This window comes from Pyrgilauda ruficollis, unplaced genomic scaffold (assembly GCF_017590135.1).
Source record: "Pyrgilauda ruficollis isolate IOZ18807 unplaced genomic scaffold, ASM1759013v1 scaffold6, whole genome shotgun sequence".
NCBI lineage: Eukaryota > Metazoa > Chordata > Aves > Passeriformes > Passeridae > Pyrgilauda > Pyrgilauda ruficollis.
In genome coordinates this window covers 4,074,158-4,145,940 of record NW_024527710.1, presented here as the reverse complement: position 1 = coordinate 4,145,940, position 71,783 = coordinate 4,074,158, and the positions used below count along the sequence as shown (strand labels likewise).

General features: G+C 38.8%; 3 protein-coding genes across 12 annotated transcripts in view; 1 reads left to right on the top strand and 2 right to left on the bottom strand.

Moving 5' to 3' along the window:
* GTF2B (general transcription factor IIB) overlaps positions 1–11,653 on the bottom strand; it is a 19,837-nt gene extending 8,184 nt beyond the window's left edge. The window contains exons 1-2 of one of the 3 annotated variants that reach the window (XM_041483572.1): positions 11,480–11,653; positions 8,951–9,057 (exon numbers count right to left, since the gene is read on the bottom strand). In XM_041483572.1, coding sequence (XP_041339506.1) covers positions 8,951–9,057; positions 11,480–11,496 — 124 coding nt within the window. In that variant the 5' untranslated portion in view covers positions 11,497–11,653. Of the gene's footprint in view, positions 1–8,950; positions 9,058–10,458; positions 10,644–10,920; positions 11,445–11,479 lie in introns of those variants that run through there. The other 2 variants (XM_041483571.1, XM_041483574.1) reach the window with 2 other exon arrangements.
* Positions 11,654–14,892: 3,239 nt separating this feature from the next.
* KYAT3 (kynurenine aminotransferase 3) lies at positions 14,893–35,464 on the bottom strand. Of its 5 annotated transcripts, XM_041483128.1 has the most exons (17): positions 35,337–35,364; positions 34,660–34,723; positions 32,934–32,968; positions 31,446–31,493; positions 30,952–31,043; positions 30,581–30,639; positions 29,212–29,356; positions 26,298–26,447; positions 25,506–25,592; positions 23,995–24,117; positions 23,783–23,903; positions 19,794–19,870; positions 18,913–19,002; positions 18,149–18,335; positions 17,049–17,122; positions 16,529–16,615; positions 14,893–15,562 (listed from the first exon to the last, which is right to left on the bottom strand). In XM_041483128.1, the coding sequence occupies exons 4-17, from the start codon at positions 31,447–31,449 to the stop codon at positions 15,500–15,502; spliced, it is 1,359 nt and encodes a 452-aa protein (XP_041339062.1). In that variant the 5' UTR covers positions 31,450–31,493; positions 32,934–32,968; positions 34,660–34,723; positions 35,337–35,364; the 3' UTR covers positions 14,893–15,499. The 5 variants fall into 5 exon arrangements, with proteins under 5 accessions (XP_041339062.1, XP_041339064.1, XP_041339063.1 ...); XM_041483130.1 differs by lacking the exon at positions 31,446–31,493 and having other exon boundaries at positions 35,337–35,367; XM_041483129.1 differs by lacking the exon at positions 32,934–32,968 and having other exon boundaries at positions 35,337–35,366.
* A 190-nt stretch (positions 35,465–35,654) lies between these two features.
* LRRC8B (leucine rich repeat containing 8 VRAC subunit B) lies at positions 35,655–66,353 on the top strand. Of its 4 annotated transcripts, none has more exons than XM_041483171.1 (5): positions 35,655–35,724; positions 58,536–58,590; positions 59,382–59,481; positions 60,175–62,333; positions 63,307–66,353. In XM_041483171.1, the coding sequence occupies exons 4-5, from the start codon at positions 60,201–60,203 to the stop codon at positions 63,577–63,579; spliced, it is 2,406 nt and encodes an 801-aa protein (XP_041339105.1). In that variant the 5' UTR covers positions 35,655–35,724; positions 58,536–58,590; positions 59,382–59,481; positions 60,175–60,200; the 3' UTR covers positions 63,580–66,353. The 4 variants fall into 4 exon arrangements, with proteins under 4 accessions (XP_041339105.1, XP_041339103.1, XP_041339104.1 ...); XM_041483169.1 differs by lacking the exon at positions 35,655–35,724 and adding an exon at positions 45,941–46,066; XM_041483170.1 differs by lacking the exon at positions 35,655–35,724 and adding an exon at positions 46,130–46,275.
* Positions 66,354–71,783: the final 5,430 nt, after the last annotated feature.

Sequence of the window (71,783 nt, the reverse complement as noted above, 5' to 3'; positions counted from 1 at the left end):
TGTAGCACTGACTGCACAGTTTACAGTATGAAAGTCTTAGAATGAAATCAGAGGCCGATTTAACCTGGTGAACACAGAAAAAAGCAGTCTGCCAACAATACAAGATCTGAAGCTGGAGAAAATGCAGAAAAGTGCGGACAGAGTGATGCAACTGCAGAATTCCCCAAGGGATACAAGAGAGCTCTATTCTGACAGAATAACTCAATTTTTAACATAAAATTATGCAAGGAGGATGCCTGGAATTGAAAGCTGTGAATGAACCAAAAGAAACTGCTACCAAAAAAAAAAAAAAAAAAAAAAAAACAAAAACTTTAGGATAAAGGTGTAAAAAAAAAAAAAAAAAAAAAAAACCAAACCAAAAACTTTAGGATAAAGGTGCTCTCATCAATATCATCAGACCTGTTCATAACTACGGATCCACCTTTATTTACTGCTCTAATAAAAACCAAGAGGAAGAAGAAAAAAAACAACCATGAAAAGCTACAGGGTTAAGGATAGAACCAATCTGTGCTGCCTTTTACTCTTTCTGCTACAAAGGTCAACCCCCACACCCTTGGCAAGCTTGAATTTGCAGACAGTGTGCTCCTCTGACTCCTGGACTCTCTGTAAATATTTGATTCAGTAATGCTCCTTCTATGGCCTAGCAGTAACTTTACTTTTAGACAAACCCCCAATACTGTTTACAGCATCTAAAAAAAGAAAAATGTACTTAAAATTCTGGCATGGTATAAATAGAACACTGAGTACAGAGCAATGATGTAATATTTTTCCACACAAGTGGGAATGACCTAAATGACTCACTCAGGGATCTGCCTCTTGTGAGTTATGAACCATTCCTGCTCTAACAAAAAAGTTCTACATCACTGCCTGCTTTGATAAACACATCACAAACGGAAGACTGAGACTACTATGTCAGAGTAAGAAAAGATTAAGTAGAACAAATCACTGAATATAAAGTATTTGTGTAATTAAGATGCAGTATGCAAATATCTTCGTTTTGCCAAGAAACCTGCTACAGAAAAGCAGTTTTTCTGTGTACTGTCAGTGTCACAGAAAATATACAGAAATCCTGGGCAGCACATTCCATCTTTCAAAAGGCTTCTATAAAAGTGTGACAGAAGCTAGAAGTACTAATGAAAATGGAACAAATAAGCCCACAGGTTTCCATAGATGGAAAACATATTCAGCCACAAGCAAGATTAGCTGGATTATCCCGTTCAACAAGAAACTAAAACAAGAAACAAAATGCAGCATTTATTATCTTTAATTCTTCAATACAGAAAAAACACTTTGGAACTGTGCTATTGGTACAGATGCTACTAAGCCTCACTCTAAGTGGTCAAAGCAAAACTTTAAAATACTACACTTAGTCTTACAAAAGGCCGTGTAAGAAAGCCTTGAAAATGGGTCCTGAGTAAAGATTTCAAATTTTAAACTGAATTTTCTAGGTCATACCCTGCTGACTGGCTTTCCCAAGCTGCAATATGGGTCCAACAGTCCAACATGAGAGTAAAAAAGCTTCCAATAAGTACACTATACAGCTGTCTCTGCTTTCTCACATTCTTGTATTGGTTTGGACAACCCTCTAAAACTGCAGTAAGGATGGGAGTGGCCACATATTCCTTGGTTACTTCCTTTTCATAGAGTCCTTTTGAACAAAAGGGCTTCACTACATACAGTCATATTAGATACTCCTTAATTTGATTTTCCTCTAACAGATGAGTTCACTTTCTCAGTTTCCTCCTCTGAAATGCATTTCACAAGGATTTGGTCCTGTAAACTGTTGTTTTTGCATGTATCTCCAGGCTGATATCCCAAAGTACTTTCTGAACAGATTAATTTTTCTCCATTGCTCCATTTCTTTTCATAAACTACTCTTCCAGTATTCAGCGTCTCTTTAAAATACAGTCTAACACACAGAGTCCAGTGCAAACACACACTGCCAGCTTCCCTGGCTGGTAACCAAATTCAGGTTACTCATCATCTGAAAAGCTCATTTAATAAAATGCACAAGTGCTACTCAGAACAGAAAACCTCAGGCCAAGGTTACTTTTCTTCACAAGTGACACATGCAAAGAGCATGTGTTACAGAAATGCAAGACCAAACTCAGGTCAGACTCAAAAATTATTTTAAAATAGACTTTTGAGCAGTTTTTGAAACTTAGTTTAAAATAGCTACACATCAAAATTTACAGTAACTCATAACACATATGTATTTTCTTCTCCTTCTGCACTTTGCACTATCTGTTATAAGAAGACAAGATAGCTTAATACTGAATATGTCTAACCAAAACAAGAAATATGATGGCATTCATGAGCAATGTAATCTTCCATATCCAGTCGTGAAACACTTCATGTTCTTAAGTTCTTTTCAGAGGAGCTCTAATGTTAGCTGTACATTGCATTGAGTTCTGCATATTGTTAACTAATACTTTAAATTTAGCATAAATACAGTATTAAAAGCTGATTTGCGCTCTGCAGACCCGAAATACCTACTGTTAGTAGAGAATGATTTCTCACCGTTAGTTAAGGAATCTGCTGCCATCTAGTGAGCACATATATTATACTTTTAATTAAAAGCATTTTACAATGCCAAATTTCAATATAAATGTGTGTATATATACATAGGATTACACTTAAGTTTCAGTCAGCTCCTTATTAAGCAGAGTAATGAGGTGCTGTGACAAACTACAGTGAAAAAACTAAGGAGGAGGCTGCAAGCTGGAGGGAATGAAGAAGACATGAAATTGCACAGAGCCAGGCTGAACAGAGTCGGGTCAAGCTTCAGGTCTCAAGACTCTCCTAACTCCTAAATCACTTTTGCAACCTTCTTCTGGACTTGCTCCAGCAAGTCTCTCTTCCTGGTACAGAGAAGCCCAGAGCTAGACACAGTACTCCAGGTGTATCTACTCCACATTCTATTTATTAGCTTATATACTGCCCCATATGGTAGCACACAACCTTTTTTTCCATTTTTCAGCCTTATACCTTCTATTAAGGACCAGATGTATTAAATGTTACCACAGAATAAACTCATGGAGAGGGGAAAAAATAAATGAACACAATTTTACAGTCACCACGTTTTCTACAAAATTTCCAGCCCTCAGTAAGACATTAGTGTTCTTTGTAAAAGTTATCTTGTTTTCAATGAATTGTCACCACCACCAATTTATCATCACAACCAGCAACACCAGTCTATTCACAAGACAGTTAAAATAACTAAAGCAGGCTTTCAGTTGGCTAAACAAAACATAAAACCCCCACAAGCAAAGAAACAAAAAAGCCACCGATGATTTTAACTAGTTGCCAGACATCAACAGCATCACACCAGTACCAAAAGGCAACTATGGATTGAAACAGACAGTACAGCACCTCAGGCAAATGACTGCTACAAGAACAAAGGCTTAGCAGTTCCTGCATATGAATATGATGACAAATCTAAAAGGACTTAGAGGCTTCCTAAGCCATCAGCTTGCATAATGATTTTGGAAGAAGCAAATGAGAGCAGAAATGTTAAATGATCAGATGGACAAGTCTGGTCAACTGAAGTTACACCTCCCCAGGACTTGAGGCCTTTAAAAGATTAACGACTCAAATACTTGTGAAGGATGCTCCAAACTACAGAATCTCAATTAAAAACGCTGTGCCCTATCTACCCTACATCACAGTACTTGAGACTCTTTTTCCATCAGAGGAGTTCAGACTGTTTCCAGCCCTTGTTTGCCTAATTACCTTGTCAGCCTGGTAAAGAAGCAAGAACCACTCCCTAAATAGGCTGATTCAAAATGATGCTGTTACATACTAGAAAATCACCTAATGGAACCATTAGTGGCCCTCAAATGCCTCAGGTCGCTAGCGAAAAACCCACTAACTAGAAAGCTTCCTCCACCCTCCAGGAAATTTTCAAATTTCAAAACTGCTAAGAGCAGTGTGTTAGAAAGCCTGACAAAATATGCTAACTTTTAACATCTGAAGTCTGTTTCCACTCTTACAAGCATTACTGCCAAACACTTAGAAGCATCACCCTTTGCCTTCAAAGCTGAAAAGGGTTAGAATTAAAACAGACTATTTGAAATGCTGGCTGAGAAAGGCAAGCAGGTTACTTTCTTCATATTATAAATTTCCTGTATTAAGTGTCTGTGAATGCTCATGCAAGACTCAACTATTGAGAATATCTTTAAGCATCAGTATACTTTATAATTAGCTTTCCTCTGAATGCAGAGAGTTTTTTTTTTCCCAAGAACCAACTTCTGTCAGACACTTTTTAGTAGTCTGAACACCAAGCATGTAAAGGCTGCTAATACATATCCATATCTAAAGATTTTTTGCTTATTTTTAAGCAATTCTTTGAATTAAGAATTACTGTTTTAAAGATGGACAATACTTGCAGAAAGGAGTAAACCTGAACATACAGCCAAACATTAAAAGATTTTTCCCCTATGGATGTAACTGCCCTCTATGGGATGCAAGCCAGAAGTACTTAAGCACCTTCGCCAGTTACTGGATACTACAACAGCTGAGAAGGAATAAAAGGTGTCTTTGGTTTTCAGAAAAAACAAGCAGCTATTCAGAAGCAAACAATCTTATCCCTAATGACAGAAAACCTGAGTAATTAACTGGCCGGTTGAGAGACAATTGTGAAACCCCTTCCTACTTGTTTATTACACTACCAAGAGAAAAAAAAACAAACCTGTAGTATAGGCAAATCTTACGTATTCTTCATGGACCACACTTGAATTTACAATGCACCATTTTGATCTCAAACTTGTCAGAAGCATCAGCCAAACAAATCCTCAGACAGATTTTTGTAACAGCCTTAGTGCTGACCACAGACTACAGACTATTTTTCCCTAAAATTCTTCAACTGAACACTCAGGTAATACACAGAACAGGGCAGAAATGTCTGAATATTGGTCATAATCTGATTCAAAGCTTTAACGAGTTGATGTGTTTCCAAGGATCCTCATCAGCTGGAGACAGACTTCTGCTTTTTTACCAAAGAAGGCTCCCCAAAGCAGATCCCTGAAACAGAGCACTGTTTCAGCCACACCTGCCTAGTGAAGCAGACAGACCTATCCAGCTAGAGAAAATCACTTACTACACACTGAAAATAAATTCCTCACTGCTTAACTCCTGCACACTAAGACAACATTTAACAAAGCTATCTATATAGAAGTTTAAGGAATGTCTACAAAAGGTATTCCTAACCTGAGGAATCCTTGTACCTGAGATACTACATAGCAGTACATGCCACCAGATTTGTTCCTATCCTCTGCTGAAATTCACATCACCACCTTGCTACGCCAAGAAAATTCAGTGCTGCGTCTTCCACTTTTACTCCGCTTTCTTCAGTCCCTTCTGGCATATGAGCTGATTCCCAGCCTTTTTTACTGCCTATAAGGTAGTAAGCAAAGTATCTGCCTGTCAAGAAAGAGGATTTACTAGCCCTTCTGTTCTTGAACACCCTTGTCCCCCTACCAACCCTGTCTGCAGAATGAGATATGGTGAACGTTTTAAATGAACACTGAACTAAGCCCTAAGAACTCTGGCCATGAACTCCCCCACCAGCCCATGAACCCTTACTGCAGCACATAGCTTAGAATGACTGGAGAAAGGTAGGGATAATAAAACACTATTCTTGTCATAACAACTCTGTCTAGGTTTATTTGCTAAGTCTCAAATGCATGTCAATCCAGACTAATATCAAAATTTCATGGATGATTATAATTTAGGCCTCCAAGTGCCTTTCAAGCAAAAAGCAATTAGCAGAAGGAAAAGTTAACAAGTTGGAAATAATTACCATGAAAAGACAGAACACAAACTAATCCACAAAAAGTAAGCATGAAAAGGCAGATGAGAGCTTTTAGTAGAATGAAGCAGTATTTTGAAATAATACTCTCAACACCAGCTTCAGTCACAATGACATTACAAGATTAAATTATTTTAATACTACACAGCAAAACACCAGTTTATTCAGAACACATGGAAAATACTGTGCAAAAAAAAAAAAACCCAGCATACTAGATTTAACTTAAATTTCAATCTTATGGAGACTAAGAATAAAACCTGTAAGTAGAAAATAACTAATAAAAAAATTTCTCAACAATCCCTTTAAAAAGTAGTACTTGCAACATACAGGTCTGCCTCAAATATGGAATCCACTTAATAAAGAGATCAGGTCCTCTGTGCCCTGGCCTCCTGCTCCCCCAGAATTTTCTATTGCTTTACCCTTTCAACTGCAGACCTGATAAATGCAAGATAATACTGATTTAATCTCCTATTCCCAGAAAATTGATTACAAACCTGAAAACTATCTATGCACTAGCTATTTTATCCTACAACACAGTTCTACATATAATAGTCTTATACTCTTTCCATAAATAAGCAACTACGGTACTTTACCACAGCAAGCAAGAAAAATATCAAATGCAAATACTCTTAGTTAAGTCAAAAACTATTAGTTCTGTCTACAGCTAAACTGCACACACTAAAAAAAACACACAAAAAAACCCCAAACAGTGAACTCTTACCAGCATGTACTTTACAGCAGTAAAGTAAGAGCACAAATTCAGCATTTACCATTTACACCAGCAGCACTCTGGAGACACTAAAAAATATTTTTAAATAAACCTGTAGCACTTCTTTGGCTACAAGGTATAGTAATTTTTGCATGAGGAGGGTTAACTGTTCTAAATGATCACTGAAACCTTCACTGAAAGATCCCAGTAACTTTTAGTCCATCCCAAAATATATTTTCTGCTCACGTGTGATCATGACGCATGCAAGCCCTGAAACAAAACTTCTCGATGCAAAAACAGGAAATGAAATTGTTAGTCTCTTAAGGGGAACGTGTCTCATGGAATCTGCTACAAATAGAGAAAAGTTGCATTTGGAACACATGAAAGCTAAATTTTGTCTTCACTCCTTTAAAACATCCCTACTTCACAAGCATCTCCAGAAAATAGGCATCAAGGATTGCATCTGGTTTATACCTTCCCTAAATATCTTATCAGTCTAGGTGAGAAAATATTTAGTGCTCACACTTCTCTTTGGTCACTTCTCTTTGATTACTTATTGTCACCCTATTTAACTGGTTTTCCAAATTACCTGCTGGACACCCTAGCTAAGGAATTGGACACACAGGCAAGCTAAATAGCTGAAGGAATGCAACACAGAATGAGAACAATCAGCACAACACTGTTAAAGCCTTTTGGTGAGAAATTCACAGAAAGCTTACCTAAAAATCATTTTTTATCCTACCAGTAATGCTGGTGGCAAACTGCACTAAGATAATTACAAACACATTAAAAACTCAATTCAGAAACAGTTTCTATTAATATTCTAATGATCCTGCTCATTGAAACTGCTAAGACTTTGAACTAAAGAATTCACCAATGCTATTACTTCAGAAAAAACAGAGGATAAACTCTTCAGGCAAGAATTCCTTGTGACTACGTAACACAAGGTACATGAAGTGAGACTTCTGACAAATTCCAAGTTCCAAAAAATTACATTTAATAAGAAAAGGCTTTTCCTCTTCTCCCAATACCAGATCTAACTTAAAAGTTATGAACTGATCAAGATGAACTTTTCTAAACTTTTGCTCAATCTCGGTGACAGCCATGCAAAGAGCTGAACATGCACCGAAGTATTTTTAAGCAGTAACTGAGAAGCTTACAATCACATTTGAGTAGGAAATACTGCTATGGATTTTTGAATTTTTAACCAGTAAATTTATTAACTGACCTTTATCAGAATTTATGCAATTTAAACCACTCCTTTTTAACAAAGCAGTTGTAACTCTTCCTTTCAAGGTTTTAAACGGTTTCATAATTTTAAAGGAAACTGGTACTCATGTTTAAATGCTTTAACATTTACTTTAACAATTTATGTAGAAGTTTGCTTTTGTATAAAAAGACTTATTTTAGTTGCTTGGCTAAATTAGTATTACCTTCACCACAAATTCCTTAACTATCAGCTTTTTATGAAAATTTTTTAATTCAGCAAGGCAAAACAAAACCACCACAGTCCAGGAAAGAGAGATATAAACACTCTGAAATATTTAGCAGCACTGAATGAATCACACAAACATGCACACTCAAGGAGGATTTTTTCACATAATGGCCAAAAACAAACTAACAGAAATCAATGAAGTTTAAAGGATTATCATAATACAAGCATGGAAAGCTTCCCATGATAAAAGGAATAAAGGCAGTAAAGTGCATGTAAGACGCTCATCCTAGAAAAGATACATAAAAATGTATATACAGCAGGTTTTATGGCAACTTCCTCTTTCTCACTCAAACAAAAGAAAACGCCTTTCATTTTAAATATTCCATTATACTTAGAAATACAGTTTCGTCTGTGGAAGTTGCTGCTACACAAACCAAGCAAAAGAGCTCCACAAAATTCCAGTGGGAAAAGTTAGGATAGTCTTAAAAGCCTTGGGAGAAGTGATTAACAAACACACATGCCAGGAGCCATATAAAGATAAATCTTTCAGGGCAGAAGACAACCTCTAGCTGCTGGGAAACTGAGGTTGTTTGGGGTTTGGTTTTGTATTGTGGTTTTTTTTTTTTTTCTTATAAGCAAGTTATTTCACAGAGGGCTTTTATAACATCTCATACTTTCCTGAAGAAGACTCATGAATAAAAACAGAACTGGACAGCGCAATGCTCTAATTCATATCACAGCACATTTTAAATTTTCAATCTTTAAAGAGAGTTTGATCATTTTCATAGTGCAAGAAGTTACCAGAAGACAGGGTATTCAGAGCAGTAAGCTTTTAGCAAACAATCACAAAAAAACCTAAGCCCCACACAAAAAACCAAAACAAACAAACACACAGCCCATCAAATCTTCCATCCACAATTAGGCATCAAGAGAGTGCAAACCTATACACACCATTTAGGTTACATGGTAATTTATAAAAATATCAATAACTACTTACCTACTACTAGCCCACACTCAGAACAAATCATATCACCAGCTCTGTAATCCTCCACTAAAATGGAATCTGGATGATTTGGGCAAGTCACCCTCGGAAGTACATCCAAACTAAGGAACAAATGAGAATTATTCATTACTATTAAACAAGCAGGCTGTACACCAAAAGCAAAAGAGTTCCTTCATGATAAAAACACCTCAGTAATACAGCAGTTAATGATTTAAATTACAGAATATTAACTTGATTACCTGAGTGGCACTTTTTATATGAATGCTGTAACACTAGATTGGACAATCAAGACTTCAGATCACCTAAATTACAATTTTCTTGTAATGTATCTTGTACCAAAATCACTTCAAATCAAAACACTAAAAATCTACATAACAGACCTGATTGAGTTACACTATGTTTAAACTACTGCTAAATGAAGTTTCCCAAGAAGTTAGTAGCGATTTCTTCATTCCAAATGTGCATTTCCATGAGCTACTCAGAACAGTATTATTTACCAGGTTTTTAACTCAGGAAGTAGTGCACATACAACATGTATGTTTGGAAAATTCCCAATTCAAACACTGGTTTATTTAAAGTATTTGAAGAATAAATGCCATTTTAAATTATGCAATTAATAGTGAAATCTTAACAAAAATAATCAGCTCCTAAGGCAATTACATGACAAGAAGTTCTGAAAACAGGGATCTCTTTTACACCCATGGATCTTCAAGAATTACAACTTCCTATAAAGCATTATTTAATACAACAGCTTTCAGTTACTGACTAAAGCAACAACCAATTGCTGCTAACCAAATGTTTCAAAAGTAAATACTTTATATTAACAACCGTTACATAATTCTACTAAAACAAATTATTTCAAAATTGGAGTAAAAAGTGTTTACAATTGGGATCTGTGTATTCCACAAAGCCATTTTGCTCAAGCTTAAAAGCACAAGAGTACAGAAGCTGATCTCAAAAAATTGATAATGACTACTAACTTCCATCTGATTAAACCAAAAAACCAATTTTTAATCCATCCAATTGTAAAACATTTTCCAACAGAATTACTCTGAGTTACCCCATTTTCCACTATTATTTCTGCCATTAATTCAGCCTAACCTATACTTCCCATCTTAATTTTCATTTTTTAGATTTTTCTAATGAGTCTAGAATACAAAAAAAATGAACATTTTAATCCACTGACTGTTCACAAAAATGTCTGCAACCTGAAACTAAAACTGAAAACCAACATAACTATTAATATTAAAATCTCCAGCAAGCATGCCAACACAAGATCTTCAGATGTAAATTATGTCCAAAACAGTGCATGAAAGCTCTTTAGACTACTTTCCTTCTATTCCCAGCCACAAGTTCCATATGACTGGTGACAAAGCATTCACAATTATCTGACATTTGGCATTACATAAAAGGCAGTGAGTGACACACCAAGCAAAAGGAAAAAAAAAAAAAAACACCAGATGCCTCAAAGAATACCAACCATGTTTTGTTTCAGACTTTACCTTCATAAAACATTGCAAAAATTCGTCTTCCCATGCCAATTTAACTCGGTTTATCCACCTACACCTACACGCTGTCCTCCTTGCAATGGGATCAATTTACTAAGCCACCTACACCCAAGGAAAATGCATGGCACGTGTATAAAGGGCCATCTCAGCAAATAACTCCCGAGCTGCAGCGAGACTACTCGGAAGCACTTCCTAGATCCTAGGACAGGTTTAGCAGGAGTTACGGAGTCACTCCAGTCTGCTCGTGGGCTTTCAGACTAGAAAGAAAAACTCGGTATGTCTCCAAGAGGAAAGAATTCAGAACCCGAAACCCGTCTGGTCGCTGAAGTCTAGTGCCGGTACGGATTTAGGGTGGGAGCCTAAAAGCAGTTTCCAGGCCCCGATAAGGTGGAGCCAGGCCAGGGAGCTGCACCTCGGCTCAAGGCAGTGCGGAGCAGGGGGGACACGGGGCCGCACCTGTGGCTGCCCGGCCGCGGGACGAGCGGTACCACCTCAGGCCCGCAGGGCTCGGCCCGGCCAGGCCACGCCACAGCCGCGCTCGGGGCACAGACCAGGCCGAGTCGCCGTTCGCACCGAGCTGTGGCTGACGAGGAGCTCCCCACACAGGACATAAATCCCCAAAAAAACTCGGCATCTCCTCGGAGCGCTGCCCAGCAATGAAGACGCAGAGCCGGCCAGCTCAGCCCCTCAGAGGCCGCTCAGCCGGGGGCCGCCCGGCCCGGCCCAGCCCGGCCCGCACAAACAGGGGCGGGCGCCCCGAGGCCCGACCGCCCAACGCCCTGAGGAACGGCCCCGACAAACAGGACACCGGAGAGGAGCCGGTGCGCCGTACACCGCGAGAGCCGCGCTAAAAAGGCAGCACCGGGGCCGAGCAAGGGCGGCGATGGCCGCCGGTCAGTCCCCAGGCGGTAGCGGGGGCGACGCGGCCATCTTCTGTCTGTGCCGCGGACGGGAGCGATGTCGGAGCCGCTCCCACTCCTCCCTCGGGCCCCCCGCGCCCAGACCGCCCCCGTACCGGCTGGTGGACGCCATGTCGGCGGTGCCGCAGCAGTGCCGGACAGCGCGCGGCCGAGCGGCCCCTGTAATTAAATCCCGAGAGCGGCGGGCGGGGCCGCCGAGCGCTCCTACGGGTGCCGCGAAGGGGCGGGCGCACGCGCGGTGCTGCCCCTTCCTCTCGGCCCACGCAGCGGCCCACACACCCCCTGCACTAGGCCCACACACCCCCTGCACTAAGCCCACGCGCAGGCCCCGGTTCAGCTGCACCTGCAGTTTCGTGAATTCCCACAGGAGACATGCGTGAGCAAAACTGTCCCGAGTTCGCACAGAAGTACATGGAGGGGGGGGGGCAACACGTTCTTGGCTCTGAAACTAAGCATAGACCAATTCCCCGAAAGGAGACGTTCAGTTCCTCCTTCCTGCCGTCGCCTGCCACAGCGGCTGTGGTTTGGCACTGGGCTGAGGAAGGACGAGAAGGCCCTGGCGCGTCTCTGGGCAGGGCCGCAGGTGTCGGGCCGGCCGTGGCCGGGAGCCCTCGGCAAACAGGCCGTGCTTGATGATGCAGCGAACACAAGGGCCGCTGGTTTGTGCGGGCTTCCCTCGCTACACCGCACACCTGCACGGTGTCATCAGCTCCCCTTCTGCCTCTCCCCTCGCATCCAGACTGGCAGAGAGCATCAGGCCAAAGAGGAGAAGAAAGCACAAAAACTGGGCTTTGCAAGGCCAAAGCCCTTCAGCGCTGGATTCGAGTCCTGGCTTTCACTGCCCAAGAGTTTATCCGTATGCAAAATTAGTCTGTAGAATGTCAGCAACAACTGGTTTTCAAGCCCAAGCTATAAAACAATGGAAATAAGTTTATTACTTCCGAATGACCCTACCCTCACTGAAAGAGAAGGATAAATGGGACAGGAGGGCCTATAGATTTTTGGAAAGTGCCTTTATTTCAATGCTTTAAAGTAACCAGTACTGAAGTCTCTCAACAGTTATAAATTTGCTATCTATTTATTAATCAGATACAGAGGACTTTTCACATCAGTAAGCCCATGTCTCCACTATACAACAAGAATATTTTTCAATTTACTATCTCAAAGGAAGAAATCCCCTGTGGTTGATAAATCCTCTAATACTTGCTAAAATTGAGTCCAAATAATTATCACAACCTCCAAGCACTTCTCTACCAACTGCAGTACTGTTTGCTGGTTGAAAATGGTAGGTTTAAACTTGACAGCAGATTTCTTAGGATAAAACAGAAATAGAGGGTTTGTCTTGGTTTCTCCCGCATTGTGTTCTACAAAAACAATGTTCTGCTGGCAATCACTGCCAACCCCTCCTAAGCCTATTCTCATTAACTCAGAATTGAAGGAATTTAATTTTCACCACAGAAGGACAGAAATTTTCAGAAAAGTTGCAAAAATACAATAGATATATCATGATTTTTTTTTATTCCTTGTCTGCAGCAATTTTTTAAGTAGCAGACAAAAAGTGGGTGATGTGGCAGATGGAAGTATCACTATTAACACTGTCAGCAGATCATTTTAATAATACACAAAATTTACCTTGCTGTCCCCAGCTGTTCTTACCCATCACTGTAGTCACAACAATAATCCTATTTTAAAAGTTGCTGCATTGATCATTCTAGAGTTTCTTAAAATTTCACACCAAATTTCTCACTTTGGCTACTGTAAGTAATAAGTGTTTAATTAAACTGCAATTCTTACATTGCTAATATTACTAGTACCATTTCAACAATAATGCAATGGGATATTCAGAGTCCTTTGCAAACACAATGAACAGTACATTAATGAAAGCAAATCACTGGTTCTTATTTGTGTGTCTAAAGGACCTTTGTAATGGTTTGTTGATTTATCATGTAGTTCAGTAGTGTGTTGCAATCTCAGTTCCTGCAAAACCACAGCTCCCCAGTGCAACTTACATAAACAGATTTTAAATGTGTTAAATAGAGTGTAGGTTTCAAAGAAATTTAGTGTCTAAAAAGTAGTTTATCCTGGAATTTAATATAGGAATTTTCAAATTAAATTAATTCTGAAATATCAGCTAAGTAAATCTAATTGCCGAATTGATTTTTCTACACAATGACTACATACCACTTTCAAAATACCAGCCATCCATCTTCTGGTGAGATTTGGGGAATAGCAAGACAGCTACAAAGACTATGGAAGTCCCTGCTACTGGACTACTACCCAAAAGCCCAAGACCAAGAAGTATTAATGAAAATACCTAGCAGCTCTTCCCTAAGGCCAGTTTCTAAACCTTTTTTTAGGTCCTGGCCATGGTCACAGTCTCATGGAACTCAGTTAAGAGTCCAGCTATGTGATCACAGAATGAATAAACCAGTGGCAAAAGAAGTTACTGAATTTGTTCAGGCTTTGCACCGTAAGAGCTGTGTCATTGTTTAAGCCCAGCTGGCAACAAGCAGCCCCCAGCTGTTCACTCACCCACCACCCCAGACTGGTGGAATGGGCAGAAGAATCAAAAGTAAAACCTGTAGTTTGAGATAAAAACAGTTTAATAATTGAAACAGTAAAAAAGAAAAATAATAATAATAATGATAATAAAAAGGATTTAAAAAAAGAAAAACAAGTAATGCACAATGCAGTTGTTTATCACCCACTGACTGATGCCAGACCCCATTCCTGAAGCCCCGGTGGGCTCCCCCTTCCCTCTAGCTCCCCAGCTGATGTACTGGGCGTGACATTCCATGGTGTGAATATCCCCTTGGCCAGTTTGGGTCACTTGTCCAGCTATGTTCCCTCACAGCTTTTTTTAGTTTTTTGCTCCTCCTCACTGCCAGAGCAAGAGACACAAAAAAGTCCTTGATTTAGGATAAATGCAACTTAGCAACAACCAAAGCATCAGTGTGTTATCAACATTATTCCCATGCTGAATCCAAAACACAGCACTGTACCAGGTACTGAGAATAAAATTAATTCTATCCCATCTGAAAGCAGGACAGCCTGTGAGAAGAACATAGAAGGACCACAGAGGACATAGCACACAGTCTTAAAAAGTCACCTACCTGGATTGCTTGTGAGTGTGGGAAACCCATCCACAGATTAAAAGATTGCAGAAAGAAGTGAAAAAGGAGGTAGCTAGAAAGGAATTCTCCATATTGACTTCCTTTGAAACAAGTAATTTATATACTGTGCTTGAAACCAAGCTAGTTGAGCTCCATAGAACAGCATTGGGCCCACCTCCATGGCACTCCTAGATCTAAAGAGTCTGAAGTAAGTTTGGTGTGCCATTGCCAATGTTGTAACATGGAAAGAAAAATAATGACACAAATAATTATGTCACTGTACATCTGATTGTAAAGGAGCCTCTAAAGCAAAGTTTTTTCTATTTTGCTTTGTAGATTCACCCATGTAATAAATACAAGGTAGCCATAAGTAAATAGAATTCCTATTCCAGATGCCACTTTCATAATTGTATTGAAGACTGAATACTTTCAGAACACCATACATAAATATTGTGGGAAATAAAATAGTAATTATGTAACTTAGCACTTTTCACTTTATTTAAACTGATGCAATTTCAGAGAAGGTAGGCAGGTATGTAGAGAGTCACTGCAGTTATCTAATATGAGCCATGGGTCTTAATCTTCCTCTACTGCAGGTTATTTGCTTTCACAAACTAAGACGTTTCTAAGTCTCTCTCTAGTTCCTATACTATCTTATACCAAAAACACCTCCCCCTTTTTACTTGTAAGCTTTAAAATACTTATATAATTTATTTCTTTTACACAGAATCCTATAAATCTTTTCTTTCAGTTAAAAAAATCCCATTGGGGTTTATTTAAGAGAAAAACAATTTATTTTTAAAAGATTGAAAATAATCTCTGAGTTGCATTAAACACACTTCAGTAAATCATTGTTCTAACTCCTCACCAGGTATCAATAAAAAGTTATTTACAATGTCATATTTATTCTGTAGTGTATTAAGCATTTTTTTCTTAAATTTCCAATTTAAAAAAGCCCTACTATTAGATAGTTATACTATATGGAAGAGTTAATAAGAAAATTCAGCCTGTCTGTTTATTCCAATTCTTCAGGATTACTTCAGCTGCATCTAGTGTGCTGTCTTTCTGCAAAACAAGAAACAGCACTATTACTGCAAGTACAGAGTTCCTGAAAAGAGTCAGTCATGATTATATAATCTCAGATCAGTATTTGATTATTTCAGTTGCATCCTGTCAATATCTTTTCAGCCAGTTTTTCATTGACAGTTGTTAGGTACAAATCTGGACTATACAAAGAATTCAGTGCCGATTCCTTGAAAATATTTATTAGATATATTTAAAAGATATAATCTCAGCACTCATATTTTCCCAATTAATGAAAGCAATACTTACATAAATTCATGGCATTAATGCAGTGATGTAACTTAGCAGCTCTGGTTTGGAGACATGCTAGCACACTTTCCTAATCCCTGTGAGTACAGTTGGGATTTTTCAAACTCCTTGCAACCATGTTGTACTGTGAACTACCTAAACATAATCCCTCCAAATTGTGTAGCTTGGCTCCAGCCTGGTGAGTCATACACGCAGTCTAACTTGAAACCATTAGTGCTGTTTATCAGTCACAGGTACAACCAGTAACTTCATCCTGGTTGTTACTGGCTCAGTTTTTTTACCATAGTCTTTACACCTCATCAAAAGAAGTAAGTAACACAAGGAGAAACTCCCCTTCATTACTGTTTCAGGCTAAGGCTCTGATCTCTATACAGAACAGCTCAGGATTTGCACATGTTCCATTATGCTGACTCTGTTATAGAACAATTGGGAAACAAGAATGTTTAAAAATCAATACAATAAGTTTAAAAGGGCTACCCATCCAGTTATTTTCTGCCAATTGCCCTTCCTAGCCATGCCACCTACACTTATAGTGTAAAGTCCCTCAGCAAAAAGACAATTGAAGATACTTTGTGCTGAATTTTACATCAAACTAACTTTATGTTCCTAAAAGCTTTCAATACAAGAGATCCTGGGAAAAATGTAAGTCAGTTTCTTGCAGATTCCTGTACCGCATTGATTTTCAGGACACAAATTTACCTTAATGAAGCAAAAACGTATGTATTTTTCAAACTGTTTCTTTGTCTCAAGACCACAGAATGCTGAAAGAGGAATTGCTGACAGTTTCTGAAACATAAAACAGAAATAGCACTTGCTTATTTAAACGTGTATAAGAAATCTGGTTTAAGCATGACAATTTTACTATTCTGTTTCTAGAACTCTCCCTCCCAACACATGAGGGAAAGACAAGGTTCAGTTTTGTATGCACTAGCTAGGCTTGTACTAAATTAAAATTACTTTTCTTAGGCAAAATACTTCAAAGGTACTTTTGTACAACTAACACTTAAGCATCCTGAAAAAAAACTACTGGAATGTAGCACAAACCTACAGTGTACATTTTCAATATACTTAAAATATTTTAGTCACACCATTATCAGCAACAACAAATAATATTTTGAATGGAACATCTCTACTACATTATTTAATAATTACACTTGCACTGCTCTTGCTTTCAATAGAAAAGCATTTCTAAAACTAGAATATGACAAAGACATCTTACCTTAGATGCTATCATCCATTTGACAAATTTATAATCATAAGGTTGTTTCTCATCTACATCAGAGAGATCCACATCTAAATGTAAAGCAAATATGTTGTAAGATTTCCTAGACTCCAATGGGAAGGCATTCATTAACAACATTTTATTACAGTTAATACTTAAGAATGAAGATATATGTTTTATTTTAACATATAAATTTAAAATTATACTCTAAGAAGTAAAATAGGCCAACAGATTGAACCTTTCCCTTCTGATCTGAGCACTTGTTTACCATCCAAAGCAAATTCAGACATGTAGCTTAGAAGAAAGCCTCCAATGCAATACTCCAAGAAGTCCTAAAGTCTGGGCTGTTGGGGGATCAGGGCTATGGAGGGTACTGAAGAGTGCATTTATTGCATGGACAGCAATAATCCCTGAAAATGCAGTTTTCTCATCTGTGAAATGGGGGTATCTAAAACTTCCTGACGCATGATTAAATTGTGATACCTTTCTGTGTTTAAACATTTCTGTCTGAATGACAAAAGCCATTTAGACCAGTTAGTGAAAAAATGCAGAACTAAAAAAACCCTTCCTCTGTGTGAATTCCTCCTCTGAAGCTACCATAGCCTGAATTTTCAAAAGGTTTGTAAATTTTGGTAGCATTTTAGAGTGTTTAGAGATCAGAATGCTTCCACGAACCTTCAGGGTGTGACTTCAGATTAGGAAAAACAAAGAAAAAAACAGAAAAAAGACCAGAAAGAGTAAAATACAAATGGTATGAACTCAGGCTATCCAGGTGCTTGGCTCTCAAATATTTTCATAATTATAGATGTTTTGAAAATAGGAATGTTTACCTACCTCCTTTATCCTCTCTAAAAACTTGCCAAACCTTTGCAAAACATGGACAACAAGCTAGGATCACAAATGCTTTGCTGAAGCTCATAAAATCTACCTTACCAGCTAAGGTGAAACTGAAAATTTCAATCCCAGTTAGTATCCCTGACAACATTATGCACACATATGTGTGCATATGAGATGAGAATATAGTTTAAAATCAAAGCTGAATTTTCTGATTAACCAAATTTACTTTCCACATGCTCTTTAATAAACTTTATACTGACTTAAGGTGGAAACATCAACAATCATAAAGTATCCTCCATCTGGAATGACAGGCTTTAGTCCAGCCTCTTTCAGTAGCTGAGCCATCCGATCACGCTTGCTCTCCAGCTCTCGAGACAGGGAGTAAAAATAGCAGTCTGGGTCATCCATGCGCTTGTAGTCCATCCAAAATGCTTGTGCCAAAGCCTCCTGGAAACATAAGGTCCAAAGTACTCATTAACACTCAGTACTCTCACAGACACTCCCACTTCCTGCTGAAATCATGTGGATTTTTGTTCAATCCTGGCCCATATTAAGCAAATCACCACACAAATTACACAAGATACATGTGTAATCTGCTCGTTACTTTGTGCTGTGGCATCACCCAAACACCCAATCTTCTTCTAGGCACTGATCATACACAGAAGTCAGAGTCCTGGACACAAGGGTTTACAATCTGAATTGAAGTTAAATTTAATTTTTTGATAATAATATACCATAGAATACTAGACACTAGTAGACAGAACTTTCATTTATATTTGCTAGGATACCATTAAGATTGTCATATTTTATGCAACACATAGTTTGTAGGTACAAGATGACAGAATCTGCAAGACTGATTTTTTTTAAATGTCTGGTGAGCTGATCAAATTTGTTTCCTCTTCTTACACACTAGAATATGTATTTGACAAATAAAAAATTAATTGTTGTGATTACTGTTTTATTACATGAGGCCAACAGCTTTCTTACACCAGAAAACAATCTCCTTTGCCCCATCTGTACCTACCTGTAATGGAGTTGGGCAAGTATATAGTGTATTTTGGTGAACAACTTGCAAATGCTTGATCAGGTACTCAGGACCAATGGACCAACCAAGCTAAGGGAGGAAAGGATGCATATATTACACTTACAGGCAGTGGCGTTACTAAGAGATAACAAATACTAAAAATTAGCCAGTCTCGAGTTTTTCTATTTTAAGAATTTGTTTTGATAAATGATTAAGAAAAAGCTGGTTTACACAAAGCTTAGTTGTGTAAACCATTAAAAAATGGTAGATTTGAGACAACAGTTCTATTTTTTCCTTATCCCCATCTCTCATAGGATACTGATCAAACTTTTAACTCTTCATGTAACAAGGGTTAGAAATCCAACTGAACATTTATTAGAAATGTTATTTCTAATTGGTTTAGAATCTTTCCATCTCTTAAACTCCTGTGTCAAAGCCAGTTTGAATATAAAACAAAAGCTCACTACTGCATCATATATGCTGTGGTTCACTTTGAACACATGATGAAGAATTTAGTTGCTAAAATATTTTTTTTTCACTTTCTGATACATATTTAAAAGTCAAGATGGGAAAACTGGTAAGTTAAAACATCATAATATCCATGTTTTCTCCAAGAATCTTTACTGATTTTGAACACAACATACTGTGGTGGGTTTTTTAGTAATTTATGCTTTCAAGAGTTTATCAATTACGAGACAAGAAGATAATTAAGACATGGGTGTTAAAGATAGGTAATTGCTCCAACTGAATGGTATTGTCACATTTTGTAGACATGAAGATTTGCCAGAAACTTTCAGAACACAGGTCATAAAAACAGAGGTGTTTTTAGAGTAATAAATGCATTCTATATAATTTAACTCATTTATATTGATTCCTCTTACCTTCCAGCCAGTTACACTGTATGTTTTTCCAGCACTTCCTATAGTTACTGTTCTTTCCCACATACCTGGCAACGTAGCTGTACATAAAGTAAAATTAATTTGGTACATATTCCATGTAATTTGAACAAGTGCACTGCCCCTAGCTCAGAGCTGTATGTTCACTGCAGCATCTTAAGCAAACAATGAGAATATTCTAAAATTATAGCAATTGTAACAAATAAGAAAGGATATATGGGCCAGTGATTTTTAGCATGAAAAGAAGGTAAGGATTAATGAAAGGAGAAAGAAGAGACAGAAAATAAGAGGTACAGTTTGAAAACTACATGTGAATTATCCTCAGCAAAAATGCACAATTATCCATAAGAAAAATATTATCTAAGGCTACCCATTCACCCTAGGACAGATTATTTCTGATGCCTGGTAATAGTACTATACACAACATTAACTCAGGCACTGCAACCCACTTTACTAGAATTGTCCAGTTCAGTGTCACTGGCTGTCTCAGACATCAGAAAAACAAAATAATTACTAAGACTTCTAACCCAGAACCAAACAACAGAACGCCAGAAAACTAGCAGAGTGAGTAAATAAATTATGCTGTATTGTACAATTTGAACAGGCCTGAGACTGACTGACAATAGCAGTTAGCTGAAGTGTCTGCAAGGATTAAGGGACTCACAGAGGCCTGTCTCTGTCTTTGCAGCTGTATCTGATAGGAGACCAAAACCCTTTTTTCCCTTTCCAAGGAGATAACAGAGCAAAGGTCTCTTCCTGTAGTTTGCAAATTTTTTTCTCTATAAGCTTCTGCAAAGCTCTACTTGGACTCTAACTTAATTAATTCCAAGAGAAACAGACAAATCCAGACACACTTAAGTCTGAGACACGAAGTCAGTCAAGGTTGCAATTACAGTAGTCACCAACATCTGACTTCACCTTATTTGCATACTAGAACCACTACCAATGAATCTGTCAGTTGTTAAATCTCCTCTCTAGTGAAACCAATGAACAAAGATTTTCCAAATTAAACCCCTGAATTTCACAAGGAAGTTTTTGGGGCAGTTATGGGCATTAGACATGCCATAAGTCTTTCAGTTATTTGAAAACATGTATTGCAATTTTTTGAGCAAACTTACCAAGAAGAGAAACCAAACAGCATGAAAGAAACTGATTTTTCTATTAGCCTATCCATACTCAACTACTCTGTGACCTTGAAAAGAAAAAGTTTGAACAGATGTATCTTCTACCAAGCTAGGCCAACAGTACAGATCACTTCCTAGAGGCACCCAAACTAGCTCTCACAGACTGCAGAAAGAATTGGCTTTCAAAGCTAATGGCCTCTAGCAAGCCTGTTTTGCCACATAGTCACAGAAATTCCACCTTGGAGAGAGAATGTGACAGCATATCAAACAATAGCAGCAGTACAAGGGCACAGAGAAGGAAGCAGCTCCATTGCTTTTTAGAAACAAGTTTTACATAAAGAGGGAAATTTTTCCGTGCCACTTGGCAACCATATATGACATCATATGACACCATAACCAAGTCTGACTACAATTTAAAAATTAATGAAGTGCAACTAACATATAATAAGCCTATTACCTGGGATGGTACTCAGCTTGTTGAGTGGCTTGCTCAGAATTCTCAGTTATGAGGTGCAGTCTCTAAATCTGTCAGGGCAACCCTAATCATAATGCAGAGGAAGTCCACATTTTTACAGAAGTCAGATGATGGGAAACATGATGAAGTGTTATATGCTACAGAAAACTGCTTCAGTGACAGCACAAAGACTGTACTAATTTTATGAGCTGTGGCTAGCAACCCCTGCTAAACTGTATGAAGGAACAACTATCAGATCCTGTAAATTGATGCAATATCCATTTTGTATCTCCCACAAAAAAAAAGTGTCACTGCATTGGATAGAATATGTAGAGGTTATTATGGAAACACAAGAATTTATAAATAGAGAAATAACACACTCATTTTTATTGTATTATTTTTTTAGACTTAAAGTAATAAGGAATATGAGAAACTTAAGTAAAAAAAGAGCAGAGCCTGTTTCTTTCACTGAAATAATGTTATTGTTTATAGTGTTACCCTGAAAGTTCTAGAGTACTTTTAACAGTAAAGATGATATCATGAGATCTATTAGAGAATCCATACCTAAACCTAGTTGACTAACTTTCTGGGCTTTAATTTGCATTTTCTTTATACAGTACTTTTACATTTTATGCTAAATTACAGAATGCCTTTGGCTTGGTGCAGTGTTTTGGTTTGAAGCATTAAGATGCTGATGCCAATGGAGATACTGCATCTTAAGAATTCACCACCTGTCCATAAGATGACGTGTAGTTCACAATGTGTTTGGACCTGCTGCTTTTGAAAAGGAAAAAGGATTACCTTGCACCATACAGAGATTTTGATTCTGAAGACAGCCTTGCAGGAAATGCTAAGGACATGAAACACCTGCTAAGCCCACGCAGAAATCTTTAATCCAACTGACTTCACTTTGCAGCTGGGACACATGATCAGTTACTGTTAGGTAACCTTTTAAGATGCAGTGACTCAGATTACTATCACATTAATCTACCCAAAATGTTCCTCTTCTTCCATGTCTGAAGGTCTTTGAGACAGTATCACTATCAAGGCAACCACAACAGCCATGGAATTAGGTCACCCTCAAAACAGACTCACAGCCTATGCATGGCCAATACAATCAATGTACTGCAGCTGGATGATCAGCAACTGTGCAGCTAAGCTAACAAGTATTGCAAGGTCATTTAATATAATTTTCTTTCTGTTACTCATAAGATTCAATTTTCACAATGATGTAGCGCCCACCAATGGATTTTATGGTCGCTCTACAAATATGGAATTAAACCCCAGAAGCAAAGTTATTCAGCATTCAACCAGTGCCAGAGCTAGGAAAAAAGGTAAGTCTTTTCATGTCTAATTTATACTTAAGTGTCTTGATTTCATTGTTTAATCTTAACTATATGCCTCTATTGGACACGACTGAAATGTGCCTTCAATACAACAATAAGTACATCAGAACAGGTAGTTCATGCAAGATGCTACCATGAGAAACAAAATATCTGTACATATGAGAAGGAAACACATCAGCAGAGCCAACCTGAGGCCACCAACTACACCAGACTAGAAATTTTCACAGAAATACATAGCTGTAGTTATTATAGAACTGGCAATGGAGTTCAGTAATCTGCACTAGGTTAAATTGTTCTGAGGCAGTGGGAGTGATTCCACTAACTTCAGTGAAAATAGGAGCAAGTAAAACAAGAGGATCAAGAACCTGGCATCATTATTTGTTTTTCTGGTTTGTTCTTGCAATGGTGCTTTACCCCTGTAGCAACACTACCTGAAGATTTAACAGGCTTTCATACTGCACTTGCAGGACTTACTTCACTGAATTCAATGTCCAGTATTTAACCCTGTCTCCATGCTTCCGAGGGACAGTACTCATGCACCATCTCCACAATGACTTTTATAATACTTTTTAGTTTTTTATAATTAGTGGAGCAAAAATAATTGTGTTTCTCATTGTCCATTTCCCTCATTATTATCTCTACAAAGCTTTGAGAAGGAAGTTCTAATTCCTGTTCCTTCTATTAGTTCTTCGGCAAAGCACTGTCTAATACACATACAGTAACAGCAGCTATACTTGTCATGGCCAACAAAGTAACTGAATAAGGATGGCAAATTCATATGATCACAAGATCATATGATTACAAGCATCAGTCCCACTGGTTTCTATGGATATCTGCTCCAAAGCCACTTAAAAGCTTTGGAAATTCTATCTGGAAATTATTCTTTAAAATAATTTTTAGAAAAGAGAGAGGATCTCCTCCTTAGAGCCTAAACGTTGCAAAATTTCAAAGCTTGAAGTATGAGCTTCTTCCAGCAAGCATTATCCTTGGGAGGCAAGTTCACAGCATCATTCCACAACCGTTTCTAAGATGCCACAAAAACATCAGTACCTATTTTAATGTGTTTATTTCCTTTATACACCAGCCATTCATACACCTCATCACTGATGCACAGGGTGTCATGTTTAATACAGAGATCAGCTATTACTTGGAGCTCTTCCAGGGTAAAAACCTGGGATATGGGAAAAGTAAAGGAAAATACATTAATCACAGTATTTAAGGCATTCTTTGAAATTAAAGCGGTGTTAAAGCAGGACTCTTACCTTGCCTATCGGGTTGTGTGGGGTATTCAGAATAATTGCTTTTGTTTTGGAATTAAATTTATTTGCAAGTTCAGCAGGATCTAAGACCCAATCAGCACTAGATGCAGAGTTTCCATCATTTTTCTAAAAAACAAACAAACAAACAAACAAAACAAAAAAAAAAAAAAACAAAGCCACAATAAATTTATATGTGACTTTAATACATGTTGCAGCCTAAAGAGAGCTGCTCAACTTATCACTCTCTAATACTTTCATAGCCATGTGTGACAACCTATCCAATCTGTCTTGCTCACCTAAGAGAAGGTTGTTCTAGGAACAGCTAAATTATTATGACAGTGGCTGTACTCCTCTGGCCACTGTCTGTCTTAAAGCCCCTGCAGGAATTGGTTTCCAGGATCTTGTTGCACACATGCTGATTATTACAGTGTGTAATGCAGAAACCCCAGTCACATGTCAGGAGAGTTTACAGACTTGCCAGAGAATAGAGCAAATGTGTGCTCGCTTGACTGAAAAGACTGATCACTGGGGGTTCAAGGTCTTTTCCTCCTCCTTAAACTAATGAAAATGGCCAAAGAGATAAAAATCTGTACTACTGAGTCTTTGGAGTTTATATACTACACAATACAGTATCCCCAGGGTATTACAAATGGTTAAGAAGTTTGGGCCAGTTGGTACAGAGAGCATGGGACATGGCCACACTACCCTTGTGACAGCTGCAATGACTGGGAGAGGTCCAGACCAAAACAAGGGTGTGAAACAGAAAATGCTTGGAGTTGCCCTGTCATTTGAAACATTCCTAGAAGATGGACTTCCAGAGGAACAGTCTCACCTACTCCCACTGCAGTCCTGAAGGTTTTGTCACTCTGTGTTGTTCTGATTTCATGGTGTTCCTGCAACAGTGCTGCCCAACGAGGCCCTCAGCCCTTCCCGTGCAAGGCTGCTGGTTGCACAAGGCACAGCTGGCATACAGAACAATCCTTGCAAGCTGTGGGCATAATGCCAGCAGTACCAATTTGACAATTAACCTATAGCCTATTTGACAATAAAGGAAACAGTAATTCTTGTATGTATAGCAAACACATCTACTACATGATCAGTCTTTATTTAGCAAGCATATTTTGGAAAAGAAACTGTATTCTGTCATTGTAGGAATTGCTGCAAGGATCAGGAACCAAACCTTTTGAAAACCAACTGACAGAGACATTGCACTGATACATGGATCCCCCTTCCATAATTTGCACTAAAAACTGAAAAAAGCAGTTTTAATCAGCTTTCAGAATGCACAAATTAAAGCAAATAAGAAACATTGTTGCACCTTCTCCAACACTAATAAAATATTCTCTTTTGGATTATCATGGTCTCAGACTTACACTCTAGCAATCTATCTCATTTTTATGTCATTTGATATTACAAAAAATGATAAAGAAAAGCATCATATAGATGTTCATCAAACTGTATTGAACATGGATGAGAAACTTTATATAATCAGTAATTTTTAAAAAGTTACTCACACATCTTAGTGGGATAAAAACAGGCTTTGCACCCGCCATCTTTACCATTGGCTCATAACAGTCATAAAATGGCTCTATTATTATTACCTGAAATGACAATCATCAGTATCAGAAACAAAGAGTTTACTGTGCATGATAGAACTATTCCAAACAAAAGAGACTATCAGAGCAACAGAAAAGCAAGTGGAGAATACAAGTGAAACAAATGAAACACTGAAAGCAAAATATACAACAACACAAAAAGGTTTTGTCCACTATGGATAGAAATATTCCTGTAAAATGACTTTTTATATCATTGTCAAAAAGGCAGACATCAGTAATAGTGAAGAGCTGAGTCATCACAGCTAGTATGGTAACTAACAAACTTTTTTGCTACCTACCTTGCCACCATGCAATGGCTCAAAACAGAACCTCATACACAATGGTTACCCAAACACCAACAATTCTTTGTGCCACCCTTAGTTGTCTGTTGCAGACAACATCCCACATGTTTTCTCAAATAAGAAATCAGTGTGTTTTGTGTCACCTAACAGTAACAGTGATAAAGAACCTGCCACAGATACCCTAAGCGTGAAAAAAGGTGTTTGTAAATTGATGAGTGATAGGAAGACATCCAAAGGACAGTCTCCTAATCACAGCTTCTGAAATCATAAGTCAGATGTACAACTGTAAAAAATCAAACCAATAGGGACAGAAAGAAGCCCCAACATTAACTTATATTTAGAAGGAGACAAATAAGAAAAAGACTGTCATGTCTGCAAGTATATGTGAATATTTCCAGTAAAAACTTACTTCATCTCCCTCTTCAATTAGTGCCTGTATTGTACTAAAGAGAGATCCATAAGCTCCCACAGTCACCAGGATATCTGTGAGAGGATCAATCTTTCTTCCACAAACTTTCTCATAGACTTGAGACAAGGCTTTCACCAGTGATGGATGTCCCTGTTCAAAACAAAAAGAAAGTAACTGATTGGAGCCTGCCTGACAAGGTATAAAGCCTGTGTTTGGGCTTTTTTCTACGTGTACCAAACAATTACATTTTGAAATAGAAAAATAGAACATTAGCCCTCAGTGCAAATGGCTGTTAACAGGTAACAGGGTTTAAACTTTTTGCACACTAGGAAAGAAAAGCTTGTTTTCAATTTATTTGTATCTACTCAGAAATTCTTTTTCTGTCTGGTGCTTTTTAATTTCTTTCATATTATCACATCTCAGAGTAGGTCCAGATAGCCTATAGCCTAGCTAGGACAAGAGACAGAAGGAGAGAAGAGAATACTCTGACACTAATTCACCCTCACCTCCTTTTGAGTCCCTTTCAGCTCCTTCTGTTTCCTTTCTTATCTTTCAACTAAAAGTATTTGGTGCAAGAAAATCTTTTAATTGTATTTATATATTGCTGATAAATAGCACTTGTGATCAAAATATTTATTCATATAGTCACATCCCAAACCCCAGAGTACCATTCACCATTTGTGTGCCCTCCAGGAACATGGCAGTTAACATACTCTTCTCAAAATGTGCAAATAAAAAGAAAACAAACATGCAACAAAGAGCATATACAACACAGAAATAAGAAGACGCAATTCTGTTTATTCAGGAAAACTGCAAGATTCCTACTTTAAAAATATTTTTTTCTTTTGGGATGCCAGGTAGAAGTAGAAAACAGCTCCTTGAGAAAATGCAACTATGTAACAAAAATCCTCGCAAATATTCAACATTATATTTTGACACACAAGGCATTAAATCATTAACCCTTCTATAAACAAAAACATTACCATAAATTAAGGCTTACAAATCATTGCTGATTCAAATGACAGCCATTTCTTGCCATGAGCCAGTCAGCAGGACAGGAATGCTGCAGCACCCAAGCCACATCAGGCCACTCTATGGTCCTACAGTCATTGAGAGCTCTGAGTTCAGCTGACACAATGGCTCGGTTCTCAGATGGATGGCCATCATTCACTCTCATCCCTCCCACGTGTGCTACCACAAATACTTGTGCTCAAAAACCTTAGAAGTGCACAAGTTTGCAGATGAAGTACAAAGGTTGAATATGGGAATATGAGTAAAAATTCCTCTTTAATTACTATCTGCAGTATATATACAAATATCCATAATTATAATGGGAATATTAAACCATTTGGATATAAAGAATAAAGTGACAGAAATAAGTACTGAACAATTCCGTGCATTAGGAAAATTATATTTATGCTTGATTTGCAAATAGTTTTACAGAATCAGTCTGCAAATATTTGTCAGAAGGTAGACTTGGCGTGGTTTCAGCTTGACATAGCTGAAATGTTCTTCTTAGTAGCTGGTAAAGTCTGTTACAGTTCAGCAGCCAGACACAACTGCAGCCCATGTTCTCTGTGACCTTGTCCACTGTGCCAAGGCTCCTCCAAAACCTTGTCTGCTTGGTGAACAAAGACTTTTCAGATACCATATTGTGGGTTATGTACACAATAATGCTTAGCCCAGAACTTCACTTAGTTCAGGATATCATTTGCATGTATCTGACATAAAATAATTGCTTTATTCTTTCAAGTCCACATAGACAGAATTTTTTGTTATGCGTGTATATTTATATGTATGTATATATGTGTGTATCTCATTCTTGCAGAGACTCTTTGGACATAGCTAAAGGTCCCTTTTGTGGCTTGGCCTTAGACCTGCTGTGTCACCCTGGAGCTGCCCAGTGGAGACTGGGTTATGTCTAACTATGGTTAGCATTGCAGAGCCTGATCTGGGGACTGACTTCCTGGCTTGTTCTCAGGTGAGCTGAGCTGCCTCAGCCAGTATCTCTGGGCATGCCTTGCTCCCCAGGGCAGAGCTGCCCAGTCCTCCACTCTGCTCACTGTGAGAGCTTGTTCTTTAGGGAAGTGCTGGCCACTGCTGCTCCCCATCATTTCTAATCCATGCAGACTCTCAGGGAATAGGCAAAAAGTTATGTTGGAATATGCACACAGTGATACCATAAGTACCAACACAGTTTCTGGCCTAGTGGCCTATACAATGCTTCTCTGCCCCTGTTGCATAACATGGTCAGCTAGAAAAATACTTGATAGACTCCTTAGGGTCTTGTAGCAGTCCTGGCACATGATTCTTATTTGGTCAATACAACTTGTCACGAAACAAAAGACAGACAAACCAAACAACGAACTGATCATACCAAAACAGTAACAGTCCCCTGGAATACCCTGCCTTGGACAATGATAAATGCCATATACTCACACCCAGCTCAAGACAGAAACTCTACAGGCCAGCTTCAGAACATGTAATAAATATATTCTAGGGACAAAAACTTCCTGTTTTCATCTCTTCCTAGTCTCCACTGAAACCTACTAAGTTCTGTAGGTGAATCTCTTCTTGATCCTAGAGGTGCTGTCTCAAGTGGTATCAAGTATTTCTTTCTCATTCTCCCATTGTACTGTCTGATTTATGTTCTCACTGACCAAAGTCAGAGGTAAATGTATAACCTACACTCTTTAAACTGAATCAGCTCCTCAGAGACCTCCCATACCTGCTCTACCATTCTGCTCTTGCTGAAGGATTCTGCCTCGAAGAAGCCTACACAGGGGAAGTACATTAGTAACAGATAAGGCTACTAGATGAATTTAATTTGGGACATATCTATGATCTATAGATAAAACTAATTTAAAGTTATTTTTTTCCCTGAACTTGGGTCCTGGAGTTCCACAATACTTACAAAGCCTCGGGTGTACTGGTTCAGTCTGTCAACTGCTGCTACCTTTGCCAGCTCTTCTTTAACATAGCTGGGAGGGGATATATCAGGAAGACCTTGACCAAGATTAACAATTGAGGGATCTGCTGCCACCTTTGTAAATTCAACCCTGGAAGGAAAAGCATCTTAAAGTTAACATACCAGATAAAATTGTCTTTTTATTCATTAGCACTGGAAGACAAAACAAAAGTATTTCAGTTGCCAAATTTACAGCAATGGGGACAGGTTTAAGTAGAATGGAGAGCTGAGGGCTGAAAAAATGTAAGTGATCACAGGAGTCAGAGGGCACCCAAGAAAAGATTGATGGTCTGCATCCATAGAACAACATTTCTGGTAGAAGTGTGCTTAGATGTGCAGATACACAAACTCACAATTACTCTGGATATATGCAGAAATTGAATACCAGGCATGTTAAATGTCCTAAAGATTAAAGTCAGTGAATTGAAGGTGTCATTTAAACTACACAGTCACCTCAGAGTGCTATAATTTTTTAAAGTAATTTTAGGCAACAGACTGTTTCAGGCTGCCTATTAACTGTTTCTAATAGTCTGCAGGATCCTTGAACAATTTTTCCTTCCTCCCTTCACAGGTCAGCTCTACATTTTACTCTTTCCTCCCTGCTGAAATGTTAACAAGATTTAAAAAACAAAACAAAACAACCCTCTCCCCATCATAACACTTCCCACATAGCATCACAGTCCTGTCAAAAATGAATACAAATTGCTAAAAATTAGCTTGAGGCTGAATCATCAAAACACCTTGTGTATATGTACACAACTAATGCAACACATATATACAACTAAGGTAAGCCCAAAATGTCTTTTCACCAACTAGGAAAATTCCATATTTATGAGTGATGGCAATATTGCTGTAAGACCAATTTAATACCTAGAAAAAGATGTATTAAAAATAATGAGCCAAATTATAAAACAAGTATAAGGGCTTATTATAAAACAAGTATAATGGCTTTAACAAAATCTGACTTGGTTGGTAAACACAAATCAGGTGTAATTGAAACGCATTATTCAACATGTGCTTAAATTAACATTTAAATTTGAAAAGCAGCTATACTACAATGCCCATGAATTATATTTGTCTTACATGGTTTAACAGATGAAGAGAAGCCCAAGCCTAATATTTAAAGCTCAAAAATAAAAATTAATAATACCTTTAATTGAATTTAAGTCACTGCTTCTATATAATATATTCCAGCAGAGATAGCAACTGCCATGTATCTTATTATTAGCAATAATTATCTTTCTGGAAAGAAAATACATCAGCCAAGGACATTTTCTGAAATTTGCAGATATTCTCTTATTCCCCTCTTACTTACCACACATTGCTATCAAGGCCTTCAATTCGTCTTGTATTTTTGTGTCTGAAGGGCATTGTCTGCAAGATCAAAACATACAGACAGAAGGGTTTTGTTAAGAAGGACAAAGTATGGTATTGTTGGATTCAGCATGAAAACCCTCCTTCATGCTTTCTCAAATATACCATTGCCAGCTGAATTCAGTAATTACACAGAATTATAGACATGTTCTTTCATTAAAGCTTCCATAATAGCTTGAATTCAGACTGACAAGAAAATACACAAAAATGTCCTAAATTCTCATTCATCATTATCTAAATCCACTAGTGCATCTCTAAAACATTGCATGAAATATGAAATAGTTTTCTCTGTGGAGCCGAAGGAATACTTACTGCAGAGGTGGAGTGTTTGATGGCTCTGGAAAGCCAATCTGTTCTTAGCTTAACGCCACGGCAACAGAAGTTTCGTGAAGCAAGAAACATGCCTGCATAATAAATAAGTGACCTGAAAAACCTTACAGATTCTAGGAAAGAGCTGCTACACATCACTAAGCAATTTTAAGACAAGATCCTCTCCTCTTCCCCCAGTGATTTTGTTTCAATTAAATAAATGCTACCAAATGATTTCCTGGTCACAGATGTAAGCATAGAGATTGAAACTCTCTAATAGACAGGGCTGAAAAATGTTTCTGAGCGTCATCTCAAAGGAAGGTTTCCTTTATTTGAAAACATTGATTTTTCTTTTCTTTGAATAATAGCTAAGACTAAATGCAATTCAAGCTTCAAAGTCTCTGTTAGAATTCTTGTGAACATGTTTGTGTAATAAAAATTGCTATTAAAATTGCTAAAATAGAATATAAAAAGAGCCCAATTTTTTTAAAACTTACACATCTTTAAAACTTGTCTCCATTTCAAAGTGCTTCAAGTCAGGTATGCTGAAATCAGGATAATTAAGATGACCAGTTACACTGGAGAGGGAGGCCTATGAACTTTATGTAACTACAATAAGTTTTGTCACAGTGATTTGGCAAACATTAAGTATCTCCCACAGCTGAAAACAGCTAGAAAAGGCACTTTGTGTAGAGTAACATCATTCACAGACTGGAGAAAATGTGTCCTGTTAATTAATAACTATCAAAAAAGAAATAAGAACTGGTACTTCATGCAACTATTTCCAGAAGATACTTTAAAATATATACGTTAGATTACATTGCCACAATGACTGAAATATGTTAGACACATGGAACCCACAAATCTAATGTCAGAAACACAGTAGCCACAGCAGCATAATTATTAACTTTGTTTTCCATCATTTACTCATTAAAGGGTACATAACTTCTGTTCCCCGCCCCTGGCTTTGCTACCTGAGAAGAGGAAGAGAACAAAAAAAAAAAACCAAATCATACTATTTGTATTAGAAACAAAGGAATGTCATTGCCTCTTAAAATGATACCATGTGAGCCTCATGATAAAACGTAAATCAACAGCACAGTAAAAGATTGTTTTCATTAAGAAGAATGCTTTTAGTCCAACAAGAAAGTGTCCTTTACACTTATTAACTAATAGAAAAGGCCAGTCAAAGATGCTTCAATGCCTAAGTTTTAAAAGTATGCTGATTTTGCCTTTGTCTTACTCTTGTGCTACAAACTCAGTCCCACTTCTGAAATTAGGGTCTTTCTCACACACTACTGAGCTGTGGCCAACTCAGTTAGACCTTCAAAATAGCCCCATAATCCCATTGCATTTAGCAATCTGCAAGTAAACAATTTATGTTCATTTACAAGAAGAAACTCTGCTAGTCTGAGGACTAATAAAAGTAAACAGCAAGAAAATCTTTGACACCAGTCAGCAGATATTCTTAAAGACACAGAAGAAATACATGTGCTTAAAAAAGACCAGAAAATCCATTTCAATTGATTTCTAATACCACTTAGCATATTCAAGGTTATCTTTGAGAATAACTACGCAAAATCAAAAATATTATTAAGGTCTCTATTGTTCCCCTTGTCTAAGGTTACAAAAACTACTTGTGTAACATACTGATGGTATCTTAAAACATAACCATGACATTGGTGCTGTTCCCCAGGATCAGACCAAAGAGAGCACAACTCTTGCAGCCCACTGTGAACACTTGCAGTTGTTAGTGGAGAGAGACAAACATGCATATCTTTGCCTGTTTCATTTTGTATTGAGAAATATAAAACTTAAACAAAAAACATGCAAGCCTTACATGCAGAACTAACTTGCAAGTAAGAAAAATTACTGACAATTGTAAATATTTCCAGCATTAGTGCCATGGTGCACCAAAAAACAGAAACATTATTTGACACGAGGCAATCACACAAAAGCACCACACTGCATGAGCAGGAGCAGACCTGTGTTAACTGTGGTGTGGTCAATCTCTACCTGCCTAAAATACCGAAAGAAAAAATTATATCCACCTTTAATACCACAGAAATGTAGAAACTGGGAAAACTTTATGAGGAACATAATGGAAACGACTTTGCTGAACAGCCTCAGTAAGAATGGGCACTGGCATGTAACACTTCTCCCACTGTTTCTATCTTTGTGACACTTTTCCAGTGAAAACTGAACAGCATTTGTTCAGACTCAAGAGACAAGACTACTGAGCATTAAATGAAAAAGCCTCCCATAAAGTACTTTTATGACTTATTTTATTTCTAAAAATGCCGCTTTTCTGATCTGTAACTCTGAGTACCTCCACTTAGACTTTAAGTATGTCAAGGGAAAGGCCTCCTTAACATAACCACATATACTCCCACACACTGATCCTAAAAAAAAAAAAAGAAAAAGCAAGGCCTACTCCTACTCTTTTTTCCCAAACACACACATTCCCAGTATAATTTTATATGACATGTTAAGACATACCACAGGCTCAAGAGAGTTACTTTCACGATGAATGCACTCTCAGTTATTACCCCATATATGTTTTAGCACAGCCAAGTATGCGTAAAACACATCAATGAGATGGTTTCTATTATCCTGAGTTTTTATCATTGGGATAAAAGGTTTCTTCCAAATCAGGGAAGTTACACAATGCCAGGCAGCCAGAGAAGTACTGCAAACCCCATTTCAACGCTCTTCAAAATGTGTAAGGTTCTTCAAACACAGAAAATGCACTGATCTTTGTGGGGGAGTAAAAAGAAATATTTATTTCTTTCTTAGTCTTATTAATGTTTCTTTTTTCAATTTTGGAGTCAGACATCAGCACTTTGGCCAAGAGTCATGTCTGCTAAACCCAGAAATTAGATAAGAAATTCTTTTCATCCCATTCTAATTTTCAGTGCTCTGAAGCATTCATGTAGTGAGTCCTCCTGGAATTCAGGCTTGCATATCCATAGAGAAAACAGGAAAATTAACATGTTAGAGGAAAAGGGATAACAAATTACTACTCCTACAGCTTTCTATATTTTTAGAGGACTGAGAAATAAGCAAGGCTTACAGAAAGACCAGTGCCATAAATGTTTTTAGTGCAACTGGTAGCAACATTCTGGTTGCTAATTGGGTTGAAACTCAGGTTTGGTACTTAAATTAGACTGGAAGATATAATTTGACTTGGTCATGGGAAAGAGATGAATACATCTATGTACTAACAATCATTTAGTTCATGCTGTGCTTTCTAACTGTTCCAGCACAGATACAATCTCTCCAGCAGAAGAGTTGTAGGCTCTTCTGCTCCCTTCACAGCTGCCCAACCTCCTGGTCATACAGTACCCTGACCTTGGGATGCTGCTGAACCTCTGGGGCATTTTTTAAAAGTTACAATTTTGTAATTAATTGATTTTTCTCCTTTGAAACAAAAGGCCAAATGCTCCTGATCCTTCATTTTTGAGCTTCAGTTATTCCATCTCTAAAAAAACCATGTCACAGAGCTCGAATGACACTTGGTCTGACCCCTTAAGCTGCTGCATTTTTTCAGGTAACAAATAGTTTCATTTTACTGTGGATCCTCAGTGACAAACATTACTACAAACACTGAAAGCCTGTCTGCCACCACAGTAATGTCATAATGTAAATATAAACGTTATATTTGTACCGGGCTTCATATTTTTGGATATGCAAATCTAGAAAAAGTTATACCTCAGCTAAATGCTGTCAGGACTTTGAAGGACTGTCTCTTCTTGTTGTCTAGAGGATGAAAGCCCTGGAGAAAGAAAAGGTGCCATCTTACCAGTGGAGGGCTCTCCAGGACTTTTTTTCCTACCACCTATATGCAATAGATGGCTTATTGAGCCAAGAGAACTGTTGCCAAAATCACTGTACTCAGGAAAGTTGGGCAAAGGCACTGAACTTAAAACCTTCTGTTTGAGAAAAATTTATCACAGCAGTCAACATTTTGTCACTTCTACTTCCATAATCTACAAGGAACGGAGCAAACTGTGCGCGGAGAAATAAATTTTACCAGACGGTTCAAGGAGCGGGATGAGGTTGTGGGGTTTTTTCTTACTTTCCCCCCCACCTCGTAGAGCAGCTCTACCATGCAGCCACTCTGTGTCGCGCTTACGCTCCCACACACACGTGTTTGCAACCTGCAGCACGGGGCTGGGGCGGCCGGAACCCGTCGGGCACCAAGGCCGCCCGCCCTCACCCACAGGCCCCTAGGGCAGAGCCGGGGTTCCCCGGGCCCGGCCCGGCCGCTCTGCGGGACAACAAACGCGGCCACCCCGAGCTCGGGCTGGGAGCCGCCTCCCCCGCAGGCGCTCGGCGGAGGGCAGCGCCTCCGCCCCGGCCGGCGCCGCCACACTCGCCACACTCACCACCCCGACACCGCCTCCGCCGCCCGCCGCCGTCGCTGCCGATGGGGCGGGGCCGCCCGCCCCACCGCCCTGAGGGGTGGAGAGCGCCCATCCCTCCCGTTCCTCCAGTCCGAGGGCCGGAGAGCTCCTGTCCCGCCCGTCCCGCCGCCCTGAGGGGCGGAGAGCGCCCATCCCTCCCGTTCCTCCAGTCCGAGGGCCGGAGAGCTCCTGTCCCGCCCGTCCCGCCGCCCTGAGGGGCGGAGAGCGCCCATCCCTCCCGTTCCCCCGGCCCGAGGCCGGGTCCGCCCGTCCCGCCGCGGGTGAGGAGCTGCTGCGGGCGAGAGGGCCGCGCGCAGTGCGGAGCAGCGACAGGGAAGAACCAAGGCTTAGAAATGTCTCTCTCTCCCCGGTACGTTATGAAACTACACACACACGTGTACGTAGCATCTCCCAAACATCATAAAACTCGGCGCTTTCTTGGGAAAACTGGGCTAACTGGTTACCTTTCTTGGGCTTTGGCCTTTCTGGAGGGAATAAAGTGTCAAAATTGTAAGAAATTATCTCATGCCTAAGTTTACCACTTATAAGGAAAAAAATGAGATTTTCCAGATTTCTTAAGGCATTCAATAAACTCACAGAATCTGCATTTTTAAGGTTCCCTTTCACAATCAGGATGGAGACTTACTCAATTTGTAAATGAAAAAGTTCCCTTCAATCAACCTCTCATCATCACCAAATTTGATTATTCAGTTAGATATATATATATATATATATATGCAATGTCTTTACAGCTTACTTTTCCTGCTCTTATAAATCTTTATAGAACTGGTTTGCCTTAATATCAACACCATTGTAATTATTGTTTACATCATTGCATATCATTGTTTAAGAGAAAGGCCGTACCACTCAAATTAATTTTTTATGCTAAGTCCCATTATGATTCTGCAGAGCTGAAAGAACCCACAAATCAGATTTTACAAGGGTCTGATATGACCTACTGTCAAATACATTTCTTGCTCAAAAATGTTCAATAATACAGATAAATATTTTTGAAAGAACTGTACAAGCCAGTGAGAAAATAAGCAAGTCTTCATTGTTTCTTTTTAATGTGGATACTAAAAGGTTCTCTGATGTGTCAATAAGAATCACAAAGATAACAACTACGGGCAGAATGCAGATATAAAATGGGATATATTTGCATATCATTACCATATGTATTGTGTTATCTATATAATCATTGCATATATTCATAGAAAAAGAAAGAGTAAGAGCTGATTGAAGAGAACTAATTTCATAGAACAAACTAGAACACTCTTCTTGGATGTAGAAATACTCTGACGAGGCCAGAACAATACAGCAAAATTAAGAAACAAGTCCCAGCAATTATTTTAGATCCTAAATAAGACACAAAAAAAAATGAACACTTTTTAAAAAAATTTTTTTAATGCTTCTTGAGAATTCTAGTGGTCTCCAAATGCAGTCCTCTGGCAGAGAGGACATCTGCAAGCATGCACTGGAGGGCAGCAGATCCCAACCTCTGCTATGTCATGAGGAGCTTAAAAAGGGGAAAAAAGAAACTTTAGCCTACTATTGGCCTTTTGTTCCATTGATGTATGTATGACTTATGTACAAAGCTGTCAGGGGGTAGTCCATGAACTGTGATACTCCCCAGGCTTCTGCATCATCCTAGGCCCATGATACAGACAGCTGAAGGGATGTTGGGAAGATTCTCCTGGTGCATCCTCAGATGATGAAACAAGCACTGTTTGAGTCCTTGCCCTCAGTGCTGCGCAGTGTTCACCAGGCCAGCAGAGATGGTCTGCTGAGTGCAGGAGGTTTTGAGTATTTTCTGCTCCAGCTGGCACTGACATTTCCTCTCTTGCAAGACTGTGACTCTTGTAGGTGTTACAGAATCTTTTGAGCATGTGAGTTAATGGGATCCACTGCAGTTTAACTCACATGGCAAAGACAGCAGTGTCTGTTCATTTAGTTATAATTCTGTAGCCTCTGGTGCAACAGGTTTGGTTTAAATTTCAACAGAAGTAATATGAAAACCATATAAGAGGTCCAACATCTGCAACAATCAAAGTCTGCTGTAGTTGTGGACAGCTATGAAAATTGTAGTTGCTACCTATATGCAGTAGCAATTTTTCAAATTCTTCCCCCAGAAGGACAATTTTTTTAATGTAATGGTATTTTGTGCTTTAAGCAGGAAATCCTCACCTTGCATATCAGTCAGATGATCTTGAAGGAGGCCTGTCTCATCAGTGATAGAGAAACTGAGTAAGCAGTCCAGCCTTCCTACACTTTGAGCAGTATGTAGGTCCAAAACTTCTGTTTCAAAAATCACTAACTTAAAAGAATTTTACAAGTTTTGGCACGGCAGGGAAAACAGGAGGAACACTGAGCCTAATGATTAAATACATTGTCTGATGAATACAGCATTCAACAGTTTTCATAAACTTACATCAGTCCTGAAACCCAGGGGTCAGCTAAAGTAATAAATTTAGGTGTGGTGAGGCATTTGCTTTTTTTAGATTTATCTTTCATACGTAAAAATGTTATCTATTTCTATATTTTAAAAGTAACTTTGCCATCACCCAAATTTAACTTTCCTGACCTTTTTTAAGGACTCCAAGTATCTTGTACTGAGGTTCCGTTTGGAAGCATCTCACTCATTTTGTAACTGCTTAATAATGCCTCCTCAATTTTTGATAGAAGTCTACCATGGCAGCTTCAGATATTCCCATTCATTAGAAGCAAGAATTAGTGCATTTTTAGTCTAATTTCTTTTCATATAATCAAGCTCCATTTTTCTTTTTTTTAATATGAAAGGAGGTCAGGAGTTTCTACACTTCAAAACTGATTAGTGAGGCAGTTCAATTGAAGAGGACAAAATTACTTGGCAGAATTTGGGTGCCCAAGCACACTATTAACAGTCCATAAAAAATCAGCTGACTTCAGCTGTGTTTTGTCCATCAGAGTTTTCTACCCTAGCTGCAGTAGATAGGACTCTAATAAACCTGTATCTTGGTCAAATCAAAGTAGAGATGTAAACCATAAAATCTAAATCAGCTTTCCCTTGGTATATAGCCAATACTTTCCAAAATGGTATTACACAAGTCATAAAAATAAAACATTATATGTGGCAGTTCCAAAAGGCAGGTATGTGTGGTAATTTCCTTTTTATATGAATTTAAGGCCCTAAAGATTTTTTTTGTTTACAAGAAAAAGCATTTAATTACTGACGGGACATACAAGTCTTTGTCACAGACTTGTTTACTAACAAGAAATGGACAAAAGCCTATTTTTCTCATTACAAAGTCAACTGGACAGCAGATGAGAGAATCTCTTTGCTCACAATTCATCTTCTTAGTGTCTTCCTCTATTGCTTTGCTCCCTCAGAATTGCACAGCTATGCTTTTCAAGCCCTGCTTCTCAAGCAGAAGCACAGAAAGGCAGGCTGGTGTCTGCAGCAGCTCGGTGTCCTGTACTCGTGCCTGTGCAGTGGGTTAGGCAGGACACCCACACACCTCTCAGCCATGGATAATTTGGAGTCTCTCGGGTGGGAGGGACCATCCTTACCCCCAGCCCATGGCCCTGCTGCCACTTCACAGTCTGCCATGGTGTGGCTGCAAGCCCTGCTCAAGAAAGAGTGTGAATCTTGTCTTTTGCAAACCCTTATTTGAGGAGATGAGGAATTAGTGTGCCATCTTGAAAAGAATGCAGGATAATACAGATAAAGAAGTACAGCCCAAATATCTCACGAGCCCAGCTTTATTCCTAAAGGCTGAGTCCTGCCAGCATCTGGATTGGAGAAGAGGATGTGACTCTGCTCCCACACTGTGTGACTCACACTGGATTGCATAAGGGAAGTCTAGGAAGCTGGAAATACTTCAGAGAGAATTTCCCATACTACTCAGAGTATGGAGTATTAAACAAATGCATAGGATTTTTCAGTCATTTGGGGTGAGCTGTATGACACGTATCTGACTACATTGTTTTGTGGTTACACATTCCAAATATATGCCAAGGAACTCCCCATAACCGGTTGTGCTGTAAGCATTTATTTTGATTCTCATTAAAAAATAATGAGTTTTTCTTTTCTTTCCTGGTAGGCTGCACTGTTACAATTTGCTTATCAGATAGTAGTTACTGTATAAGCTTGGCACTGTTTAAAAAAAGGCATAATAGCCAATTAATGTGATCCTGGAATTCAGATTATACTTGCTTTATTGCCTCTAAAGATCTAATCTTAGAAGGTGCTGAGAGGACTCCAATTTTAAATGACCTCATACATTTTTAATGAAAGTGTGAGAAAGAAAATTGAATGCAACTGCAGAGTGAAGTGGGTGTTGGAAAGCTCTAGCATTTCTTAGCAGTAGCCACAAACAATTAGTTTATTATTTGGATATTTTTAATACCACCAATGCTGATCTTATATTGTGTCTATGTATCTTTGACTGCATTATAAAATTAATATTTTTATATTGTGAGGGTTTGTGGACAAAATTAGCTTCTTCCCCCTGTAGAATCATGCCATTAATAAAAATGAAAGAGGGTATGACAATGGAAGTATGTTCTGACAAATTCCAGAGGTACCTTCCCTGTATTTGAATTGAGGTAAAGATACTTTGGTATAATAGACCTTCTTGTCTTATTTTTCCCATGCTCTCTAGAAAACATAAAGCAAGTTTCTGTTGAGACATAGCAGAGACACTTTCTTCTTATGGGTTCCTCAAGTTAGCAGAAAATGATTGTGTGACATTTTTTTCTGGCACGGGCTTCAAATATTAGAGAACTGATGTGTACATGCTCTGGGGGGATATTTGGAATAATTTTTTCAGATAAATCACTGAACAGTCTCAAAATACACATTTAGAAAGAAGGCTGAAGGGAATGAGGCGATGATCCAAATTAAATGTGTGCTGAAAGACAAATAATTTGCCTTTGGTCTTTTGATCTAACAGCTTCCCTGAGCATCTGAGACTGCAAGGTGAGGAGCAGATACTGGTTTTTTGTAAGAGTAAGTTAAATGGTAAAGAGCCTATGCTGATAGATCCCAAATGGAGTGTTTCAAAATGATACAAAGCGAAACCTTGTAACTAAAAGTGTTTAACTGATCCACTTAATTTGGATAACCCCAAAGTGGGGAGAAATATCACACTAAACCAGGCTGCAGACCTGAGGCAGCAGCAGCTTCTGATGAAAAATTAGCTGGGGACTATAATCAGCAACATGAGAAAACCTGAAGGGAGTGACCCTCTTGGGCTGTCTGAGTTGAAATCAGGGCTGCATGTCTGAGGCCTAACAAGTAAAGGAACAATGATGACATTAAACAACACAGTCAGGAGTTCCCTACTGGGGGACTTCTGATTTCTAGCAAGCATAAAGTTGTCCCCAGACAAGTGCTGAATTCAAGAAATTCAAGACTTTGCAAGAATGCTGAGCAAACAGAAGTAGGCATTTATGGAATATTTACTAGGTGTAAATTTCTCACCCCTGTGCAAGGTGAATGAAATGTAAAAAATAAGATAGTATAAGTGAAAGAGGCCTAGGATAGTTGAGAGAAACCAGGATCTGCATAAGAATACACTGAAGTGTATTCCTGCAGAAAATTGTGTGATGTAGTGTTTCAAGTGCTAGATTCTTAATTGCATTTTTTGTGGCTTGTACTTGCAATGGAGTACAATGGAGTCAAAGCATTTTTTGAGCAATAGGAGTGAATGGTATTTGAATATTAAGGCACTGATTTTTTATTATTTGTCAGTAGCATTCTAGCAGACATACAGCAATTATTAGTAATGCGGTATTAAGTGTCAAATGTGAGCTGATAATGCCTATATGGCTGCTAGAGCCAAAAAACATTTATTTTGTGTTGAAAGATCTTGGAAGACAAATACTCATCTTATGCTGTCTACTTGGAGTCCATCTTAGAAATTCCTTGGAAAGTCTCAGACAGAGACTTTACCAATAACCAACAAGATGCAAGGATCACCAGGAGGCAAAAATTCAATACCATTGACACGACACAGAGAATCCGATTCTTCAGCATGAAAAAACAAGACAATGACTGGAAAACAACCTGCTTAGAAAAGCATTGCTTATGCCACCTTATGCAGTTGAGTTTGCTTTTTTATTTCCTTTTCCTTTTGTTGTTACTCAGAATGCCTCCTTAATCCTCACATTCTGGTTTCTTTATTCAAGCCCTATATTTCTTCTCCAAACTCTTTGAATACATTTTTTTTCCATGTGAAATATTTCTCATATGATATTTTCTAACTAGACCTTCTGTGTGCTTAGCACAGGCTTTGTTTTGAGCACAGATCAAGAACCACCTATCTATTTCCTGTTTTATAATGGTGGCTTATTCCAATTAACCTCATTATGGCTTTCAGCACTCTTACCTGTTCTACCTTTCAACAGTGAGTACCACCTTGATCCAATCTTTTGACATTTCTTCTGTGGAACAGAAAAAGTCTCTGTCTCTCTGTCTGCCTTTTCAAAGTAAATTTCACGAATGGGGAATTTTGTTTTAGAATTATATCTGTATTTTCTACTCCCCTTCTTCTGTCTTCAGCTTATTTATCTTCTTCCTATGTTTTGAAGTTCACTAAAAGCCTTCATTCAGTAGAATATGTGAACAGAATCTTTGTTCAGTAAAATGCTTAACTATGTTTTTCAATGGTGTTCTTACAAATGAGTAAGGAGCACGTGTACTACTGCACTGGGACCAGTTCCTGTCCTTGGGAAGGGCAAGAATTAAGCACAGTCTTATTCACGTATCTCTGCAGTTCTGTCTCCCCTTCCTTCTAACACCCTCAGCTGAGGACAATATTGCAACCACTGAATGACTTGAAGGCAAGACAGCTGTATCTGAATATAGTAGCTTCCATCAACCCCTGTAAAATGTCATACTCTGGTTATTGCAAGGAGTTTGGAACAGATGGCCAGGTAGGAAGTGTGGCACTCAATTAAAACTCACTGTAGCACCAACTTAGTTTTCAGAGAGTCACAAGAGGTGCAGGCAATTCTTTTTAACTGTCCTTTTTTTTTTTTTTTTTTTTTTTTCTGCATGGCCCTATATATTTACACACTAGAAAGAAATGCCTGATGATTTAGGTATAAGGTATTTTTATATATTCTTCTAATTTCATCTGGCATAAAGCTGTCAGGGTTTTGGAGGGAATATGAAATGTCAGACCCTGAGACTCCCAGGGGTCTGAGACTTTCACATATCTATGGCTTTGAGATACTCCTGTCTTGAGAAGTATACTGATATTTCTGTCCAGTTGATACTAGATTAAATTTTTATGATTATCCTATTCATGAATTATTTTGAGCTTTGCTAGTTTCGCACTGTCCCGCGCAGTCTGGGAGGAGCAGGGTCCTTGTCGGAGCGAGAGGCGGAGGGAGGCGCGCAGGTCCCTCCGGGCAGGCAGAGTGTGACTGCCCGCAGGACCGGCAGAGGGAAGTGTTGTTCTAAAATACCCGCCCCTGCAGGAGAGCCTTTGCTGGTCACTGCCAGCCACGCTGGTGCACCAGGAATCAACGATCTGGAGAGTAAGGAACATGTGATTTATAAATTGTCAGAAGACAAAGAAGCTTTAGCAAATGCCAAAAGAAGCAAGTGAGATAATAATCAGGATGTTCCAAGGAATTAAATGGAATTATATGAATAACTATGAAGCTGACATATTTTTTACTCTCTTAAGGAGAATAAATGGTAGTATGGAGTTTAGGAGTTAAAGAGTTGTGGTTGGATTGTGAAAGGCAGCTATAGCCTTTCATATGGAAGGACAGGATCCTGAGAATCAGATAGGCAGAAATGCACTTGGTGATCACAAGGCAAGTTGTCATAGGGTGCTTTATTTACAGAACAGGCTTAGCTTCAGATAATGCTGCCAGCATGATCACTGATCAAGATGCTGCTGCTCCTGCAACCCCAAGCACTGCTGGAGGGTTAAAAGACAAGAGAAATATCATCTCTGTAATATTAAAAAGAATTTCCAATAGAAAATGTTTTAAAGTGAAATTTTTAATGTATTGCCCTTTTAAATATACAGCACTTTCCTATGTCGCTTTCCCTTTCTTACTACATGGGATTTCCCAAAATTGTACAAGTGAAGGGGTTGAAGCAGATGCTCTGGATAGCCAATAGTCACACTGAGCATAACATTTTGAATCATTATTTTATATATATATATATATATATTTTCAAAGTTGTGTTTGTGACATCTAAATAGCAAGTTAAAAATGATCAGGGGATGGCAGGATGTGTGAAAGGAAGCTCAACTTTCACAGTATTGTCAAGCTGTTGTTTTTCAGTATCTTATAGATGGCTGTCACAAGCAAATAGAATGGGTGTTGGAGCTTGAAGGACATGTTCCAAATAAAGTTTGAAAAAGAGTGGAAGAAATTAATCCTGAAATAATTGTCACTAAGCTAACCTTAAAGATGAGCTTGATTGGCTACGTATACAGTGAGTAGCTGCCCAGCTAAAACAGTGCTGGTTTTGAGTAAGATGTTAACAAAATATTTCCTTTGCTCAGAGATCAGTGTGGTGTGACTGACGGATTGAGTCTTCCCCTTGTGCTTCCCTATGAGCTACTCAGTATCACAGTAAAGAACTAAACCTAGATAACTGTGCTGCAATCTTCAGCTCAAGCAATTATGAATCTTGTGAACATTAACTTCCGTGTTCTGACTTAATTCAGTCTTGGTTCTATAATTTAGTCAAACATGAATTTGTCTTCCTAGTATATTGCTGACAAAAAGAAAATACGGCAGATCCTGGAGAAAGACTTTTCATTTTTGTGTTAGTAGAAAGCAAGATTATAAAACAGATGTACTTTTATTTATTTTGCTCACGGAAGGGGGAAATAGTCCCCGTAAAACCGATTAAATAATTCCTCAGGGAAACCCTAATAGAGCAGAAAATTTGTCTCGATGATACAGCCAGCTAAGGAGGCGGCAGGTCATGAGACAAAAGGGAATTGGTCTCCTGGGAAGAGACTGGCCTGCTCTCTGCTGTTTACCAAACCTCACCAATGACTCTTGGAGCGGTAATTGCAGACAATGCCACGATGTTGACATCTTTGTGGTGACAGTAGCTGTTTCTCTGAGGTTAGATTACTATCAGCGTACATACCCTAAGTAGAAACTGTCAGCCTAAAACAAATACATTCCCTGCTAGGCTACCACCGGGACTGCAAACTAGAAAAACAGTCTTTTATTTTTTTTTCAACACACCTCTTCATTGGTATTTCTACAAGTTTGGATTAAAAAGTGCGGTTCCCTTTTATTTTAATTGGTTTCACTTTTGGCTCCAGTGCAATGCTTGTACTTCCTCACAAGCATTATATATTTTAATGTCTCTTTTAAATTGAAACTAACACTACTGGCTATATGTGTACTGAGTACATGTTTGAAAACTGTGAATATAATTTGAAAATTATTAGCTTTTGTAACATTTAGTGTCTTTGCTATTTAAAATGAAGATGGTTTTGTATAGCTGCAGAGAAAAGGATTTTTGTGTTTCACGGAGGAAAAGCAATATTTTGAAAATAGTCCCTCTTCCCACGAAATTGATGACTGGACAGAGAATAAACATTCCCATAGCAGAGCCAGTGTAAGGAGTGTAATTATACTGTAAATAGAGTTTAGATAGATCCTTGCAACGGCGTTACTACTAATGAAAATATGTCAGGACAATTACTTGAATAGATTGAGCTGTTTGCACGACTAAGAGGAGGGAGACAGAACCCATTTGTCCCAGTTTTTGTAGAAATCTAGGTAGGAATTAAAATTTTCCTTCAGGCTTTCATGCATTTGCCCAGCAGAACTGGCCTCTTCAGACATCTGGAGAAGGGAGCTGCAATGCCCACCAGAGGAGGTGCAGTAGGAAAGTCAAATGAATTATGACTTTTTAAAAACGTTGTGATTATTTGTGAACTTTATAATATCGGTATCAGGTTTTTAGTGGAACTAAGAGCCATAGAAGAGTCTGGCCGCACCGACTTTTGACTGTTCCTGTCAGAAAGGGTGGCCGGCGCTGGGTGTCCCTGGCCCCGGAAGGAGACCCCCGGTGCAGCAGGACCTACGCAGCGGCGGTGCCGCGGCCGGGGCGGGAGCTCATCCCGAACGCACCCGCGCGGTACCGCTCCCCGGCATCCCCGGCATCCCCAGCCCCGCTCCTTCCGCCCGCCCCCAGCGGGGCTCGGGGCCGCTCCGGGATCCGCACCCTGTCCCTACCGAAGCCTCCGCTGGGATTACATTTCCTTTCGCGAGTGTCACCGTGTCTATTTTTATTTGCTAACGGCCGGCGACAATGGCTTTCTCACTTCCTCCACCTCTTCCAACGGCTCGGGTTATTTAAAAGCCGGCACGCAGAGGGGGGTTGCTGCCTGCGGGCCGGCACGGCCGCGGCGCCGCACCGAGGGGCTCTGAGGCTGCCGGGCGCTCCCCGCTCTGCCGGCAGGGGCTGTCAGGCGGCTCCGCAGGTGAGCGGCGGGGCCGGGCCGGGGCCGAGCGCGGCGCTTTTGTCCGCCGCAGCTCCCCCGCCCCGGCCCGTCAGCGGCGCCGCCGGCCGCGCCCCATTGGCTGCGCGGGCGGTAACGTGACAGCGGCGGGGCCCGCCCCAGACGCGCCGGTTGGAGCCGGTGCCTCGCGCTGCGCCGCCGGCTACCGCGCGGACGGAGCGCGCGGACTCAGCGCCGCTGCGCGGGCGGGCCGGGGGGCGGCGGCGGCAGGTAAGGGAGGGGCGGCTGCCGCTGACAGGTGCCCCGCGGCCCCGGCGTGCGAGGGAGGCACGGGCGGAAGGAGGGGGAGCGGCGCGGAGCGCGGCTTTCCGAGGGCAGCTCTCCCAGTCCCCGCTTTTCCTGGGGTTGCCCCTCCGCCAGCGGAGCGGGAGGGCGCTGCCGTCCCGCGGGGTGCCCGGCGCCGCTCGTCGGATGACCCAGTGAGTCTGCGCCCTTGCCTCAGCGGGGCCGCTCACCTGCCCTGGCCTCGCGGGCTGGCCGAGGCAGAGAGGGACCGGGCGTGGGGCGCCGAGCGGGTCTGTGGCCGCCCCGGGGCCCGCGGGCGGAGCTCGGCGAAAACCGCTCTGCGGTTTGCGTAACCGATATCTGCGCGTGTCCTCGAGTGACCCGGGCGCTACAGGTCGCCTGGGGCCGCTCTCCGCCGCCCCGGGCTCGCCCGGCCGGGCAGCAGCTGCCACCCTTCGGCCCCGGGAGTGCAGGCGGCACCTGCCCTCGAGCAGGGGCCAGGCGGGAGCCAAGTGCCAGTCTCCCCGCAAGGGAGAAAAGAGTTAACTCAGTGAGGCCTGACAGTTCTGCGTGTCGAACAAGAACCGTCCTGTTTGTCGTGTTCTTCCTTTCTCCTGCCTGGCCAGTGCGTTTCTCGTCCCAGCTAGTCAGGGGTCTTGTAGCAGCCTCTCTTTGCGCCCTGGCTGAGTTGTGCAAGTGGCGTCAGGCTGACTTTGTGCCCATCTTCACAGGGAAACTGTGGCAGCTTCCTGGCTTTGGGTCAGAATTTGGCCGTAGTGAATGCTGCAGTTGACTAGTTATGTAGGAGTGATTAAAGCAGACTTCCCTAAAGCTTAATTTTATATTAAGTATGTAATTAATTATGCTGGTAAAGTAAGCTGGCTTTGAATTGGCCCCTAATGCGGTCATTCAAAACTATACCTGTGAGGTAGTTCTCAAACAAGCTAGAAGCGATGTGGTTTGTTATGGTTTCAAGTGTTCATGCTATATCTTCGGCTGACTCTGCTTTCTTTGTTTGCTGAAAGGATAAGGTAAGGCATCAATTGTTTCAGTTGTGTTGGATTTTTTTCTTAAGTACCTTCCTAGCAGGGAGGGCAACAGATTAGGCCTTACTGATCTGTCTTGTTTAACTTAAAGAGAGTGTTGAAGGAAAACCCATGAGGTTTAAGTAGTGAAATCTTACAGTACTTGTGGAATTTAAGTATTGACCATCTGTGTTGTACATGTTTTCTTCAGAATGTGTGTAGCTCAGATGACAATGTGAGGAATAGAAGATGTAACTTTCCTTCAGTATCTGTGGCCCTGAGCAGCACAAAGCACATGAAAGGAAAAGAGAGTGGAAATGAGAATGATTATGGCAGAGAACCAGTAGTTAATATCTGATACAGGGGGGATTTTTAAAGAGTTTTCTTGAGTGTTTAAGGCATTCTGTTGTAGCCAGATAACAAATGTTTATCGGAGAGTTTTACACTAACATATATTATTACATTTTGCTGAATTTTACATTCACATAATGCAATTGACTTATGATTTCAGTAGAATTCGTGTAGCTTTCAGAAATTGTGCAATATTAACTTGCTAGTTCCCTTACACTTCTGTGAGAAGGGAATTGCTGGTCTGGCTTGATATTTGTTTCCTCTTTTGGGAAAGCATGTTTTTTTAATGGGGAGAAAATTGCCTTTTGTTTATTACAAGTTACTAATGCAGCTGTTGTTTGAAGTTAATGAAATAATGTTGAATAATTTTTAGAAAGGGACCAATAGTGCTAAAGAAACATCCATCCATATTTCAGCATTGTAAAATGAACCTTGCAGAGCAGTATGTCACTGTCAAAGAGGTGTTTTTCTAAGGGGGATTGAGGGGGAAATCTTGTCTTGCTTTAGCTGCTGCTGTACCTGCTCTGCCTGATGTGCTACAGGTAGCAAAAGAGACTGTGGCACTAATAACACTACTTCAGCTTACAATACCTACTGCTATAGCCATAAAGCTTTACTGAGCTAGGATTAGAAATGGATGTTTCATGTGACTGAGGGGATAAGGTGTGGTTTTCATGGGTCTCTGTGCTGCCTATCTAAATGTTTCATGCTGCTCTCTGTATTCTGTGTTCTAACCTGTGGGCTGTATTTATCCTTAGGCATCCTTATAACAGCTGTTCAGCTGTTGTCTTGTTAATAGTGTTATTCTGCCAGTTGCTTTTGCGGTTACTCTTTTTAAAGATAAGTTAGCAGTCTGTGCTGTGGTCATGAAGCTATGTGGTTCAGATATCATGGGTCGCCATGTAGAAAGTTGAGAAATGCAAAGTGGAATTAATATGCTAAAGTTTACATCTGCTGTCTTTCATGTTTAAGTGGTATAGGTTATATAATTCCAGTTAGAGTTTTACCAGACTTGGTGAGTGGGCTTCAGTTTATTGTACTTAGGCTTGGGTTTGGGGATTGTTTTCCCCAAGAGTTGTTAGTCTGTTACAAATGAATTCTGGATTTAATTTTTAGCTTGTTGAAATCAAATTGTAATTCACTATTGAACTAAAGGGTCATAATCTTATGAATATTTTCCCCAGCTATTTGATTTAAACTTACCCACATGAAAAGGCTGTGCTTTGTAGTGGTGCAGTACCTTGGAAGGAAGGCAGATGATGCAGCTCTCAGTAACGCTGTTACAAAAGCAGTTCAAGGGACAGTGCTGACATGCTCTCTTCTGATGTATACCCATAGGATTCTAGGGTCTTTCGACAATCAGAAGGGAATTGTAGAGAACTTGTAATGGACCTTTTCAGTTTAATTATTATTGGGGTTGCTCTGTTTCAAAATAAATAAAATTATATGACCGCATTTTCATCATAAGGGCTCAGCCTCCAAGTATATTTGGATGCTGTAAACTGGAATGCAACTTCTTATTCTGAAATTGAGAACTTAGTTGACCGAGAAACTAAAGGGATTAAAATGCTGGTAAGGGGTCCAGTGATACCAATAAGAATGTGATAGTAACACGATCTGGTTGCTACTAATTGTGAGCAGAATTTAGACATTGTTACAAACACTTTGTTTCTTTGTGAGATAGTAGTTTGAATTGTGATTTTAGTTAGCAAAGTTTCAATTTTGTGACAACAGCTACAAACCCGTGGTCATGTAGTTTGCTCAGCCTTAATTAAAGTGACATCGATTTTTGGAGCTCTTATTTCAAACCCCAGAAAATGTAACCCCTTATTTCCCAGACATTATTGCCTTAGTTTTCTGTGGAAAATACCAGTATTTGGTGACTAATTCAGGTTGTGAAATATTTATTTAGCTACTTTATGGTAGCTAAAAAAGTCATCTGCATCCAAATATGAGGTTCTACTGAGCTGAAATTTAATAATAGCACATTGTGATTTTAATTCTGAAGTATTAGTTCTTTGAACTAGTTTTTCCATCTGAATGAAAGCAAAATATTGGTGTGTATTTGTTGTGTAATCCAAAATATTTGAAAAAGGGAGGGGATTTGAAATTTTTTAACTAAAAACTTGGTTAAAGTTTCTAGCCTGTTTTTAAATAGTCACAATATTTTTGTTTGTTTCTAGCCTGTGTTTAAATTATTCACAAGATAAACTTTAATTTCCAACATATGCCAATGTAAGTGTGAAACTGATTGTTGCTTTTCCAGTGTCTTTTCCAAGTAAACACTTTTTATTAAACATTAACATTGTTTAAATACCAACTTTGCAGTGACACTGACTACAAAGTTGGGAAAATTATTGCTTAATTGAAGTGAGATGGGATATGTCAATACTCAAGTGCTTTACCAAAGAGGAGTTAAAAGCAGTGTCTGCTTTACTTCAAATTATTATTTAGTTTTGTACAAATATGGGGCTAGAGGTTTTTTGCTTTAAAGTTCTTAATTGATTCAGATGATGATAAAACCTTGACTCTTGTTTTTGTAGTTCTTAAACTTGGCTTCCTACCAAAGTGTGTTTCTGGTTAATACTGCTATCTGAAAAACCTTACCAGCTGTTGGGTCTCTTCAGACAGCCTGCTCAAAAAAGGAAATTTTGCGCAGTTGGAGACTTGCACAGCACACTTGGGTTTGATGGAAGTACAACGCGTGAACAGAGGTCCTGAACTAACTTTGTGTTTGTTCAGGAAACAAAGCAGGATTACTGTGGATTTACTATAGAATTCAAGTCTGATCACTTGTTTGTGGTTCTGAAACTTAGCATTGTTCTAGCAGATGTTTCTGATAGGTACAGCATGGCTTTCAGCTCTCCTGATCCCATGCATACGTGCAGCTCTGAACTGTAGTTATGTTTAGGCATGAATGCATGAAGCAATTAGGCTGTCAGTTTGTACATACACTACCACACAGCGTGTGCCATGTGAAATTTGTCTTTCAGTCCGTTCATTTTATTAAAAGAAGAGAAGATGTAGCTGGTTGCTTTGTCCAATTAGTAACTACATAAAGCAGAGTAATATGAACAGGAAGATACTGAAGAGGCTCAGGGGGTAGTGCAGCCAGATTGCACAATGCTGGAGGATTGGTAAAGCCTGTTCAATTTCCATTTCAAGCAGGCTTGTATTTGACTCCAGTCCCAAGTTTTTCTTTTTCTTACTTTGGGGTGGGAATATTCTTTAAAAAGATAATAAGATGGGTTTCAGGAGAGCTGGCATACAAAAACAGTGTCTGAATTTGCATCATATATCAATTGGAAATTTATCTGTTCTCATTATTCTATTTTAGCTGTTTAGACCAAACATCTAGAATCAAGTGTTTCAGTTTGTCAGGCTGGCATTCATGAGTAACTGTCTTTCCTGTTAAACAAGATGAAAACCTGCTGCTTCTAAAAGGAGATACGAGCCACTACTGAAAATCCGAATCAGCTTTCTGATGTCAGAACTAATAGAGTGAAATGTGTTTCTGTCTTGCTGCCCTGATAATTATATTTTCCTAGATGCAATTAAGTTCTTGTCTGTGGAAGTAATAATATTCCCTTCTAGAAAGGTCTCCATTAATCTTACACAGCATCAGGAAAAATTAAAACGAAAAGGGTTTTTTTTGACCATTCTTAAATCTTGTGGCTAAATTTGTACATGGTAATAATTATCTTGCAGAGACAGAATACATTTGGTATCTATGTTTTTGTGACCTCAGTTGCTGTTTCCATTCTCAACATCTGCTATCCTGAGAGAATGCTGCTTGGTCTTAGCAGTCTATAAATGTTGAAAAAACTTTGGTATTCTTTTTTCAGCCAAATGTTGAAATTTTAAGTTATTGTATTAGATAACAGTTCACATTTTAGAAACATCAGAATTATTCTTGGTAGAATGAGGACTACAAATACAATTTAATATATCTGAGATCGGACAAAGGTGATAACTGTTTGACCAGTATGCTATTCCTTTCCTTAGGGAAAGGAATAGCATGTATTTCCAGCTCTCAGAAACAAACAGAAGCTTAGGACAATCCAAAACAGCTAAATACCTAGTAAGAAATTATTAGTGTGTAATATTCCTCATTTAATAATTTTTAGAGAATAGCAGAAACGTTTCCATAATTTTACAGTTGAGAAGTTTGAGCTGGAAAGAAATAAAATTACTTGCATGAAGCAATTAGGCTGTCAGAAGTAAATTATTAACTAGGTTAGGTATGGGTATTGTATTGGAAAGCAATGTTTGAGTTAGGAAATTAATATAGAATGGAGGTTCTGAATAACTATAACCACTGGATTTCAGTATTCTGCTCTCTGCAGAAGTGGTATGAAAAATGTTGGCACCTTCCATCATTGTCTAATTGCAGTGTGGTTGAATTCCTTATTCCTTTATTTAGAAGAAGCAAATCAGAATATGAACCTGCTTTAGTTAATAGCTGAGTAATATGGTATTACACTGCCATGTAACAAATGATGTTGATAGCCTAGTTATAGCAACATGATATCTTGTGGATGACAAAATTCACCCAAATGCTTACCTACCTTCTTAAGTAGGATTTGCAGTCAGCGTACTTTATTCTGCTGTGACAGCAGCACTCTTGATGGTGCTTGAGAAATTAATTCAGAGCTGGTTCAGGTTTGTGGACATATTCCCAAGTTCTTCCTTCTGAGAATATTCTCTTATTTCAGACTGGTTTCCAGTAAGGTTACTGAAGTGGTCTTGGCTGTTCCAAATGTCTTTGGCCATTTATGGTTTTATTGAGGAGGACACTGAAAATGGAAAGAGGGTATATGAGCAACTCCTTGCCTTTTCCCAAGGAAAGAGGGTCTCTTGTTATATAATTCTGTTTTATGCTGCTGGGTCCTTAGTACTGTTACTGCTCTTGAAGACAATAAGCTATATAAATAAAGAATCTGCTTGTAGAAAAATCTAATAGTATTTAAGTTGTGAATATTATCTAGTGTTCTCTCTTCTTTGCTTTCTGATGGCCTGAGCATGGCAGCACAATGAATTGTCATAATATCTCAGAATTACAGAAACTGAAGGGATAAAAATTATTTTTCTATTGTAATACTTATGTTGATATGCAAAATAAGATAGATACCATTGATGCTCATTCAGAATGCTGGAGGGATGCTGCTCATACCATTGTCTTATGGTTATGTAGTCATATTTCCCAGCATGAGAAAGACCCAAAAACATGGTTACAAGAATAAAAAGGTATAATAAGCAAGCCTGAAAAATCTTATTTCATGCAGTTGGAAAGTGTCTGACTCTGTGTTAGCTGTGGTAGTACTGGGATGAAGGACTTGATGTGCTGTTGTGTAAGATGGTTTCTGGGAGAGCTACCAAAGGTGCAGTTAAAAGACCTGGGCTGGGACTGATGAGGTTGCTTTTGGTGTCATCATGGCTCTTTAGGAAAGAACAGGTGGAGCACCAAGGGGACTTTTCATATTTAATGTTCCAGACTTGTTCCAAGATTTCTTTGGAACTTGGAAGTAAAGACTGCAGTATCTTTAGAACTGAGTTACTGACTTTAAAACCTAATTGGGAGATGGGGGAACAACAAAGGAGGCCTGTTCTTCTAGATATCACTTGAGAGTGTGATCTGTGCTAATTTCCTGGTATCTTCCTTGACACATCTGGGCTGGAATGCTTGACAGCGTGGCATGCCTGCAGTCATCTCTGGAGAGAGTTGTTGTCCCCTGTGGTTTAAATTAGCATTAGCTGAGTACTTATGGACTATATGCTCCTGTCCCAAGAAGGCAGGTACATTTCCAATACAATTCTCTCCCTTTCTCTCCATCCCCACTATATTCTCATTCTTCTTTCCCTTACGCTAGAAAGCCCCTTCCTTTAGTCTGCTTTCTTAAGTCACTATTCCTTTGAGCATTCTTAGTCTTGCAGTTCTGATTCTGGTTTTGTTGCCTTTTTCTAATTGAGATTATAAGGCTCTTTAGACATTCAGATCAGGTTTGTATGGGGATGGTGCCCCTTGTCGCTGCAAGTATTTTCTTGGGCATTAGTGAAGGACAGCTTTGCTGCTCTGAGAGCTACATCACTGCTGCCGCATTCATCCAATAATTTCCTTTTCGAAGTGGGATATGTGAAATATACAGCTGCTTGGAGAAATGTAAATTAGTGGAGCAAACAAGAGTGCTAGAATTTCCAGTGAAGACAAATTATATAAGTTATTAATTAAATATAATTATTTAGATAATAGATAAGATAATAATAGATAAGTATCTATTGCATGACAATATAAAGCACTCTTCTGAACAGATGCTTGCATTGATATTTATTGTAGTCAGTATTTTAGAGGCTGATATGTCTCAAGTTTTAAGTTATAACCTTAATTTGTATATTTTAAAAATGCATCTCTGAGTTTGAAAATAGTACTGAGACAGTAAAGCTGTAAAAAACATTGCTTACTAGTAATGCTCAGATTTGATTCAGAGTCCAGATCCTGTTTGGTTCATTAGGGATCTCAGAAAGTACCATGGCTACAAATGGAGTTATAGGCTCTAGACAAGTAGACAGCTTGTTCTCAAAGAAATCAGAAATGTTCATGCAATTACATGAAAACAAAGCTGGTCTACCTTTCATTTTACTGTATTTTTTACTAGTAGAAGTCTTATCTATTTAACTCTGCAATATACTTTTTCAGAAACTTAAGTTTGTACCTACTTACCACTTTTTCTACATTTTATTTTGTAGGATTTTTGTGTAAACTGATTGTCTAACCTTCTCTGGTTTTAAACTTGAGTTTAAACTAAATCTTTTTCTCACTTTCTAGGAGCATAGGTTGTGACCTATTTCAGATTAGAAGAGAGGGCTGGAGAAAGTGCTTTTACTAGTCAAAATATTTATATCTGAATGTGAATTTATATTTTGAAATTGCTCTATGGGCTAGACTAGAATGAAATAAAAAGCACACAACTTTTAAATGCAAATCTTATAATGCAACTTCATTACAGAGTTTAATCTTCAAAACAGTTGTGGACTATTGGACTAATGGACTTGTTTTTACCCTCCTATCTGCTAGCGAGAGTTAAGCTCAAGTAACTTCATGCACTTGGGCAGAGCTAACTGATGTGGGCCATTATCTGTTGTGGCCCACAGGTATGTCATTTTAGACAACTGGAATGTTTTTGAATTGGTTCCTCTTCCTAGTGAGTGTTTGACAGATTTTAGAACCAAAGTTTATCTCTTGACTGGCCTTCCTTGAATAGAGAAAAGGCTCAACATGTGGATATCAGTGGTGTTTAATGAGAAGTTAATATGGCTCAAGGAAGACTGGTTGTTTTTGGAGGCTGCAGGCATAAGAAGGAAATGCATAATGTAACATATCTAATCCTGCTCAGTCAGATTTCAGGAATAAGTCTGGTGCTTATAAAGCAAATCAAATTGGAGTTAAGCATATTTTCAATTTAGATTAGACTGCAACTTTATAATAACTTTAGACTATACAAAGTATTTGTCTTGCATTAAGTGTACCAGAGACAGAAAGAAGGGTGAAACTACCTTTAAGTTGTTTTGTTTTTTTTTCACCTAAGGCCTTTTGTGTTGAACCTGGGAATGTTCAAGCTTTTAGGTAGTTCAGGAAGCTGAGATATACTTGCCATCTTCTACTTATGTTTTTCTCAGCTTCATGAAGATATGGTAGTGGAAGAGTGAGGTAGTAGTTTCTTCATTTCAAGATATTTTTAATCAAATTGTGGGCTGTGCAGTTAACTCTGAGGCTGTAACAGAGAAAAGTAAAGTAAAAATATTAGTGTAGCCTAATTCACTAAATTTTAAAATATGTTTACAGTTCTTTTCCCCCAGAAATTACTTGGCTGTATAGATTCATGTAAGCCTTCCCCAGAGAGCAAAGACTGATTTTTAAGCAGCGTAAAACTTCGCTGTTACTGTTCTACACCTTATGTTCAGCTGTCTTGAGAGCAGGAGTGTTTAAGAAAGGCAAGGGCCTCTAGCCAGTGCAGGCACAGGGTTGAGATTGATATGGCAAACTTGGAATAATGTTAATGTAGTGTTGAAGATCCAGTGCTTGAGGAACATGATGTTTATTGTAGAGTGTGGCAATGTCCTTAGATTTGTTTTAAATACAAAAGGATAATCACTTATACATGTTTAATTGTCACCTGTGATCGTCTTCAGATGGAACTGGAAAGAAGCTTTCTCTAATCTTGTTTGTGTTGTTCAGCATTCAATGGAATACAGATTCAAAACCAGAATCCCTGTCAAAAAGGTCCTACAACTGAACCTGTGCATGCACACAGGTGACCAAAGTACAGATTCTGAAAGAATCACAGCTTGATAAAGGGAGAGCCAGTCATGTAAATGCTTCTTCTAAGAGTAATATGGCAGTGTCATTCTTTATGGAGACACCTGCGCCAGAGCTCTTGCAGTACCTGTTTGTTGCTTACAGAATACTTGAGAAAGGGAGCAGTAGCATGCCAATAAAAGGAGAAGGTTTTGCCAGGAAAGATGTGGTTTGGGTGATGAGTGTGTGTATGGGTAAAGTTTGTTTATTTTTGTTCCTTTGGGAATTTTCACAGGGGTTTATTTGCAAGGCTCAGGCTGTGCATATGAAACCATAAGCAGGTGCTGGGAATCTCACTGGGGAGTCTCAAAACCGATGATGTGTTTAGTTCATTGTTGAACTTTCCATCCAAAACTTGGGAAGAAAAAGTGATCTATTTAAACTAGCTAGAAGCTTAGTTGGTTCTGTAGTTCAGGAATGATTTTTGATAGAAAATTGATTAAACAGATACATTACTTAATATGTCAGCATCTCCTTATCTAGGCTGAGAAGCAGCTGCAAGAGTCTAAAGAGACTGCCTGAAAACTTGGTGGGTGTGTTTCTTTGAGGGGAAGGGGAAAAAAGCAAGACAGAGGGGCCATGGGAGTACCTGTCAAGTAGTTGTATAAAGCTTTAGTTGTACAAATCTATTTTGATTAAATTAGTAAGTCACAAACACCAGTTGAATACCCTTTAGGGAGGACAAGCCCTTTTGCCTTGCTGCAAAGACATCCCTGACTAAATGTGCCTAAAATTCTGTGAGCAATGACCACATGACAGAGTAATGCAATACTAAGTACCCTTTTGGCAGCTGGGGGGGGTGGTGGAGGGTGTCTGATGCTTATAGATAATATTTTTGAAAATGAGAGCCTTTTATTCACATTCTGGATATGTTTCTGTTGTTCTAATTTAATAAGTCTTGAAGTAACTAAAAATTACCTTGATATTAGTGATCTTGATTACTTTATTTTTTGGCCTGTGTCTCTGTATTGGTCTGGAGTAACTCTCCTGAAGTCATCATTTTGCCTGGGGCTAAGCTTCATTCTCTCTTCTTGTAAGAAAGATTGCCAATTGAGTTAGGCCACTTTGAAAAGCTTTTATGGCTTTGATATGGGTTGAAAGCTGCTGCAGATGAGGTTATCAAGTCCATTATGGTTCAGCATTATTCCATTTGATTAGCCACTCTTGGCATACAGATAGGATTTGAAAAAAAAATGTCTTCAGCAAAATTATTATCAATAATTCACATGTTTATGTTACAATTTTATATACTGCCTACTCCTCCAATGGGAAGCTTGATTTCATAAGCATAGACTTGTAATGGATACACATTCTTCATGGGAAGACTTCAACAGTAGCCATTCACCAGACCAGCTTTCAAGTATTTAAATGCTTAATATTGTGATATTTGCTTTTTGCTAGAAAGTGTTGTAAAACCACAGCAAGAATGTAGTCTTTTTTTTCTGGAATGGGGGCTAACAGCTTTCCACTGCAAGGCAGAGAGGTGACAAAGACTTTATAGAAACAGACCTCACAAAGTTATGTGGGTCAGCCTCAGATTGAGTTCCCAGTCTGTACAAAAACAAAGCACTTTTTTTTTTTCAGCATTATGTCATTGGTTGAAAAAGGTATATTGAGTGGTGCATACTCTTAAGTATACCAATATGATTTTCACAGAATTAAGTTTCATTTTCTGTTCTCCTTTTTGTAAATTTTAGGGAAAATGTTTTATCCAAGAGTGTTATCTGTTTTATTGTACTCTGAATTTTGTCCTTTGTATTGAGCAGGTATGCCTTATTCCCCAAGAATACTCCAGTAAGCATTTAGTTATATGAATCATCTTAAAACATTAGTATCTCCCTAAGTCCCTGATGAGGTTTACATGTTTGTCAGGAAGACTTGCTCCCATCCTCATGCTTATTAGACCTTTCACACTATGTTAAACTCTCAGCCAATTCAGTGATAATTTTGACTTTTCAAGTGTTATTTTTAAAAAATTTGCTATTTTTACCTTTTGATCTTACTTTGTTGCATCATTCAATGTATTAATCTCTTAGTGTGTTCTTTACAACTTTAACAGAGGTCCCAAGTCTTTTCTTTTTATAACATTTTTATTAACATTTTTTATAACAAACTTCAAGCAAGAAGAATTGAGTGGTTTAAATTTTAGGCTGGAAGGGAAAAAATGTTTTTGATTTTCTTCTGTTTACATTCAAATCAAGCATGTTTGGCTTGAGTCAAGATGTGATCCAGGTATTCTTTGCAGAATGAAAGCCTTAGTTTGAATGGGTTTAGTATCTCTTTGTGCTTTTATACTGACAAATTTATATTCAAACCACAAGAATTATGTCAAAAGAACTCATTTTAAAGGCATTTGAAACGTGCTTTTGGAAGTTGGAGTGATTAAAGAAATTGCTGTTTTTCAGCTGTGTAGCATCTCAGCTGCAGAACTTGTAACTTCACGTAAATGCAAAAACTGTTGAGTTTAAATGATTTTTAGTGCTTAGAAAGGGGACAATGAGAGAAGCCATTACTTTATCTCTACTTTAGGAAAAGTGACTTTCAGATAGTGAACATGTAGGTAATTTGAAGGAGGTGGCATCTTGTAGATTCTTAGATCTTTTACTCATAGATGTTGGCTCTTTGAAATGCTGTTGTGGAAGCAGTAATGAGCAGCTGTTCTAATGCTCACAGTTTTTAGAGTTCAAACATTTCAGAATCTTATGACAATTTATTTTCCTTACAGGAGTGTATTGTAACCATCCAGTCCTTCTTCAGCTGCTTTGCCTTGGGTGGGCCTGGTAAGTTTTTGTATTCTATCATAAATAGCTTTGTCATTGCAAGAAGGGTTAATTTATTTTTGGTAATTTTTTCCACTTGAATGTGGAGTAATAATCAGGTTCAGGTTTGACTTTTTGTAACAGTTTGTCGGCTCTGTTTAAAATTGAAATGTACAGTACCAATATATTATAAACAAGAGCCAACATGTGCCCAAGAAGGCCAGTGGCATCCTGGTGTGTATCAAAAACAGTGTAACCAGGGGGACCAGGGCACTTCCCTGTGCTCAGCACTGGTGAGGTCCCACCTCGAGTGCTGTGTCCAGTTCTGGACCCCTGACTACATGACATTGAGGGGCTGCAGTGAGCCCAGAGGAGATCAGTGGAGCTGGGGAAGGGTCTGGAGCACAGGTGCTGTGAGGAGCAGCTGAGGGAGCTCATTCAGGAGAAAAGGAGGTTCAGGGGGAGCTGATCAGTCTGATAGTCTACAACTGCCTGAGAGTGTAGCCACGTGGGGATCAGTTTCCTAAGGTCATAGTTATCTGGGGAAAAAAAATTACTTCCTTGTTGAAATAGGGCTTAGCTGTAGGCAATTTCCTTGGGTGTTCGGGGATTTGTGTGTTGATGTGACTGCAGAATTTTGACTTTGCATGCTGCATGATCACGTATATACATCCTGTTCCATTTCATGTAGCTGTAGCAATGCAGAGCTTAATGGAGGCATAATGAGGCAGCAGTCTAATGAAAGCTGAAATGTTTGCTCTTTATTTACGTTAAGCCATTAAATAAGTGTATTCAATGTTTTCTCCATCCAGAATGAAGACAAATGTAAAGATGGCATGTCCAAGGAATTTTAAAAGGTGTAGACCTCCTGACTGAGCAGTGCTATGTTTTTTATTCTCTTTAATTAGTAAAGTAAGTATGAATCAAACCTATGCTTCTGGGAGTTAAATGTGCCATTTACACATATATATATATGAAGAATATATTGAAGAATAATACATTGTGCCACCTTAATTTTAAATCTGCCAATATGCTTAATTCTCTTGATGGGAGAAGACGGGGAATTATGTATAATAATAATAATTGTGTATTACATACACAATTAATACACAAGAGCTTTTTGGGAATTTGTGTATTTTTAATTGGACAGAATTATTTAATCTGTTAGAAAGCTCTAAATTACAAGAGCCATCATGTTAATGTACAGCTCTGATTTTGGAATTCTTCATAAATCACGTAAGTTTATGATGGTAGTGAAGGACTGCTAATAATACATCAGCCACTTCTTTGACTTAGACCTCTTTGTTGCTTCTACTGCAGCAATACCCAAATGTTTGGTTTTAATATAGCTTCTCTCATGCTAGTTTCACTCCTTAAGTTTTTGCACTCCCAAGTACCTTTTCTTAAAATAAATCCATGAGATGATGGCTGGGGTCAGGTCTCAGAAGTTCTTGGATCCTTTTGCTATGCTCTGGAGTCCAGGTCACATATTACACATATTTAGAACTGTGATAACAAGAATAGACTGCAAATATTCAATGGTGAGATAAATTGTTTTTAACAACTCTCTAAGAATGTATTTTCTTTTCTTTTTTCTTCTACCAGCTGCTGTTCTCTCAGAGGTGAAAGTCATGATCACGCTAACAGAACTCAAATGCTTAGCAGATGCCCAGTCATCCTACCACATACTAAAACCATGGTGGGATGTCTTCTGGTATTACCTCACCATGATAATGCTGCTAGTTGCTGTGCTTGCTGGGGCTCTCCAGCTTACTCAAACCAGAGTATTGTGCTGTCTTCCTTGCAAGCTAGAATTTGACAATCATTGTGCTGTGCCTTGGGATTTAGTTAAAGCCAGCCTTAACATGTCAGCTAGCTCGACGGCACCGATAATCATCCCGCTTAAAATCCAGAATTATCTCCATCGGCAGCAGTATTCCTACATCGATGCAGTATGTTATGAGCGACAGCTTCACTGGTTTGCCAAATTTTTTCCATACCTAGTGCTTTTGCATACCTTTATTTTTGCAGCTTGCAGTAATTTCTGGCTTTACTATCCCAGTACAAGTTCCAGGCTTGAGCACTTTGTAGCTGTTCTTCAGAAGTGTTTCGACTCTCCCTGGACAACGCGTGCCCTCTCAGAAACAGTTGCTGAGCAGTCTGCGAGGAAGTTGCCAATAGCCAAGTCAAAAACAGTGATTTCATCACCTCAGTGTTCAGGAGACATAGGGGCCAGTAGACAGTCCCTGCCATATTCACAACATGGCTTGGAAACGACTGGAAGAGAAAATTCCAGTGTTCTTGACAAAAAAGAAGGGGAACAAGCTAAAGCTATATTTGAAAAAGTGAAGAAATTCAGAGTACATGCCGAAGAAAAGGATGTAGTATACACGGTGTATATGAAACAGATTATAGTGAAAGTCTTTGTAGTTGTCATAATAGTAATTTATGTCCCCTACTATTTATCATTTATTACACTTGAAATTGATTGTGTAGTTAATGTTCAAGCCTTTACAGGCTACAAAAGGTACCAGTGTGTTTATTCGCTAGCAGAAATTTTTAAAGTTTTAGCTTCATTTTATGTTGTTTTGGTGATCTTCTATGGATTAACTTGTACTTACAGTTTGTGGTGGATGTTACGAAGTTCACTTAAGCAATACTCTTTTGAGAAGTTGAGAGAGAAAAGTAATTACACTGATATACCTGATGTGAAGAATGACTTTGCGTTTATTCTTCACTTGGCAGATCAGTATGATCCTCTTTATTCCCAACGATTCTCAATATTCCTGTCTGATTTGAGTGAAAATGAACTCAAACAGATAAATCTTAACAATGAATGGTCAGTGGAAAAACTGAAAAATAAACTAATAAGAAACTCCCAAGACAAGACTGAACTTCACCTTTTCATGTTAAATGGTCTTCCAGACAGTGTCTTTGAACTGACAGAAATAGAAGTTCTAAGCCTGGAACTTATTCCTGAAGCCAAACTTCCTTCAGCTGTAACCCAGCTTGTCAATCTCAAAGAACTCAATGTTTATCACTCATCACTAACGATGGATTATCCAGCAGTCAACTTTTTAGAAGAAAATCTGAAAACCTTGCGTTTGAAGTCTAGTGAGATGGGAAGAATTCCATTTTGGATCTTTCATCTAAAAAACCTTCAAGAACTGTGTTTAACAGGATATTTCATGCTAGATCATCACAACTCCATATACAGTGATGGCTTTCAGGGGCTAAAAAATCTGAGATCGATTCACTTAAAAAACAACCTTTCCCGTATACCTCAAGTGATTACAGATCTTCTGCCTTCTTTACAACACTTGTCTATCAACAATGAGGGAAATAAACTGATAGTGCTGAATAACCTGAAGAAGCTGGTAAACCTGAGAACCTTGGAACTAATCTGCTGTGATTTAGAGCGCATTCCCCATTCCATTTTTACCCTAAACAATTTGCATGAAATTGACTTAAAAGAAAATAATCTCAGAACAGTGGAAGAAATAATTAGTTTCCAGCATCTTAAGAATCTTTCTTGCTTAAAATTGTGGCACAACAGTATTTCATATGTCCCAGTGCAGATTGGTGCATTATCAAACCTGGAACAGTTGTATCTAAATTATAATAATATTAAGAATGTTCCATTGCAGCTATTTCTTTGTAGAAAGTTACACTATTTGGATCTTAGCTATAATAAGCTAACCTCCATCCCTGAAGAAATCGGTTATCTGACCAACCTGCAGTACTTGGCTTTGACAAAAAACCACGTAAGTAGAACTTTGAATTACTATTCAAAACCAAAAATAGACTTAAGCTGCTGTTTCTTCTGGAACAGCCTCTAGCTTTTGTAGTGTTCATGATTAAAGTAAATCCAGAAAAAAGGGGTGGTGCTTGTTTAATTACTGAAGCTTTGGTATCAGCAAAGCTTGCATAATACTGAATAAGTACTATCCTGGTTTGTAGCTGCTTAAGGGCTTTGATCCAGGGATGGTATAGTTAGCATGACTGCAGAAACAGATCTTCCCTGCAGTTGTGAAGCCTATGTAGTACTTCAGTGGAAGTGAACAGTGTTTAATGTTTTCCTTAAAGCATCAAGCTGAAAGCTAAAGTGAATGAACAGCTGGTTGATGGGCATCTCGGGTGTATGACTGGGAGGAGGGAAATAATTGTGGTTGGTAGTCTCACAATCAGTGCTAAACTGTCTGACTTGTTAGTGTGGAGCTCAAGCTTGTGGCTTCTTTGGGGTTTATAATTGTTTTCATTGGTGAGGCTGGTTTTGGATGTTATGTGTCAGTAGAGTGGGCCAGGATACTGCACAGTACTGCACAGATAATTGCGTGTACAGGTTTCACACCACAGGAGCTGCTAATGTCTCTCCACAGTCTGTGCTTGTTCTTCATTAAGTGATTCTTAGCAATAGCAGGCTCTTCCTCTCCCCTGCCACCTGCACACGTCTGCGTGCAGTTCTGCGTGCAGACATGGATGTGCTCCCCCTTCCAGGCTTGGCTTTTGCCAGGAGCTAAGCAGCTTTGTAAGAAAACAGGGATAATAAAACCATTGTAGTGCTCTCAAGCACTTGATCACTTAATGATAGAGGAATTACAGTCTTCCTTTTCCTTTCATAAACTAAGAGGGTTTTTTACCCTAAAATAAAAATGGGAAATGTCAAAACATGCAGCTGCACATAGGCTAACACCTTCTAATGTGCTTTATTTTTGTTATTTTCTTTCCTTTTTCTAGATCGAAATGCTGCCTGATGGATTATTTCAGTGCAAAAAGCTGCAATTTCTTCTTCTGGGAAATAACAGTCTGATGAATTTGTCCCCTTTTGTGGGTCAGCTACTGAATCTTGTTCAGTTAGAGCTCATTGGAAACTATCTTGAATCACTTCCTGCTGAACTGGAAGAATGTCAGCTCTTAAAGCGAAATAATCTAATTGTTGAAGAAAGGTTGTTAAAAACACTTCCACCTCGAGTAAGAGAGCGTTTGCAGGCATGCTCAGATAAGTCCTGAGTTTAAAATGAAACTCTGCATTGTTGCATTCTACGACTCTTGCTTAATATCTCTCTAAAGATCTATATAGGTAGAGAGGAGTGAAGGAGAGAGAGCAATTTACAAATCAGTCTTAAACTTAAAAGCTTAAAAATCAACTGAGTTGATTGTATTGGAAAAGAAAAATTTATTCAGATTCAAACAAAAGATGCAGCCTTTTATAGGTAAACATGTTTGAATTTTGGAGCATGAATTGTTGGTTAGGTTCTACTGATTGAAATAATTCAGCTAAATGTTTATGGTAGTATTGAAAAAGAAGAGATGATTGTCTGGCTATAGTGAGAGTGTATATACTTCTTTCCTATGAGAATTTTTTCTGTTGATAGTGATGATTAAAATAGTTTTATTCCTGCCATATGAGGTTTAAGAACTGTCTGGAATTAGTTTCTAAATATGAAATCTTCTCTAACTTAGGATGTATTAAATTAAGAGTTTAAACTATTTGAGCAGTTTAATTGCATGGGGTATATGGAAAGTAATTTTTCAACATAATTTTTAAAAGCTTTTGACAAGTACTAAGCATTAATTCTATAATTGTGGAAGATGCCATTTTAATCTTGCTATTAAATACCTAGAACTGGTTTCAGCATTTTATCTTAAAAATAGTAAATACAAAATTAATTGTTGCCTAGAAACTGGGAGGAATCAGAAGAATCTGAAGTAACTGTTGTGCGCATGTCCTAGAGAACCAACCTTACTTTACTGCTCTTCAGAAACAATGGTGGCAAATGGAACACAGTATGGTTGCAAAGTTGTCTTCTGTATGTTGTGAGCATCCCAGGTGTTAGTGTAGTGTATGTTGCTGATTAATATTTTTATAACTTCTCATTACGGCTGCCTCAGTGCAGCTTCTCCAGACCCAGTTACTGGGGAGAGGATGAAGGAGGTTTGCAGTTTGTATTAGATAGGGACAGAAAGACACAGATAAAACAAACGAAATAATCACAAAACTTACAAGGGAGGAAAAGACGGGAAGCATTATAAGCTTTGCCTCTTCTAGGGATGTAATAATTTCATAAATCATAGTGGTGGGATAAACTCTTATGCCATCCTTAATACTTGCAAAACTGGATGGAAATAAAATGTTTCCTGACTTCATTCTTCTGCTGTGCGCTGTTTTATTATATTTGAAGTCTTAATTCTCATTATGTTTATCATGTTCACCAGAAACATAAGTTATGCCCCTGGGGAAGAAGAGGTTAGCATTCTTTCCAAAAATACACTTTAAATCTTTAACATAATACAGTTTTCAAAAACCAGTCTCAGTTATGGGTTCAGCAGATGACTTAATGCCCTTAATGACTTTGTGTTCAAGAAGTGTGCTAACAAACTGCATTCCAGTTTGTAATAACAAATCATCACAGACAAAACTAGTTTTAGTACTAGACTACTTTTAGTCATCTCTTGCTCCCATTCCACTGCCAGTTTTGTGGAGTGTAATGTTATTTTGAATGAAAATGCCAAGAAAAGTCTGACCAACATGAAAGTAGATGTCTTTGCAGGAGCAGTGCAAGAGGTGCATGTTTATCCACTGTACTGATGGTATTCCAAAGACCTTTGTAGTTGCAGCACTTTTCTTCTCAGGGAACCAAAATGTGGTAAAACTAATTGCTTTCTATGTAGCTCTAGTTTCGTTTAAACTGGTTATTTGTTTTTATGTGCAGACCAGTGCTGCTTGAACAGTGTTTCATAATGTCCATATGTAACTCTCCAAACTCTGTGAACTAATTTTTAGTTGTATAACAGTCCCATAGGAATTGACATGGTTCATCAACAGAGCTAGTTGTGGTGCATGTGATTAAACCACAATGCATTAACTTACACCCCTGTGGCAAGACTTGTGTTAATAATTGCAATAGGCCTGTCTGGACTTCATAACTTAACATTAAAGAACACTTTATGCCAGAATTTGACACTTAAGACTTGCAGCCTAATAATTTTTATCAGATTAAATTAGCATTTTGTTTAAAGCTTTTTTCCTAAATTAGGAAGCTGTGTTGAAAAAGTTAAATCAGCAAGTAATTGACTTGGCCAATAGCTTCAACTTTTTAGGAATGCATCAGTCCTTTTCATCAACCAAACTGATGAAGGTGAAAAATTATCATAAATAAATTACATTAGTTTTGTCAGGAGTGAATTAGCAGAAATAACTTGGAAAACGGTACTTAATTTCTAAAATGGTAGAGGATTTGAGAGTCAAATGTATAATGAATAATAATATTGTTTTATAGGCTAAATGGGTTACATTTTTTGCAGACTTTAATGTGTTCACTCTGCACCCCCTCACGAGGGGTTGGATTATTTTAGCTGCATGTTTGGGTGTTTAAAAAACACCCAGACAAAAGCTGGAACATGTAAAGGCTATGATATCTAGCCTTGTTTTCAAACCACAGTGTGCCTTTACTATCCCTTTTGTACCATGAAACCTAATCCAAGTGCTTAGAATTGAGGATGGAAACAAATGTAACTCTGAATTCCTTGAATTCACTTCAGCCATTACCTTAATATTCACTATTTCTTCAAAACAAGGGAATTTTCAGGGAATCAATTTATGAATCCACTGTCAAACTTTGTACAATAATATTGTTGGCATCTAGTCTTTGTATAAATAATAATTTCCAATCAAAAAAGGCTTTTCAACTTGTTTGTGTTATATTGTGTTTGAGAACTTTGTATTGTGATCTTCCGTATCATGAACATTTTGTTTAAAGATTAAATTTTTGTTTGCATTACAATTCTATGAACTGTTCTTTCTTTTTTGTCAGAGATGTTGCATTTAATGCAAAGCTCAGAAGTTTGCTTCCAGCTGTCTGTATCTATGTGGCAGCAGGTCTGTCTTCTACAGGATAGTGTGAAGATCATGAACAGCAGTGGGACATGAAAACTATGATCCTTGTCAACACAGTTTTCATATTCTGAATTAGAAGTTCTTATGTTGATTTAGAACAAAGCTTCCTTCTTAATTGTTGCTACAGACCCATTTCCAAGTCTTCCACTTTAATTTGTGTGAGCTGGGTGAGTATAAAATGCAGACTGAAATGGTACTGGGAGAAGCAGGTGGGCAATGATTCTCTCCCCAGCTTGGCACATACAGCTGTCATGTGGCTAAACTGCCGTAAATAATGCTGCTCATAGTAAATCATGAATGTATTTCAAGTATTGCATGTGATGTTAGCTCAAACATCTCATTTCTCTTGAAATGCAAAATGATACCTGATTGCTTTTTCTGCAGGCTTGGGTTTGACTCCGTGTCATTAAAATAAGGGGAAAAGCTCAGACTTGCAAGTAGTGTTACATATTCAAGTAAAAGTCAAGTATTTTTATTTTTCAAAATGAGAACCTTCCTAGTGAATTTTATGGAACTGTGGCCATTTTTTTCTTGGACATGAAATAACTAATAAAAAATGATGCAGCTTACCTGTATCGAGGTGATAGTGTTAGTAAAATAAAGCAGATGATGATTTTAAAAGCTGTTTTTTCATGCTCCTACAGATTTGTGTATTTTGTTTTCATGGATACATTATTGAACTTAATGTCACTCTAACAGTTAAAATTTTATTAGTCAGTAGATCTTCATCATGTTAACATACTTCCTTGGTTATGTGGCTTTTTCATCTTCAAGAGTGTAATCCGAAGTTTGTTCTATAACCATTTCTAATAAGTGACTCTTTCTCTCTTCCCTTTCTACCCCAATAAATGCCAGGATTATTGAAAACAATAAATATGGGAGCAAATATATGGCTACAAGCTCTGAAAGCAGGAAGCAGTTCACATCATCCTGTGGATTGTTTCTAGGAAGGATTTTGCAGAACTCTGACTATATCTGGAGATCAGGAATTAATCAAGCTCCCACGCTTTACTGGGCCTTGTTGGGTGGGCAAGTCCCTCAAATGTGCAAGCGTAGTAGCGCATTTCCCAGAGGGATTGCAGACACAGCAGTGTAGCTCCAGCATGACAGCGAGTAATGTAGGCTGTGGCAAGGGAGGGGGAATAGTAGTTAGGAGAAGTGAGCAGTGATACTATGGTCCTTTATGCTTACAGGATACAGCAATGTTTCAGGAATTCCTGTGTCTGGAGAAGCTCCATCCTGGCATTACGTGAAGAGTTTCTCCCAGTGCTCCATTGCTAGGACATGTAGGTGATGCAGGGGGCAGTAGCAACCCACTCTGGGGCTGGACTGGCATCTGAAAGGGTTCAGGCATTATCTCAGTGCAGTGTGTTTATTAAAGGACCATTTGCTTTTTGACCATTTGAGCATTTTGACCATGTCGTGTTGCTTCTTTTTGTTACTCCATTTATGTGAATACCCATTCCCTCTTTGTTCGACTTTTAATAACTTATAATCTGTTGTTGTTATTTTGTACAAATGTGCACTCTGCATGTAGGAGCCAGCTAAAAAGAATTTCAAGTCGTATGGATATGCAAGTCATATGCATTTAACACTTGGAGACATGGAGAAGAGAGGATGAAAATGAGTCCACCTTCAGAGAGAGGGGAGAGGAATAATTCCTCCAAGTAATGGGAGAGATTGGAGAGATGGTTATTACTGCTTAGCCCAGCAAGGCTCCTGGGAAATGTTTCCTGGGAAGTAGAACTTGCTCATAGGCAGTTCTGGCAGCGTGGAGCTTAACACAGGGAGGTATCAGTCTGTAGTGCTCATGGGCCTGCTGTTAAACAGGTACATTTATTACTTGCTATTGCTTTCTTCCTCTTATAAAAATGCTATTTCTATATTTACTGCTACTGTTGATAAGTGTTACTTATAACACCCTGAATGAAAGTTATTTCTTTTCTTTTCCCCTGCCTCATACTTGCATATCTGTCTATTGCAGAACCAATACTCTTGTCAAAAGATGTTGTAAAGCAAGTATTTGAAAAGTGTGGAGGGAAAAAAGCCAGTCGGTGCAATCTCCCTGGCAATGCAGCCTGAAAATCTCCCAAGTCAGGGTTCAGGCTTTTAGAATATGGATGGCAAGGGGAAGAAAGAATGTAGCTCATTACTCTTCATTGTAAACATAGCTAACCTGCAAGTAAATAGTGAATTGATTGATCATTTGAAATTGGCCTCGTTCAGTAGCAGAAATGCATACAATTGGGATGAGACATTTGGATAGGTTTTTTTAATGAAGCTGTTCATTATAGCTAAAGGTGTTCATCACTCTGACCTCTGTGCTTTGGCTCTCTGGTCTAACCATTGTTTTTGCTTTTGCTGGACCTTATGCTGGGCTGATTCTATGCAAAAGCCTGGCAAAACACTTCAGTGTACTAGTTTTCTGCTGGTTTAACAAGCTGAATTAGTCTGGTACAGTCTGGCAAGTACCAAAAGCAGCAGAACAGGACAAAGATCAGTACCTCCCCTTATGATAACTGCTTAGGGTGCAACTTTGTATTTGCTTGCAGAGTAATTATCCTTGGCTGCCTCTTTGGTTTTGTTTGATTTTTTTAATTATAGTACAACATTACAACTGAATGGGCATGACTTCTTCTCATGGATTATAATACATATATATAGCAACATATATGCACATACATAGACATTGAATAGCAATCTAGTATTAAACAGGCACACCAATATACTAAATTTATCTAAAGTAAAATATTAAGAAGTGAAAAGTATAAGGATAGATTTAAGAAAACTCTTAAAGAACTTGTAGATAGCATGTCTTGAACTGTTGTTACCAGATAACAGATATGCTCCGTTGCTGTGGCTGCACTGGCTGCCTGAAAATTTAGGAACAGAAGGGAAAATAGTCACACTTCCATGCTGTGTAACCCATGATTAGTGCTGAATATGTGGGTTCATTAATCCCTAACACTCTGTTTTCCTCAGGTTGCTTGTGTTTTACCTAGATTAGTGCTCTATTATGGAGCAGTGATAGCAGTTTCTGTGCTCTGTAGAAAATTTTCTGCTACTTAGGGATGATTCTGGTTGTCCAGCAGCAGTTGCTGGGTTGTATTTCAGTGTGTGTTAAGGCAACCCAAAGCTGGTATTGCTTTTTATGAGGTGGACAAAGTGGCTGTGTCAAAGCAACACAGTGTAGTGTAGTGGGGGTGGAAAACTGAAGAGGGGAGAAAAGCTAGAGCAGGAGCTAGTCCAGCTGTTGTAGAGCAAGTCCTTTTCACTGCTGCATCTGGCTGATGAGAGCTACTGCTAGTTTTTCCTTCAAAGCAGTCTGTCTCATTAAAGAAAACTGATGAAGTAACTTGGGGGCTGTGCAGGGGAGTGATTCTGTAAGGTGCTGAGTTTTTGAGTAACTTCTTAGTGAGTGTACTTGACTGCCACCCAAAACTAGCAGAAGTTCAGAGTATTTGTACAATTCCAATAACTCTTTCAAGTTATTAGTTGTTCTTCAGGATGACTTGATAGAGGATCTTGTAAAACAAAGATTTGTTTTCTTTCTCTTCTGTGGTTATAAATTATAACATATGCATGAAAAGGAAATAGGTACGTTTTCTGGTATAAAAAATAGCTAAAAACAAACAACAATGTCAAAGGCAAGTACATATGAATCTTATTTGATTTTAATCTGGTTTTATGCCAAGTGGGTGTGGTTTTGCTGGCTTGAGAAATAAATCCACTAAACAGTCTGAACTGATAACATGTTCTTTCCTGCGTTGCTTCAGAGAAAACTGATAAACTCAGTAAATTTTAAATTTTGTACCTGAGTCTTGCTTTCAGCTATAGCTGCCTCTTTTCCTGTATTTAGTAATGCTAGCATGTTATAAAGACAGGTTGATTTTCATTGCCATAGATTTACACAGATCCACCATGATATAAACAGAGCCTCATATTCCATAGCAGAGGAGACTGAAATTCTACATAAGGTTTCAGGTTGCAGTAGGCTACCATACATAGTTACATTATTTATTATGTTAGAATGGAGGCATTTAATAAGTTAAGCTCACAAATAAAGATTAATAGTCGATAGAGTAGTGCTTCTGATACCTTGATGAAAAGTGGTGCATGTTTTACGCTGCCCTGCACTTAGTTCTTAATATATCAAAGATGTTTGTTCTGGAAATGCACAACTGTCAGAGAGAAGCTGAAGCAGTGAGCAGAAGGGGAAGTGGAATATGCACACGAGCTGAATGTTCTTGAGTCAGCAATGAAGTAGCAAATAGTGCATGACAACTTGTCTTTTAAGACTTCAGGGGTAATCAGTTCAGATCTCAGTCATTTGCTTCCTTGGAGTATTGCTACAGGACACTGCAGACTCAAAACAGAAGTGAAGCAGAGTACAATTTGAGGTTTGGGAATTATTTTTTCCCCCGAAAAAAAGCTGCTGTTTTGTTCTGGTTTGGGTCAGTTTGGGGTTTTTAACAGAAAATAACAAAGCTGTGCTGCAGAAGTCTGCTATGGTTTAATAAGACTTTGAGCTCCATTAAGTTGCAAAATCCCTCTTGCATTTTTCAGAGGTTTCTGTCTTTAACTGTGTGCCATTTGATTTCAGCTGCCTTTTCTCTTTAACAGCCCACCCCTAAGTGAATTTTAATCATAATAATAATTCCATAGGCAAAGGAGTCCCCTAAAGCTTCTAGATGACAGAGAAAATTATCTCCTGTTTGTCTAGGTAAACATTCCTTTGGCTTCTGTATTGAGGTCAGGGAGATACTAAATCACTGTGGTTGCTGTCTCTCCCTTAGGGACCAGCTGATGACAAAATTACAACCTGATATGTAAGAGAATTCAGGCTTGTGTTGGCATGAGAGAAGGAGCTGGGAAGGGCACAGTAGGGCTGATTTTCAGTGGCTGTGCCACTTCTGATCATCTGGAGATAGAAACACATAGTGACCTACATAGTGGCCATACATAGTGACCTACATAGTGGCTGTATCCAACCATAAAACAAGGACTAAGAAACTTACAGATTGGGAGGCAAGCTCAGTCATTCTAGAGGCTGTCCCTGCTATACGTTGAAAGAGTTGAGCTGGCAAAGGGTACTGGGAAAATACTATTTGGAAGGGAAAGCTTTGGTTGTAGGTCTGAGTCTCCCCTTCCCAGCATTTCTTCTCACATCCTTAGCAGTGTTTAGCTAACAGCTGTACTTTCTGCCATCTTCATAAAGTTAATTCAGTGGCTCCTTGGCAGTTATTTAAGTCCAGAGGTCAGTGGGGAGGGAGTAGCATTTACCTGAACTTTTTCTCAGCCAAAGTAATGTGCTAGA

Excerpts from the sequence above, each read along its gene's own strand:
- LRRC8B (XM_041483171.1), top strand. The coding sequence starts at position 60,201 with ATGATCACGCTAACAGAACTCAAATGCTTAGCAGATGCCCAGTCATCC. Across the intron at positions 62,334-63,306 it reads TGGCTTTGACAAAAAACCAC|ATCGAAATGCTGCCTGATGG; the intron begins GTAAGTAGAACT and ends TCCTTTTTCTAG.
- KYAT3 (XM_041483127.1), bottom strand. The coding sequence starts at position 35,427 with ATGGGCGCTCTCCACCCCTCAGGGCGGTGGGGCGGGCGGCCCCGCCCC. Across the intron at positions 19,871-23,782 it reads AAATAAACACATTAAAATAG|CTACGTTGCCAGGTATGTGG; the intron begins GTACTGATGTTT and ends CTTTATGTACAG. Across the intron at positions 19,003-19,793 it reads ACAGTGTAACTGGCTGGAAG|CTTGGTTGGTCCATTGGTCC; the intron begins GTAAGAGGAATC and ends TTCCTCCCTTAG.